At 35.0% G+C, this 72,089-nt stretch overlaps 3 protein-coding genes and 1 non-coding gene across 8 annotated transcripts; 3 read left to right on the top strand and 1 right to left on the bottom strand.

Annotated features, from left to right (window-relative positions):
* The first annotated feature begins 30,683 nt into the window (after positions 1-30,683).
* LOC115983412 (serine/threonine-protein phosphatase 6 regulatory subunit 2-like) lies at positions 30,684-42,758 on the top strand. 2 transcript variants are annotated; one of them, XM_031106091.1, is made up of 19 exons: positions 30,684-31,072; positions 31,842-31,945; positions 32,119-32,205; positions 32,337-32,412; positions 32,514-32,588; positions 32,701-32,754; positions 33,826-33,885; positions 33,989-34,105; positions 35,365-35,459; positions 35,551-35,759; positions 37,268-37,365; positions 37,598-37,701; positions 37,860-38,025; positions 38,327-38,449; positions 39,699-39,781; positions 40,293-40,434; positions 40,566-40,595; positions 40,855-40,925; positions 41,630-42,758. In XM_031106091.1, the coding sequence occupies exons 1-19, from the start codon at positions 31,034-31,036 to the stop codon at positions 42,459-42,461; spliced, it is 2,565 nt and encodes an 854-aa protein (XP_030961951.1). In that variant the 5' UTR covers positions 30,684-31,033; the 3' UTR covers positions 42,462-42,758. The 2 variants fall into 2 exon arrangements, with proteins under 2 accessions (XP_030961951.1, XP_030961945.1); XM_031106085.1 differs by having other exon boundaries at positions 41,627-42,758.
* A 4,832-nt stretch (positions 42,759-47,590) lies between these two features.
* Positions 47,591-50,762, top strand: LOC115983396 (ubiquitin-like protein 5). 2 transcript variants are annotated; one of them, XM_031106077.1, is made up of 2 exons: positions 47,591-47,939; positions 48,865-48,955. In XM_031106077.1, the coding sequence occupies exon 1, from the start codon at positions 47,710-47,712 to the stop codon at positions 47,929-47,931; it is 222 nt and encodes a 73-aa protein (XP_030961937.1). In that variant the 5' UTR covers positions 47,591-47,709; the 3' UTR covers positions 47,932-47,939; positions 48,865-48,955. The 2 variants fall into 2 exon arrangements, with proteins under 2 accessions (XP_030961937.1, XP_030961931.1); XM_031106071.1 differs by lacking the exon at positions 48,865-48,955 and adding an exon at positions 50,484-50,762 and having other exon boundaries at positions 47,598-47,939.
* A 228-nt stretch (positions 50,763-50,990) lies between these two features.
* Positions 50,991-51,093, top strand: LOC115956255. Its single transcript, XR_004084286.1, has one exon. It is a non-coding gene; the product is annotated as a small nucleolar RNA snoR109 (small nucleolar RNA).
* A 13,180-nt stretch (positions 51,094-64,273) lies between these two features.
* LOC115983377 (auxin response factor 18) lies at positions 64,274-68,755 on the bottom strand. Of its 3 annotated transcripts, none has more exons than XM_031106050.1 (6): positions 68,361-68,672; positions 68,047-68,261; positions 66,677-67,904; positions 65,046-65,953; positions 64,784-64,849; positions 64,274-64,588 (listed from the first exon to the last, which is right to left on the bottom strand). In XM_031106050.1, exons 3-6 carry the CDS (start codon positions 67,760-67,762, stop codon positions 64,507-64,509), a joined length of 2,142 nt encoding a protein of 713 aa, XP_030961910.1. In that variant the 5' UTR covers positions 67,763-67,904; positions 68,047-68,261; positions 68,361-68,672; the 3' UTR covers positions 64,274-64,506. The 3 variants fall into 3 exon arrangements, with proteins under 3 accessions (XP_030961910.1, XP_030961922.1, XP_030961917.1); XM_031106062.1 differs by having other exon boundaries at positions 64,276-64,588; positions 68,047-68,264; positions 68,361-68,755; XM_031106057.1 differs by having other exon boundaries at positions 64,276-64,588; positions 68,047-68,755.
* Between the last annotated feature and the right edge of the window lie 3,334 nt (positions 68,756-72,089).

The following is a 72,089-nucleotide window of genomic DNA, read 5'->3' as shown; positions in this document are numbered from 1 at the left end:
TGAAGTGGCATGATGGGACAGGGCCCAATGGGACAGGTTTGGGGGTTTAAAAAACCCATTTATTGAATGGGGCGGGTTCAGGTAACGGGGGTGGGCCTGCGGGGCGAGTTTGGGCATAAAGAAACCCGCCACGAACTCGACCCGTTGCTATTCCTATTAAGAGCACCAACAAACAACAACAACTAATACTAATTTAGCTTAATTACATCTTACATATCTCATTTGCCAATTGTCAAGGCTGGTTTTAAAAGTTAAAACTATCCAACTCACAGTCAGGTTGTAGTTATACAATTGTACCGCATTTTTCACATTCCCCGTTTCGATGTAAATTAACTCAATAACTCTAATGACAATTATTTTTCTTTTACGGAATAACACAATAGTTTTTATAATCACAATAGATAATATCTTGAGAAAAAAAATATAGTCAATTTTTGTGAGTAAAGATTGAAAATTTTTAGCATGTCTCTAATATTACTCAAACTTTCAAATTATTGAAATTATTGTTATTATTATTGTAGGGGTGATAGGCCCAATAGAATGTATCTATGTATATATTGGGTAGGGGGCCCAATCCAAGGACATTAAGTAGTCCGAGGATTGGTAAAACACTGTTATAGGAGTCTGTGTTAGTGAATGAAGAGGTGAGGTTTGGTCATAAGAGTCCAAGAAGGTGGTCTGAAGATGAATGCCTCATCGGCTGAACAAAGCCGAGGTTCGACGGTGTGGTTTGCCATCCAGGGCAATGTTCCAGGAGGTTATGTTGATAAGGACAAGCATCCTTGAAGCACAAGACAGAGGGAAGCCATATAATATCTAAGAGAAAGTTGCTACCACCGTATTGAATGCTCTGTAACAAACTCTCTGGCTGCATTAATGAGGAAGTGATAGTTGAACTATAATTTTAAGTCTTACAGCTACTCCCCAAAGACTTCAGGAAGGTGCTGATGGGATAAGAATCAACACCAACAATCTAATCTACACGTGGAGGGTAGAGATGAAAGAAAGAAGATAGTATAAAATAGAAAGAGGACCTTAAGGGAAAAGGATCGGGAAATTAAGAGAAAAACACTGTAGTAACAAGAACTGTGCTTGTAACCAAATTCAAGAAATATAGACAAGAACTTATCTCCTTGGATTGTGCCGAGGACGATTTTCTGTAGATAAAACCATTCTATCTTTGTTTATTGTGATCTAGATCCATTATAATTGTTACCCAACTCATTAGAGCCTAGTTTTCGAACCCATTCTCTACAAATTCATTATATTGGGCTCTTTGGGCCTAGATTCTTTCTACCTTTTGGGCTTAGGACCCAAATTGCGTCCTTCCAATTATTATTTTCGATTTCATTGATATTTTAATTTCCAAGCAAGATTGGCTTGAAGAAAATCCACAATGAATAGAATTGTTGAACCAATTTTTCTTTAAAAAATTTCGATATGTTTGTATGACAAACCCAACTATAAAGGCACAATTTGGCTCCCAAGCCCAAAGAATGGATGAACTTAGGCCCAAAGAGCCCAATACAATGAATTTGTGAAGAATGGATTGGAAAACTGGGTTTTAATGAGTCAGACAACAAATAAAGTGGATCCAAATGACAAGAAAGTGAAGATAGACTTGTTTGATCTAAAGAAAATCGTCCTCGACACAATCCGATGAGATCAATTCTTATATATTTCTTTTCAAGTTTGATTACAAGTTCAACTCTTGATTGCTATAGTATTTTTCTATCAATTTCTCGATCCTTTCTCTTAGGGCCTCCTTCCTATTTTATATTATCTCCCTCTTTTCATCTCCACCCTCCACGTGGGCATTAGATTGCTTGTATTAGTTCTTGTCCCATCAGCATCTTCCTGAAATCTTTGGGGGTAGTTGTAAGGCTGAAAAATACTGTTCAAATATTACTTCCTTATTAATGCAATCAGAGAGTTAGTTACAGAGCATTCAATGCAATAATAGCAGCTTTCCCTTATATATTTCTTAGCTCCCATTTATCCTGTACGTTCACAATGCATATCTTTATCAATAGAACTGCCTAGAACATCACCTTGGATGACAGAACACACTTTCTGACCTCTATTTCGTTAGCTAAGGAAATGCTCCTCCTCAGCATACTTCCCCCAACTTTCACAGTCATAACTTGCTCGTGAAGTTCAAAGTCTTACATCTTCCTTACTATTGATCTGTCCTCAGACCACTAAACATCCTCGGACAAGCCCAAGGCCCAACATATATTTTTAGGCCCCTTATCCCTACAATAGCCCCTCAAAATTCCAGTTTTCTCCTCCTATCCGAAGAGAAAAATGGGGTTTTGACTTTGGAGAATTAAATCCATTTGTTTCTCTGATTTCCACACATGAGAGTATCGCTTTGCATGTCCCATAACTGTTCCTAACGCTTCAGAGCCCGCGATGTCTCATTAAATGCTCCAGTCAGCACTCTGTTCCCTGCATCTTACGGTGAGATGTAGATCTTACAGCTGACATTTCTTCTTGAATTTTGAGCAGGATAACTCCTACTTAACTCCGCCTCCTATATAAGGCACCTAGTGGGATTATTTTTTTCTTTACTTCACAAATTTACAAACTCTTAAGACCTCTCAAACTCTCAAGCTCTCAAGACTTCCCAAATTTCCCAACTCTCAAGAAGCTCCTAAAGTGTTACCTGTTTTCATTTTCATAAGTCTCTACGTTCTTAAGTTCTTTTTTTCTCGGCCAACCTCCTTGGCCTTCTAATCTTCAGTTCCTTTTTGAAAACATTTCCCTTACTTCCCCTTAATTTGCTTAGATGGGTAGATTCAAGCACCTCGTAAATTCTCCCGCCGGTATGGAGGGCTTTAGGGCTAAATACCACATTCCATAGGAAGTTGCCTTGCGGTATTGTGCTCCAGATCGGGTGGTTACAGATAGAAACAAAGGGGAGGTTGTCATTCCTATGATTGTCTTCATAAAAGGATGAATGACGCTTCCCATGGGTGGGGTAACCCGAGACTACCTAATCAACTATAGGCTGTGTCCTCACCAGTGTGCGCCCAACCTATTTAGAGTTTTAAGTAGCATCGATGCTCTCAACGAGCAGATGGGTTTGAGAATCACCTGGCACGACGTTATCCATATGTACGAGTGTCATTCACTTGTTGACTTAGGGTATTACCTCAAGTCCAGGTCCAATATTGTTAGGCTTATATCGTGTCTTCCTAAGTCCAACAAGGACATTGATGACTTGCATAATTGAGTGTAATTTATCACTTCTCAACTTTGAACTTTAGTCTAATTTTATTTATTTTTTGTTGATTTTAGACTTCATTATTGTTATTTAAATTTTATTTCAGATTTGAAGAAAATGAAGATTTACTCAAATAAAGAGACATGAAGCAGCTGAAAAAGGTTTTGAGCTGAACACTTGGGCTGAAAAAGGGCAATACGTAGTGGCTAAAGGCAGAAAAGAAAGGCAGGAAGAAAAGAAACAAAAAGAAGGAGGCGCTGAACCACAAACAGGGAGAGATTTTTGGGCTGAACTGAAAAAGTATTTTGGGCTGAAGAAAAAAACGTTTTGGGCTGAATATAATATTTTTGGGCTGAACTGAAAAAGTATTTTGGGCTGAGGCAAAAAATTTTTGGGCTGAAGTAAAAAAGGGCAACACGTCTAGAAGAAGAGAAGAAAGAGGTGCTAAAGAAAAGGGAATAAGGCAGGCTGAAAAAAAAATTAAAAAAATAAAATAAAATAAATAAAGGTGGCGCTGAACAGAAACAAGAAAGAGGGCTGAAACAGAAGAAAAGACAGAAAAGGGCTGAACAGAGAACAAAAGAAAGGTACGCTGAACCAAAAAAGGTGTGCTGAAGAAGAACAGAAACAAGAAAGAGGGTTGAACAGAAAAAGAGGGTTGAAGCAGAAAAGACACTGAAAAGGATTCTTTTGCGTTCATTTTTTCCTTCAAATCTTCTCAGAAAAATTATGGTGAATTCGTTTATGTTGAATTTAATTTTTAGCATGAACTAAATTTTCTTTATTCTAGGAAAACGATGTAATCTAGTTCCGAACTATGCTTGCTTTTCTATGTTAATTTGAACAATTTCTCTTCATGTTTGTCTGATTTATTCTAAACTTATTGCTTCTAATTAACTGGCCATTAATTAGATGATTTTAATCTTGTGATTTGCTGTCGAAAGAGGGAATTATAGGATAGGTCTTGAATATTTCAGCATAGGTAAATATAGAGATCGAAAGACTTGTATTAACCTATGTAGTATTAAAATCGTTGGTCTTAATGCTTTCTTACTTTATTAAATTGCATACTCTTGTGTAAATTGATGAACAAGAATGTTTCCAATTGACTGTCGAAAGAGGCTTTTGGAAGAGTTTGGAGATTGCTAACAAACAGAGAGAATTAAATTCATTTAGCTAGATGAGTAAAGCATAGTGAGGGATTAGGTGAAATCGATTTCCTAGAAGTTTCTTTCTCATTAAGTTGATTTTCAAGCAATATCTTTCTTTTCCTTTGCGTATATTTTATTTAAATTGATTTTATTTTAAATTCCAATTACAAAAACTTTAGTGACTTCTTTAGATGAAATCGAGATTAGCATAATTTTGGTATTTGTCAAAAATAAGTTACCAATCCCTGAGGACGATACTCTTCTCATCACTTTACTATAAAACTATGATATTGTGCACTTGCAGTTTTGCACCGATCAGACATGAAGGACGATTACTTAATTGCCCCTGGAGAATTGCACGACGGTCTTCACTGCCTAACTCGGGAGGTAGAGCCAAGTGGGGTACCCTAGGGTTAGGTCCCTTGACACGAGATTTAGTTTTTTTAGCTTTGCTACTCTTCCCTTTAATATTTCGTTTTCCTTTGATGATGGGTTTTATTGGTCTGACCATGATTTGCTCATCGGCTATTTTTGCAGATAAAAGGCACATAGCGCCCCGCCTCAGTTTGGTCAACATCACGGAACTCAACAGAGTCCCAAGGTCCGAGGTGTTTGTGAGTGAGGACAGGCAGCTGAGAGCAGTCCACCTCATTTTGGACTTCGAACCAATATCGAACAACTTCCAGGAAGTGGGCCATGTAATCAGGGCAGGTGACCCTAGGCTCTGTGGGATAGACATCTCTATACCTGGGTTTCTTGCCTGAAAGGACGTCATGCCCGTTGAGGAAGAAGGAGAGGTGCAGGCAAACCCTGTTAAGATCTCGGACACTGAGGGTGAGCTTGATAGATCCTCAGTAGTTCGCTCCCCTCAGCTTATAATCACCAAGGTAGACAGCAGCTTCGAGGAGGAAGACACAATGACTCTAAATCCGAGGATAGGTTTGAAGGACCTCCTTGCTGGGAAGAATAAAGGCTCGTCATCCAAGGCGGCCCCTAAATCCCAGCCTCTTCCTTCTCTCCCCCCTCCCCCTCCTTTTCCCACAACCACAGTCGACCTGCTCCCCATCGCTAACTTGAAGAAGAAAAGAAAGGAGCAGGAAGTGGAGGAGGGTGAGGTGGTCTACCAGAAAGAGGCCAAGCAACGGAAAACGGCTAAAGACAAGGGACGGGCCTCCTCAGTGGAAAGTAGGGAGGACTCAAGTATGGCCGAGGTGCGCTAACAACAACGCACCTAGGCTCCTCAGTGGGAGCTAGATGGCATTGCCATCCCATGGAATTCCTCCATTAGGGAGTTCCAGAAAGGGCACTCTTCTTATGTGGTCGAGGCCCTAGAACAACCCCTCCTCTTGCCAAAAGACATGGCTGCTCTAAGGCACATGAGACAACCAGACCTCTTCATGTCCCTGAAAAGGGATCTGGCCATGGTAAGTTCACCATCATACCTTTTAGTCAAATGTTAAGCCACCCCTTCCATTTTTTTTTTTTTATCATGGGATTCCTTTGTCGTTTTTGTGCAGGCTATCCAGGAGTTTTTGTAGCTGAGGAATGGGTCCAGGACTCCCGGAACGAGGCCAGGGTTGAGGCCAACCTCTGCGCCGAGACCAACAAGGCCTTGGGAGCCATGAAGCAGGAGAACCAAGAGCTAGCTGCTAAGTTGACTGTAGAGGAGAGGGCGCGGAGGAGCGCTAAGGCTGGTTTGAAAAACGCCCAGGACCAGGCTGAAGATTAGCGTAAAAAGCTCTATCTTATTGAGATAGAGCTGGCCACATAGAAGCAGCTGGTCCTGGAGCTGAAAGCTGATTTAGAGAAAGCCAAAGCCGCCGCCCAGACAGCCGAGGAAGCTGCGGAGGCCTCGAGGCAAGTGTCCTACAATCTCGGGTTAGAAGAAACCGAGATCCGGCTAGCTGAAGAGCTGGCCGAGGTATGCAGGGAATATTGCAAGAAGGTGTGGATGGAGGCCCTCAACCTTGTAGGGGTCCCTACTACCTCGGAGTGAAGGCAGGCTGGGAGTGTTTATTACCCTCTTGACATCTGTAAAGCCTCAGCTGCACTCCCATCTCCCTCTACCTTCGATCCAGAATCTTCTGAGCAACCCTTGATCGCTCAGACCCTTTTTCCCCCTTCCGAGGCTTCTAAAGGATCCAACCAAGCTGGTGATAAAGGCTAAGGCGCTGAGGTGGCCAAGGATAAGGGCAAGGGTAAAGAGGCCAAACCCCTCCTAGAAACCAAGGATGTTGCCAAGGCCAAGGATGTTGCAATTAAGGCGAAGGAGGCCGAGGCCAAGCCCAAAGAGGCTGATCCTAAGGCCAAAAACACTCCTACCTCTCAGCCGAGCAACAAGGAAGACCCTCCTCCCAAGGCCAAGGCTTAGTTTTAGGATTTCATGCCTTCTTTCCTTTTTTGTAGTTTTTGTTTTGTATTATTATTATTATTTTTTTGTAGTGGCAGTTTGCTGTTGCATACAATGTACCTTCCTTTTATTTAATGAAAAGACTTTACTTTTTACTTTATGAATCTTTCTTTTTCCCTGTAATATTTATTCTATGGTTGGTGTAGTTATTGTTTTGCCTTCTGATGAGACTTAGGGCTAATGATATTGCTAACAGTAGTGGATTGTTGCTAATTCAGATAAATTAAACGTGTGTAAATAGTAAAGAAAATGATCACGTGTTTGTACCGAGAATGGGGCCACCAATAGGGAAGGCTAAATCTCATGGAGATGAACAAAACACTTAGTAGAAAAAGATCTAAGGGACCAAACATGGTCTTGGTTCTGCTCAATACTTATACAAATAATCAAGGATATTAACTTACCCAAGACTAATGATCTTAGGAGCTAAATATAACCAGGGATGTGTTTTAACACTTAGTAAAATAGATAGAGAGTGTTAAATTACCCAAGGCATGTGGTCTGAGGAGTCAGGCATAACTAAGGTTTTGTTTAACACTTAGTAAAATAGATAGAGAGTGTTAATTTACCCAAGGTATGTGGTCTGAGGAGCCAGGCATAACCAAGATTCTGTTTAACACTTAGTAAGATGTCATAAAGTATTAATTTATGCAAAGCATGTGGTCCGAGGAATCAAGCATAACTAAGGGTCTGTTTAATACTTAGTAAAATATCATGAAGTATTAATTTACCCAAAGTATGTGGTTCGAGGAACTAGACATGACTAAGGTTCTGTTTAATGCTTCGATAGATAACTTAAAATATCAATTTACCCAAGGTATGTGGTCCGAGGAGTCAGGCATGACCAAGGTTCTGTTTGATACTTAGGAAAATAATAGAAAGTATTAATTTACCCAAAACATATGGTCCGAGGAGTCAGGTATAGCTAAGATTCTGTTTAACACTTAGATAGATGTCAGGAAGTATTAAATTACCTAAAGCATATGGTCCGAGGAACCAGGCATGACTAAGGTTCTGTTTAATACTTAGTAAAATGTCATAAAGTATTAATTTACCCAAAGTATGTGGTCCGAGGAACCAGGCATGACTAAGATTCTGTTTAATACTTAGATAGATAACTTAAAATATCAATTTACCCAAGGTATGTAGTCTGAGGATCTAGGCATGACTAATGTTCTGTTTAAAACTTAAACAAATAGTAGAACGCATGATGCATAATGTAATAAACCAAAATATGGTAAAGAAATCTTTCTTTAATAATAATACCTTCTTAGGTTGTTTATATTCCAGGGGCGTGGTACAACATTTTCATCTAGATATTCAAGATAGTATGCACCTATTCCAGCCACTGATGTGAAGCGATATGGCCCTTCCCAATTAGGCCCTAACTTTCCTCAGGCTGGGTTCTTAGCAGTACCCAAAACCTTTCTTAAAACCAGGTCTCTAGACGCTAGTGGCCTTAACTTTATATTTGAGTCGTACCCTTGCTTGAGCTTGTTGGATTTTGATCCCTTTATTACTTGATTGGTTCAATTTAATCCTCAAAAAGGGGGGCTCAGCATCCCGTTTAGTCAAATAATTTATTTATTTTTTAATGGAGGGACCAAATTGTTCGTTCCCTTTTTAAATTTTCAAGTACCAAATCTAAACATTTTAAAATTTAGGTACCAAAAGAATAATTTATCCTATTAACTATTGTTACTCTAAGTTTAAAGGTTTCCTAGGTAGACTTGGATATAATGAGAAGTTTCGTGATTGCTCTTGTGCAAGTTTCCTTCTCATCTCACACGATTTTCTTTGGAAGTTGGGTTGATTGTTTGTTCTTGCTTTAGGTGTTTGGTGATGGATTACAACAAATGGGACGATTTTTGTTTACAAATAAAAATTTCAAAGTGACAGAAATGAAAACAACACTCCAAACATTATGGGAAAGGGATGTTACCCAAGGTTTTCAGACCCGGACCGGACCGAGACGTCGGACTGTGAAAACCGGGAACCGGAATGAAAATCGGTTTTTTAAGAATAAAGAATCGGATTTTTTGTTAATTCTGTGAACCCCTAAAACCGGGATTGGACCGCACGAACCGGTGAGAACCGTGCAGTCCAACCCCTTAGCAAATTTAAAATAAAAAAAAAAATAAAAAAAACAACTTAACACAATTTTATTATTCTTAATTAAATTATCCATCACTTACAAGGAATAAAAAAAAATTATAATTAAAATCCTTCAAAGATATTCAACTTTACTTCAAAAATTAATCATAAATTTTAATGTTTTCATGGTTATTATTTTATTTTATTAACTTTCTTATTTAATTATTAAATATATGCTTGAAAATCATTAAATTTCCCTCACATATATAGATATATTGTCAATTTTGCTAGTTTTATAAATTTAATATCTATATTTAGGCTTTAATTAATTATGATGTCATCACAGTTCGACTCCGATTCGACTTCGGTTCGACCTCAAAAACCTTGAACCTCTCCCTTTTACGGTTCAATGAACGGTCCGGGTCTGTAAATCTTGATGTTGCCTCATGATACAAGGGACAACCAATTTGTCTTTGTTTTCTAAGATTAGGATGAATGGTTTGCAAAGGAGACATATTGAACACAATCCATGATCATCTATACGATCTGTTTATGTCAATCAAGTCACCAACAGAATTTGCCAATAGGGTAGGATCGAATCATGGGCACCCTACTTTTGCCTTGCAAGAGAGTTATTTTGCCCTCGACTCAACCTAGCCTTGTCAATCAAGGCAACCTTCCTTGCCTCATTGCCGCCCCCATCCTGCCAATGTTTGAAGAGAAACAATTTCTTATTGCATAATTTAAAATCTATAAACAATTAATGAGATGAAAAATATCTCAAAAAACTTTATTCTTATCCCTATGGCTAAAATGACTCATACAAGTACAACAATTAATTGTCAAAGGCCTTATAGTTAAATTGACACATCACTATGCGCAAAGTATTTGGAAGTCTAAGAGGAAGAAAGTGTTCAAGTTGAGGGGTTAGTAGCATATTGTTACTATCTTAAAATAAAAATTAAAAAAAAAAAGTACAACAATTAATTATTATTTTAAAAAAAATTGATTGGACTCCATTGTGATTTGCCCATGAGTTGGATATTTGAACTTCACTAGTCGCTAACCCGTGCGATGCATGGGAAAGCTATTATGTATGTAGATGTTAACAATTATTTGTCTCTTCCTCTTTGATTGTTTATTAAGATTCCAGCCTCAGAATTTTCTATCCTTGATATAAAACATTAAATTACATAATGAAAAATATAAATCAAACTTAAATTAAAATTAAAATTAAGATTCCAATCCTTAACATTCTTAATTATCCAATAAATATATGAAACACAAATTTAAAGAACTACTTAATTAATATTTGAAATAAATTGAAAGCCAACTTTAAAGTATTATTTGTATTTTCTTCCTTTGTTGCTTCACAGTAGCCACTAAATTACTCCTTTTATTTTCCTTGATTACAGATGTTGGTGTAAGTTGTACATTGCTTTCAACATCAACTTTTTGAAACTTTGTAGAATCACCATCTTATTGTCACATTCATTTGAAATACCACTGATGTAAGCCTGTCAATAGAATAGGTTGAGAAATCTATTACAGCATATAGAAGTGAAATATCAAATTTGTAATTTTGCTAATTAAACCAAACATAAAACCAAGTTTAAGATAACAAAGAAATTGAGATATGAAATCACATTCCAATTTCAAATTCTTTCTAGAAACATATTACCAATAAATATGCAAGAAACAATATAGAATAAAGGAGAAGACTGGTAAATATCTGGCTTTTCTCATCTTGCTGTTGTATTAAGAGTCTTACACAGATAAGGATCCATAGTTCCAAATAACCCAAATAAAAAATTGCCAAATACCTATCTACAAAACAATAAAATCCAATTTTCAGCCAACATTCAAGAAACATTAATAGAATAGAACAAATTAAATAAACCAACTGCAGCCGGAAAAGAACTACAAATGCAGAGAAAAAAAGTACAACAAAAGCATTTAGAACATAAAAATCATCCAAGTCACAATTAGGAATGGCTAAACACTTCCTATCAATCACATAGGTAATACCTCCCTTCATACCAAATACAATTGAGGGTTGCTACTAAATTTGGGAGCTAAAGTAAAAAGTTCAGTCCAACACATAGAGGAGAGTCCTAGTAATCTAATCATTATTGATTCTGAATATGAAGGAAACAATGTCAAAGGAATTCAAATTAAGATCATCCAAGGCGCACACACACACACACACACATTCAATATGTTCTACATATTCGCTGAGAAATTTAAACAAACACATAGAGAACACACACACATTCAATATGTTCTACATATTCGCTAAGAAATTTAAACAAACACATAGAGAACAAATACAAAGATAACCAAGACAAAACCCTCAAACCCACATTGCTCCTTTTATAGAACTTGACATACGAAACAGAAAATTGGTTATATTATAGGTGCTAAAAAGTACTTAATACAGAAAGTTATTTAAAAACAATGCAGAAAGTTATTCAAAACAATGCAGATTTTATGAAATAGTGCAGTGCAGTGCAGATTTTTATGAAACAATGCAGTGCAAATTTTGGTTGTAAAAAAAAATGCAGATTTTAGATGTAAAACAGTGTAGATTTTATGTAGAAAAATAGTGCAGAAAAATAACGTTTTGAAGAAGAAAACATTTTAACAAATTGGATCCATAGACCAAATTTTACACATAGAGAACAAACACAAAGATAACCAAGACAAAACCTTCAAACCCACATTACTCCTTTTATAGCAATTGACATACGAAACCTAATTTATTTAGATTCGAATGCATGTTAGAAACAAAAATCCCAAAGCCAAAACCTATTAGTAAAATCACATACCAACCAATACAACAAATTAAATCATAGGAACAAATCACAGTGCTCCTTTTATAGAACTTGACATAAATAAAATAAAATAAATCCTAAAGCCAAAGCCTATTAGTAAAATCACCTATCAAACTATACAAATTTTAAGCCATGAATTGCGATTGTAACAAATAATCTCTAAAAAAACACTATTTATAATATAGGGTTTTGTATTTGCCAACATACTTGAAAAATGTAGAGGTCCATGGGTAGGAAGTATCGAAATTTGGGGGAGATATTAAAAGTCACAAACCAAAACAATGCAGAATTAAAACCTTTTATATAGACAGCAATGCATCAACCACACACTAATAACACTAAAAGAAAACTACACAATTAACTTTTCATATATACATTACTAATTAAATTCACACACATGCTCGATGTTTTGGTATCATATTTCACTAAACAATCAATGAGTAAAATAAGAAACATAGAAATATGATACACACCAACATTGATGTAATACACTAAAAAAAATAGAACTAACATAGTGATGGCAATGCAAGAATACACAGAAGGTTCATTTCACTTATAAATGGCCTCGCTAAATGATCAACAACAAAAGAGACATATGACAGAGAAAGCACAAGATTAAAGCTACTAAAAAAGAAAATGAGCATTTTGAACTTACCAGTTACCAGTACTGCCCAAAAACAATGTAAAGTATGAAAAATCAGCAGATCCAAAGAGAATATATATTGGAAACTTAATTGGATTAGGAATCTCTCCACTTATGACTGTCAACCTTAGCATCAAAACTTCTCTCTTCTTGTATCCATCTGGGTTGGAAGAAACACAATGAGAAAGAAACATAAATCTTGCATACTTTCATGAGTTGGAGGACCCTAAAATCATCATTAACATATATCACAAATTACAATGAGAAAGAAACATTGTTAAATCTACATTGAAAATTTAAACATTGCCAAAATTCAAACATTTTTTGAGGGCTGAGTTATTGTTTTTCATAATTATAGTTGTCGAATGCTTTGGCTAGGTAATTTGACACATATTGATTTGAACTTAAAGCATCTCTTGAAATAGCCACCACTATAGAAGGATCTTATAAATTATGGAGAAACAAAGACTTTTAATTTTTTTTTTTCAATCAATTAAACAAATAAATGCATACCTAATAAAATCAATCTAAACCATGATACACGGTTGAGTACAAAATCAAGGAAGACAATAAGCAAACAATTTTATATTTGAGAATTAAAAAAGAATCTACTAAATTGAATTGATTATAGATTATAACTAAGCTTTCTTAGTCCATTAGTTATTCACTGATAAACACAATGCAAAACAAAATTGGACTATGTTAAGGTCAAAAGCTATCTTTATAAGCCATGCCTCCAAGCCAGGCATTTTGTCGAACACTTTGAGGATGATGGGGTTGACCTCTTTTCTCTTCTCATGCAATGAAGAACTATTAGAACTACGGGTTTCCATTATTTATTAAACAATCTAAAATTAGAAAAAGAGAGATAGAGATAGACCTGTTGATGCCAACGGTGACAACCGAAAAGGCAACCACACCTCTGCTAGGATTCAGTTGGCATTGGGACTGAGTAATTGGCATCATCATCATTACCTGAAACCGAAACTCAAAAAATAAGATTTAGAGAAAATCGTATAGAAAGAATTTCTTGAGAAGCAGATCAATCAAATAGGAAAGAGAATGACAGAGGGAGAATTATTTAACCTAATCGGCTATGTGGTTGAATCCGTCCATGGAGAAAAGAGGCTGAGAGTGGAGACCAAGGAAACTCCTGCATAGGCCTAGCACGTTGGCTGCCTTAGGTGTAGGGTTTGCGTTGGGGAGGAATATAGGAGATACAGATTGATGATTAAATTTGGTTTCCAAGGGAAGTGAGAAGAGAAGGTTTTAGGGAAGGTTTTAGAGAAGAGAGAGGAGAAGAAGATGGCGTTTGGGATTGAAATTCAGAGTTGGGTTTTGGGGAGAAAGAGAGAGAGAGAGAGGATTTAGCGTAGGGTTTGTGGGTATCGGGTTTGCTTTTTATGATTTTGGAAAAAAATTTGGGCTTCTTATTATTATTTTTTATAATTTAATTAATGTTTTTTTTTAAATTTAATTAATGCTGATGTGGAAAATTGTGGGAGTTTCAAAAGTTTCGGTTTTATATATAGAATATATAGATTAAAAAAAAATGCTGACGTGAAAAATTGTGGAGCTAGCAGAGACTTCGGTTTTATATATATATATATATATATATATATATATTAGAAGGATAACAATGATATTTCTTTCAATTTTGTGGAGTGATTTTTTGGTGCAATCTAGACAAACCTATAGAGAGTAATGGCTAACCTAGTATACGATTCTCTTTGGGAACATTCAACATAGTATTGGTCACGTTACCCTATAAATGAAATAAAAAGTGGTTATCTTGTTGTATGTTGTACTAAATTAAGGAGATTCCTTAAATGCCTTTCATCATGTGAATTGCTGACTGAAACCCAGGATCATTTCATAAAGTTTGTTGACCAAAAAATCAAAGCCACATTTAAAATTGCTGACTAGTTGTAGGTGTATTATTATTATTATTATTATTATTATTATTATTTTGAGAAAAATTGTAGGTGTATTTGATTAAGCATTTCACGGATTTGTCATGGTAGTTGCATAATTATTGAAGGTCGCTACAATGCAGTTGCGCATAGAGAGACGTGGTCCTAAACGAAACTGTCTTGGCGTTTATAGTTGACCTTGTGATGTGTGACACATTTTTTCTAACGATGATATTGGCCATTCATATCATATGTATCGTGCACATGATACACGACATCTTCTATAATCATGGTAGCATTACCACTAATTTTTGGAGAGCGGGTACATATTACCAACCTACCATACATACGTTGGGTATCATGGCAAAAATGTATAGCAACAAGCTTAGATAGGGTTTTATTGCGGGAAAATTCTTAGATACTTCCAGAGTATAGTGAAATAGTACTCTTTCCTCTTATATTCATGGTAGATCCCACCATGAATTTAATAAATAGATCACACCTTGAATGTGAGAGGAGAGAGCACAATTTTCCGTACTCCGAGAGTACCTAAGAATTACTCTTTATTGAGGGATCGTCGTTGGTGTTTAGGGTTTGTTTCAATTAAGGGGAGCGAAAATAAAGCAAGCCATTAGGTAATGAGCGGAAATAAAACATTGTATCACATATTGTTTGTGTATGTATTAAATTCAGGTTATTGACAAAGTGGATGTTACCTTAGTTGGGATAAGTCTGATTTTTTATTTTAAGACCTTGCATACTTGCATAAATAGTCCACAATTCATGTAGCCTCTAGTAAGCTAGATGCAATACTTTAATTTGGCATCTAGGATGGCAAGCAAATAGAAGACTCGAGTTAGGAGCTTGGTTAGCATCTAGACTATATATTATATTGAACTTAGGCATACCCTCTTTTGGATTAATTGGAGAAAGAACTCAACCATAGCTTATATATTTTATATTACTTGGGCTTATTCGATGAAAATGAAGGTGAGTGAATGGATCTATACTCACTCACCTTGTGAATCCTTTGGGTCATTTGTTAATAATCTTATTTATGTCTTAGTATACGTTACCCATAATGCGGTTTATTGGGCCAATGCTAGGAAAGCAATTGGACTAGAATTTAGTGGCATGAGAGCGTAGGGACGATTATTTGGTAACACGTGCATTTTATTTGTACTCACTGCTTAGATATTATGTACAATGGTGGAGCCATGATTTTGGTTCAATGGGAGCAATATTAAAATAAAAAGGTTGAAGGAACAATTAATTTCAATAATGTTAATTAAAATAAATAAAACCTACTTAATCAATCAATTTTTTTTATTAACATAGTAAATATAATATAAATGTAAGTTACAATTTTTTTTATAAATCTTTTGTGGGGTTTTTTTTTTCTTTTTCTAGTGTTAGAGTTAGTATAATCATTAGTATGCTTAAAATACTTCACAATGTAAGGCCCCTATATGTGTGTGTATATATATATATTGTCAGAAATACAGAGTAATTGTATTGTATTTCATTAAGTAATAGAATATACATAAGTGTCTTTATATAAGAGGCAGAATGTGAAGTACAAGTAAGTGTGCTATACAAGTAAACAAGGTGGGCCTAAAGCCCACATACCCTAATATACGTTAATAGCCCCCCTCAAACTCAAGGTGGATGTGAGACCAACTTGAGGTTGTCAACCAAAGTGCGAAGACGTCCCTTAGGATGTGACTTGGTGAAGATATCTGCAAGTTGATCTTTAGAAGAAACTGAGATCAGCTTGAGAGCACCATGGACAAGATGATAACGGATAAAATGACAATCGATCTCGATGTGTTTAGTCCGTTCATGGAAGACATCATTGTGAGCAATATGATTGACACTCTGGTTGTCACAATAAAGAGGAGTAGCGGAGGATGTGGACACACCTAAGTCTTTGAGAAGCCACCGTACCCAAAGGACCTCAGATGTGGTATCAGCAAGGGCACGATATTCTGCTTCAGTACTGGAGCGGGCCACATGAGTTTGTTTCTTACTTCGCCAATAAATCAGAGAAGAACCAAGAAGAAAGCAATAACCAGTGGTGGACCTGCGATCAGTGGGATCTCCTGCCCAATCAGCATCAGAAAATGCACGGAGAACAAGAGGAGACTGAGCAGAGTAGAAAATACCATGGAAGAGAGTGCCCTTTAGGTATTGAAGAATACGCAGAATAACAGCATAGTGAGTCGATCGTGGAGCAGATAGATACTGACTTACCTGATGAACAGCATAGGAAATGTCTGGATGAGTGACAGTGAGATAAACTAGGCTGCCCACCAAGCGTCTATAAAGAGAGGGATTAGACAATGGTTTCCCCCCTGATGGAGTCAGATGCGCATTAAACTTAACTGGAGTGTCAACAGTCTTGCTATCAGTGAGTCCAGCTCGAGACAAGAGTTCAGAGGCATACTTGGCTTGAGTAACATAAAGTCCATCTGTAGAATGAGTGATTTCAAGACCCAAGAAGTAGCTGAGATGGCCAAGATCTTTCATCTCAAACTGCTGACTGAGAAAATCCTTGAGTTCTTGAATGCCACTGAGGTCATCACCAGTTATGATCATATCATCCACATACAGGAGAAGTAAAATAGTGCCTTTGTCAGTGCGACGAAGAAATAAAGCAGAATTATAATGACTGACCATGTAACCTAAGTAAGAGATGGTAGAGCTGAATTTGGCAAACCAAGCTCGAGGAGCTTGTTTAAGGCCATAAAGAGCACGCCGAAGGTAACAAACCTTATTTGATTCAACAGAGAGACGAGGAGGAGGTTGCATATAAACTTCTTCACTTAAATCCCCATTAAAGAATGCATTTTTGACATCCATCTGAAAAAGGTCCCATTTTCTGGCAGCAGCAGCAGCTAAGAGAGCTCGAACAGATGAGATACGAGCAACTGGAGCAAAGGTCTCTTCATAATTAAGCCTATACTCCTGTGTAAAGCCTTTTGCAACAAGACGAGTTTTGTAGCGCTCAATGGACCCATCAAAGCGAGTTTTAATCTTGTAGATCCACTTATAACCAACCACAAATTTCCCAGGGGGGAGATTCACCAAATCCCAAGTATGGTTTTTAGATAATGCATCAAGTTCCTCTTTAATTGCAATCTGCCATAAAGGGTCAGTGGAAGCCTTACGATAGGTGTGAGGCTCATGCAGTGTAGTAAGGGCAGTGTAACAATGATAATCAAATAAATGTGTAGGAATGGATCTTACCCTAGTTGAGTGGCGAGGTGGAATGTCTTGTGCAAGATCTTCAGGCGGAGCAAGAGCAGGGGACCCAAGCTCAGGGTTGGGTAGCTCGTCTTCAACCTGTGCATCTTCCACCTGTTCATTAAAGGGTGAACTAGGAAAGGGATCAAAGGTATCTGGTGGTTGGACAGAGAAGTCTATAGGCAGATCAGGAGCAACTATAGGAGGATCAGGAGCAGTTACAGAAGGAATATGTGCCTCATCTGGAAAAAGATCTAAAACAGAGGAGGAAGATAGGGAGGCACGGAAGTGAGAGAGCTCGACAAAGGAGCGATGTTCCCAAAAGACAACATTGCGAGAGATACGAAGACGATGAGAGACAAGATCATAACACCGATACCCCTTTTGAGTTTCGTCATAGCCAAGAAAACAATAAAGCCTTGACCGAGGCTCAAGTTTGTTATGCTCATGTGGCTAAAGAAGAACGAAACAAGCAGAACCGAAGGAGCGAAGGTGGTGATAGTCTGGAGGTGACCCAAAAAGGTACTCATATGGAGTTTGATTTTGAATAACAGGACTTGAAATGCGATTAATAGCATGAACAGCATGAAGGGCAGCTTCACTCCAAAAAGGAGCAGGAACTTTGGTAGAGAAAAGAAGAGCACAAACAGTGTCAAGAATATGGCGAAGTTTTCGTTCGGCTCTTCCATTTTGCTGAGAGGTACCTAGACAAGTTAGTTGATGAACAGTGCCATAGGAATGCAAAACAGCTTGGAAGGCATATTGAGTGTACTTAAAAGCATTATCAGATCGAAAAATTTTGATATGTTTTGAAAATTGAGTTTCAACCATTTTTGCAAAATTAGAATATACCTGCAATAACTCAGAACGATGTTTCATATTAAAAATCCAGCTATAACGAGAGTAATCATCAATAAAGACAACAAAATATCGAGACCCACCAATACTAGAGACAGAGGAAGGCCCCCAAACATCAGAATGAATAAGGTCAAAGATATCAGTAGATATTGATTCACTAGTATTGAAAGGCAAAGCTGATTGTTTTCCTAACTGACATGAAACACAATCAAAATTTTATGTAGACACTGAACCTAACAAACCTCTAGAAGCCAATTGTTGTACACGAGAGGAAGATGCGTGATCAAGTCGAGCATGCCAAAGTGCAAGGGAAGGAGTAGAAGAAACTACAGCAGCTGCAACAACAGAAACAGGGGCAACAAGTGGAAGACGAAGGTTGTCCATGGGAAACATACGCCCAACTCTGGGACCGGTCCCAAGCTCCTGTCCCGTCCTTGGATCCTGCACAATACACCCAGAATAATCAAAGATAATGCGATAACCTAACTCAGCTGATTGGCCCACAGAAAATAAATTGTAAGAAAGGTCAGAAACATTAAAGACACTAGGAACCGAGAGATTGGCGGTTGAAACGGAACCTATATTATGACCAGACATAGTGGAACCATTTGCTGTGTGAATATTAAGAGGGTGTGGTGCAGGTTTAAGTTCAGAAAATAAGGACGAGTGAGGAGTCATGTGATTGCGACAAGCAAAATCCATAAGCCAAGAGGAAGGAGACATACCAGATAAAGCTGAGAGAGAAAAGGAATAAGATGCATTACCAACCATACAAATGACATTGGCGATGATGTTTTTAAGGTCATCTGTGGACATGGTGAAAGTGCATCCTGAAGACTTAGACTGTGTAGAGACGGGAGCCATTGGTTGGACACTCTCAGTGTTGGCAACAGTAGCAGCGGATATAGACACAGCTGATTTGTTGCGATGATAGCAAGTCTCAATATTGTGACCAAAACGTCTGCAACAACTGTAAAGACGTTTGCTGGATTGTTGGCGAAGATTATTGCAACAAGAAGAAGACCTGTCCTTATTTCTCATTTAGAAGCAAAATATGCAAAAATGGAGCACAAAAATGAAATCTACGCGAAAAACTGGGTAAGGAGGACCCGGACTGCAAAAAGTCAACTCTGGTCAAAAGTCAACGGTCAACCTGGTCAAAGTCAACGGATGACGTCAGCAGGCTGACAGGTGATTACGTCAGCAGATGATGTGGCGCTGACGTAAGCAGGTGACGTCAGCCAGGGCTGACGTAAGCAGGCGGGATGATGACGTCAGCGAACAAGTTCCGGCGCGTGGTAGCGCGTGGAGACGAGTGGCAGCGCGTTACTGAGACAGGCGGCGCGTGGAGGCGTGTGACGAGTTTTGGCGGCGCGTGCAGGTGACGCCGAGAATTATGGTGGCGCGTGAAGGCGCGTGGAAGGTCTGATGAAGACTAAATTTCACAGAAAGGGAGATCGGAGAGACTACTTTCCAATGATGCTATCTGTGGTCTAATCAGAGAAGCGGAAGCGGTGGTGGCGGCAAGGCAGTGGTCTTTAATGCACTGGAGTCGCGGTGAAGGCAGCGGTGCTGCTCACAAAAACGGTTCCAGAGGACACCCAAGAAGACAAGACTGCTTAAGAGCGGCACACCAAAGGATTAGAGCAGTAGTTTCCCCCCTGATGGAGTCAGATGCGCATTAATACACCATGTTAAATATTAGCATTGATACATCCACGGAGGAAACCCTAAAGCCCACATACCCTAATATACGTTAACATATATCAAACAAGCAAAAGATATAAATACAAATTAACAATATATGAAGATAAACGATTAATTTAAATACAGGATATTCAAACAAGTCATTTGATTACTTAACAATAGAATAAATAAAAATAAAAAAAATTAATGTACAAGTATTAAAAGTATGATGGTATACTTGAACTTTCTAATATGTTCTATGTATGCTTTATTTTTTAAAGAGATCTTGTGATGTTTTATTTTTAAATTAACTAAAAATAATCTATGCTTATTCTTTTTATCTTTGATTACATTTCCAACTATCAAAAGGTGGGAATATTGCAAATAAATCTTAAAAAGTATATTGCAACATCTTAGAAGATATATATTATTATTACAAAAAAGCGAAAAGAAAAAGAAAAAGAAAAGAGATCTTGGTATTTAAGTGGGGGGTTGGGTCCCCCCACCTTGACCCTTAGCTCCGCCCCTAGACTTACGTGGCTTCTCAAAATTTGTAACATAATTGCGGGTACAACAAGAAACTATGAGTTAGACGTGGGGAGGATTAAAGATACTTTATTATTCTAATGTGGCCAAATAAGTCGGAACATAACAAGAAACTTTAGGGATGTTGCTATGTTAGTACTTTGATAATATATAGTATAGTGCTCTCAAATTTTCCCGCAAGTGTTCTCAATGGGCACAAAGGTTATTAAACAATATGAACAAAGTGCATATATAATGACATGAAAAAATGCGTGATTAGGTCATGCCCATTATTTGCGAGTGGGGGATGTTAAATTGTTAATTGTTTCCCAAATCAACTATAGTCCATTAGTGGGTGTGAAACTTACTGCCTTAGTGCCTTTAGCTTCTATGTAACGTCAAAAACTTTGCATGGATTGGTGAGTTACGAAAGAGGTGCCTTGCTCTAGTTGTAGATCTTGTATGCCTTGCTCTAGTAGCAACCACCATCATGATTATGTGACATGGAGGTAAGATCACAGTATAATACAATACCAACATTTGGGTGGTCTAGTTAGTAAGATACTGGGCTAACAAGTCTCAGGGCTTAAGTTCGAGCCTCAAACAACTAGTTGTGTATTTGTGCTCTTTATATCACATTTTCATTCCAAACGATCGACCTACAAAATAAGTGAATTCCTCACATGGATTGAAAGTATAGGGTTTCGCCCGAAAATCGGTAGGGTGCTACTATGGTCACGTCCAAGTAAGGAAGCTACATTGGTTGCCCTCTCTATCTTTTTTTTTTTTTACCAAAAAAAGTAAAAATAAAAACAATATAAAATAATCACATACAAACACACAAATTCCAAGAGGTATGTAACAATTTCTTTTATACTCATTTAAAACACTTTAAGCGTACACTAAGCTACTCCTAACCTACTTGAAATTACTTCCTAGCTCAATTAGAATAGCATCCAAAAAAAAAATCAATTGTGCGTTTAGCATGTATTATTTTTGCAAACTTATTTTACTATTTAGCTTATTTTTATTACTATTTATGGGTCTCACTGCACTTTTTAGTATTATTTATGGACTTTACTGTATTATTTCAGTTAACTTTTATCTGTATTTACAGTACTTTTAGCAAAAAAATTTTAATTTTAACAAAATAAACAGATTTCAAACGGAAACTTTTATAATAACATTTACATGCGACAGATATTTAATTGGCTGCGAGAATTGGAATAGTGAATTCATCGCATCAGGCACGTTCAGGAGATACGACAGATTTTGAAACTCAGTTCTGGTTCAATTGATTTCTGACCAAATAATTAAAGAAGAATAAGATATTTTGAACTTGAAAATGACTCACCAGTAGTAGGAATGGGAGGCTCATATCAATTAGGTAATGGTGATACCATCAAATATAATTATTGATTAGTCTTTAGGAAGATAACTTTGACCGTTTGATAATGCAAGTTATTTTGTCTTCTTTCCCTCACCTCACACCAAACAAAAAGCCTATGCACGGTCCATGTTCTTCAACCATTTCTTTTGTTTTGGATATCTAGCACAATATATAGTTTCTTTTTCTTTTTTGCTAGATTAATAATAGTGTAAACATTAAACCTACGGGAAATGGTTCACATCTTTTTTATGATATTTTCACTTTCTTTCTAGGATGTACGAACAGGAGTATGTGTACGATATAGTGACATGAGTAATTTTTAGGCCAAAACACTATTTTAGTCCCTACATTTTAATATAACAATCAATTTGGTCCTTGTTATTTTCAACTTGCAATCAATTTGATCTCTACCGTTAACTCACTAACGGAAAATGTATACATGGCAAACGGTTTACATTGTTGGTGCACACATGGCTAAAGTAATAATATAAAATCAAATAATTAAATATTAAAAAAGCCACATAAGCATTTTAATAAAAAAGAAAATTCCACATCTTACAAAAAAAATTCTTATAAAATTAATTGAAAGAAAAAAAATGATTTTTTGAATAAAAAATTCCACAATTTCTTTCATTTTCTTTTATATTGTTCTTGTACTTTCTTACCTCCCAAACACAAAGCAATCTGAAAATCCCAACATAATGAAACCCTTTACCAAATTAAACACACAAATAGAACCCAGCAAACACCAATCATGAGCAAACACTGAAAAGATCTCAACCTACCCAAACCATATCAATCCTTTCACCTCCCTAACAAATTCCACTTCGCTAGTACGTACAGGATATTATTATCCTTACCTATTAGGCCCTATCCTTACCTATTAGGCCCTATGGTGGCTAGCAAGTGAATGAGGACAAAAGAAGCACAAAAATAAGCAATGGATAAGTGTAGATTTGATTAAGGAAATCCTGAACTCTGTGGACAAATTTGGGATAATTTTTTGATGATTATATTCAAAAGTGCTCTACTGGTTTTTATACCAAAATTTACAACACAGTCTTCAGAAGAATAAGGACTGAGTGTAGAAAAGAGACAGAGAGACAAAAAGAGAAAGAGAGCGAGTCTGTGAGAGAGAGGTCTGAGTGGGTTTGCTGGGAAATATATGAAAAGAGAAAGAATAGAAAATAAAATTTGAGTGTAGATAATTGTGTGATTAGTGTTTGGTTTCAGATTGCTGTGTTTGCTGGGTATTGTGTTTGGTAACTAAGAAAATGCAAGAATACAAAAGTAAATAAAAGAAATTGAAGTTTTTTTTTTTTTTAATTCACTTTCTTTATTTGTTTTCTTTCAATTAATTTTTTTTAGAATTTCTTTGGCTGATGTGGATTTTTATTTTTTTATTAAAATGCTTACATGGCTTTTTTAATGTTTAATTGTTTGATTTTATATTATTATTTAAGCCATGTGTGCGCCAACCATGCAAACCATTTGTCATGTATGTATTTTTCATTAGTGAGTTAATGGTGGGGACCAAATTGATTATAACATCAAAATGTAAGGACCAAAATGGTGTTTTTGCCTAATTTTAAAAAAATATAACATAATATGATTATAGGACACAAATACAATATGAATACGGCACTCTAAATAAAGTATCCATGCTTCTTAGCTTGCTTTCACCCATTGAAGACATATATGTCTGATAATTCTAATTGTTTAATTGATGATGACTCTCTTGAATATGCGTTTTAAGTTTTAATGAACTTTTTTATTCGTGAGTGTAGAATATGGAACATAAAAAGTTAGCACATAATACAAGCATTGCTCATTCATAAGTGACTCATGCCACTATGCCAGTGACAGCAATCCTTATCAGTTATTTAAAATAAAAAATGCATTTTACTCGTGCTTTCTACTTTCGGCCTGGGTAGCTTTGAAATTAACGGAATATGCTTCTTGCCTTGCTAATAAAAACTTTTAAGAGGGTACTTTTTTTTTTCTTTTTTCTTTTTTCTTCTTTTTCATATATTAAAGGGGTCCTTTGCGGCTTTTGCCTCCACCCGGTTTTGAATCTGAGCCCCATGGGCATGGGAGAAGTTGGATATATCTTTTTTTTTTTTTTTTTGATAAGTGAGAAGTTGGACATATCATATACCATAAACCAGCCGTAGCAATATTAATGAAAGAGCCCAAATTTGATTTGCATCAAGATTGATACAAAATAATAAGACACATGGCATATCAATATATCATAAATTGAAAAGGACATTGTTTCACCATACATGTCATTTTTGTTATAAAATAAAAGGAAAAAAAAAAAAAAAAAAAAAAAAGAAATATGAGAGTAAGACTATATATATATATATATATATATGAATTACACTAAACTATCCTGAGGTTTGAGGAAATACTAAGCATATCCACAACTTGTTAAAAATGGCCAACTTAATCCTTCAACACAATCAATGTTAGTATTTGCTGTTAATATTTTCTATAAAAAAAAAAAGAAAAAAGAAAAAGAAAAAGAAACTCAGATCTGACTCTGACTCTGTCTCTCTTCTTTTCTATTTCCTAATCTCACGGTCTCCCTCTCAACTTTCTTTTTCTTTGCTTATTCAAATTTTAAAATTTTGAATAGTCCATTTATGGACCAAAGATTCATTCTCTGACATTTCCTCCATTTTTCTTCTTAAAATCAACAACACAACAATGTTTTCTTTTTCTTTTTCTTCCCAAAAAAAAAATAACAAAGAAGGTAATTACTTTGCTACTTTACATTTGGTAGCTGAGAAAAGCTGAGAAAATAAAAAAGAAAAGCCATAGAAAAAGCCTCATCTCCTCCATGGAGTGTTTGGTAGCCGAGAAAACCAAAAGAAAAAGATCCTTAAAAAACAAGTCATTTTCGTCTCCACAAAAAAAAATTGCCATCAACCACCAAGCAAACATTAAACTCCTGATACCCATGTCAGCTAAACCCAAATCCAGTCTCGCCACATCTCCACACCAAAATAGAGAGATGAGAGAGAAAGCAAATCCATCATCCATCATCGGCAAGATTCAGATAACCAAAAGAAAGAAATTTGAGAGAGAGAGTGTCAGATGAGATTATGATAAAGAAAAGAGAGAGAGAGAGAGTACGGTGAGAAGTCAGATTTGGAGAGAGTGAAAATTGAGAGCGTACGGTGAGATTAGGAAAAAGAAAAGAGGAGAGAGAGTCAGACTTTGTTGTTAACAATAGATGTTAACACCATTTGTGTTGAAGGATTAAATTAGCCATTTTTAACAAGTTGTGAATGTATTTGATATTTCCTCAAATCTTGGGGTAGTTTAGTGTAATTTACCTTCTTTCTTTCTTTTTTGAGAAAGTGAGTAAGATTATATTTGAATTACTTATTCTTTAATTGGTCATCAATCACATCATATTATTTCTAACACTAAATACATATATATCTCTTTATTCTCTATTTCTTAGTGTTTCTCCATTTCTACCAATCTCATACAATGAGAACATAGATACATATATGTAGTGGAGAGGAGAGACTACAAGGAGCAAGACATTAAATTGGGTGGCTAAAATTCTTCTCTTAATAAATAGGGTGGATTGCTGATAAGCCGCTTATGTGGACAATGAACAGGGGCATGAAATATTGTCTACCCTAGGGAATTAGGGTGGGTAGCTGACAAGTCGCTCATGTGAAAATAAACAAAGTAAAGATAGATATATTTAACCATTTTCTTATTGTTGGTTGTAGCTTTAGAGTACAATCAAATTTGTAGCCAAATTTTGTCCAATTGAATAACCAAGAAAAATGTTTTGTTTCATAAGTACAACCTAAATAATAAGCTAAATTATTTATATATTAATACCTAAATAAACTGGCACATAGTCATAGAATGAATAAAATTACTTAACAAACACCATATCTAAAATCAATGGATTCACCGAGGATGCAGCTTCGGTCCCCATTCTTGAGGAACACAAAGAAGACGATGCAAAGCCTAACATAACAATCATCTCCACATTAATTAGGTGTTCCAATTTAATGTTAGCCTCATTAGATTTTGAATGATTGGTCTGAACAGGAGAAACACTCCAAAAGTTTACCTTCATGATTAAGAAATGACAGGAGGGGTGTGTGATGAGACAAGTATTTCTACAGATCCAACTAAAAGACACACAACTGGAAAAGAGGAGAGGAGGGAGGACAAAAGGAGGAGAGAGCCAACAGTAGAGTGGATCCCAAAAAAATCGAAGAGAAAAATGAGAGAGAGAGAGAGAGAACAAGAACTTGTATTTTCCTTATATTCATTCATTATACCATGGGAAACCAATTTTTCTTAATTAAAGTGCCTATTTTTATCTTTCTTACATTCAATCATCTGTTTAATCCTTCCATTGTGGAGTTTCACCCTTTTAAGTTTAGAAATTAGTTGTGTTGATAAAAAAATGCAAGCATTGTTCTTAGCTATTCGTGTTTTCGACCCCTACATATAGTGTAACCATTTTGATTTTTTTTTTTTTTTGGTAAAAAGGAAGACTTCATTCACAACTAAAAAGAGAGCCCAAGATCAAAACAGAGCCTGCTGCTGTACACGCCACGGCTATCAGCCTCGTTTTGATTTGATCAAAATGCTAACATGCCTTGAAATTTGCCCCAAAAAACAGAAATTAAAAAAACAAAAGTAGAGCTCATGGCAAATAAAGACACTCTTATCTTAACCCAACTTTGACATAATAATGAGTAAAATGACACTGAATTATTGCTAACTTTACCTCTTTTGTTTTATTTTAATTTTAACCCTCCCCCTTTTGTGCTCAGCTTTTGTTAATGCTGTGATGATCTAGTAGTAGTGCTAACCCAACCCCCTAGAAAGTTACTTTGTAAAGGGTTAATGGTGGTGCACACTCTGCACTCAACTCAGCACCGTTAAATTCAAAAAAATTGAATTTGAGAGGAAAATACGTGACAATGTGTGTGTGTGTGACACTGACACCAAAACAAAGTGTCCAAACTGGTCCGACTGGCCTTTTTGTAAGGTAAGGGCATTTTATATTTTATTTTATAAGGAAATCCTGAAGGGTATTATTGGAAAATAAAAAATGTTATCGCACACACGATCCGTATACCCATTTGCCAAATCACGCATGATCCATGCTGTCCCCATACCCATCACCATCATGATTCATGAGAAAAGATGGAATAAAAGAGTTTTTAGGTCCTATCAAAAAAAAAAAAAAGAAGAAGAGTTTTTAGTTATGCTACGTGCACAGAACTGTCACCAATATTCAAAACGTTATGGTTCGCATCAAGCTCCACGTGTTATATCGTTGACTTAAATATTCAGATTGTCGCAAAAAGTTTGAACAAAAGTCATATTCTACTCCGACAACGTAGGTATTTTTTCCCGAAGGAGTCATACGTCACAGCCTCTCGGATCACAAATCTTGCACGGGGGATTGTGGCCATAAATGGTCGTTGCAAGGTCGCCATTTTGTCATTAATAATGCTATTTTTGGATTGAATTATATTAGTTATCGGTTATGTAGTTCACTTGGCACATTTTATGTTTCTAACCAATATATTTAATGATTTATTTGTTTTAATGTTAATTTTTTTAAAATAGTCATTTCTTAATTTTTTTTTATAGAAAACTATCTCATTTTTCTATATTTAGTAGTCACATTAAAATGAGTTGGAGAGTATGAAAAACTATTTTTTAATTTTCCTTATTAGCTTCGTGTGAAATAAAGTTACCTTCCTTATTTAACTTCACGTGAGTTTGAGTTGTTTTTCATAAAAAATTTAGTGAAAAACAACTCTACCTTTACCTACTACCAAGTTAAATATGGGAATTTTTTTTTTTTTTTGAAGGAAATATGGGAAGTTGATAAATAATTTTCCTTTGACCAATTTTTTTTATACTAACAAACACATAAAAATGCGGAAAACTATCTTTACATAAAATTATCAATTGAAACAAACAGAGCATTTACAGTATCCTTTATCTTGACAGTAACTATTAATTTGTGAATTTGTGGAGGATGTGATTTTTTTTTCCCTTGATCAACTAATTATAAATTTAAATAAAATGAAATAATAAAATTTAATTTTGACAAAACAAAAAAGAAGTTAAGTGGCAAATCGTGTTCACGTGTCGTATTTATGTTATGTCAACTCATGAGTATTTGACTATATAAATTGACACAAACATAACAAGTTTAATAATTATGTCAATATCCTTCAGCCCTAATATGACTTGTTTATTAAACTAGGTTGACAAGACATGACTCATATAACCCATTTAATTAACAAGTTGTGTTAGGTTTGACACGATCTAACACAACTCATTTGATAAATAAGAGAAATTATAGAGTTCTCTGGTGGATCACATCACTTGTCTATCATTCTACTAAAAAACTTCCACTTGTTTAAAATTGCTGAGTCAGTAATTAATTTATATTTAAAAAAAAATTATAACTAACAATTTTAAACAAGTAGAAGTTTTTTAGTGGAATGATGGACCACATCACTTGTCCACCATGTAGATCTTATAATTTCTCAATAAATAGACACGTAATTAGGTTAACATGTTTACCTTACACGAATAACTTGTACACAATTCTTATTATAAATTTGTATAAATATACAACTAAATTTCAAACAGAGTCACTAAAAATTAAAATAGCCAAAATTTGAAGGGTAAATTGCTAGAATTGACCATTACTTAAACAGGTTTTGTGTGTCAAACTCTAATTAAATAATCAAAAAGTTTATAAAAAGATCTCATAAAATTGAGTCTATTTCTTTAGGAAAAAGAAAAATCCCCATAAGAATTAGTATGGAAAGCATGCTTTGTTTGAAAATGCCTAAATTTCGCTAAATGAACATTACATGCCAAATTTTTGGCTAAAGTGGAATATGGGGTTTAGTATGTATCATAACAACGAATTGTGGTAAAAACAGCTAGAATGGAACGAAATTCAAAGCTCTGCTACCAAAATGTTGATCGCAAACAAAGGATGGCCAGGCTTCGGTTCCTAGGGTTTAAGTATTCCTTATTGTAAGGACTCGATTGGTAACGACCCAAAATGATATTGGGTTCGCACGTAAATAGGCCCAAACAATATAATTTGTAGAGCGTGGGTGTTAAAAACTAGATTAACTTTTTTTGGAATGAAAAGGTTCACCCTCACGTATATTGAAGGCTCAGAGTTGGCACAACAATCGGTTTTCTTTTCTGGTAATCGATACAGTTCTTTTACTTTTCACGTTCTTCTTCTTCAGTCTATGCTTTTTTCTCTCTCTTATGTTTCGATCCCCCTTTTGCATGTTCTTCTTTCAGTTTATATACCACCCTCTATGTTCCATTCTCACCACACACGTATAGGTTGGGTTTAGGGGATTTCTTCCTGTCCCATCTAGCGCCTCTTGAAACTTCCTATGGGTAGCTGTAAGGCTGTCTCCTTACTGTAAGGCTGTCTCCTTACTGTTCAGGTATCACCTCCATATTAATGCGGTCAGGGAGTTGGTTGAGAGGTAATTAATGCGGAGGCAGCTGTAGTTATAGATATTTGTTTGCCTTTTATTTCTTACCCTTGGTCTGTTATCCCATCTTCAATGGTGACATAATTCCGAGATTCGGTTGTAACAGGACCGCGTCCTGATTGTCCTCGGAAGCTTACTGCAGAAGATTATGGCGTCCTCGGACGAATAGGGAACTCTACTTTTGTGATATTGACTACCACCCCCCCTCGGTAATTACCCTTATGACCTGACTTGGTCTCCTCGGACGGATATGCATCCTCGGATGGGCCACAGGCCCAATGATCCTGACCTTAATGGGCCTGTTGATTGACTGACCCCCACACTTATTATAGCCCTACTCAAATCATAACAAAACTAGTGGATTCTCTTTCACCTATTGGATGACTTTAAGCAACCTTCGCATTTCCTACTAAGAAACCAACTCTCCAAGGGGTCTTCTTGGCCACCTGCAACCTTGGCTTTTTAGAGAATCCCACTCCTATGTCTCGAAACTTGTAACTCAGCAGTCCACTGGGTGGGTTTTTTTATCCTTCCACTTTCGAGTGTTCTTCTTGGATAGTTATAGCGGCCCATAGGTACAAGATGTACCTTGTGGGGGTGGGAGGGGGGGGGGGGTCACACAATGAAAGAAGGAAAAAAAAGAAGGGAAAAGAGATGATGAAAGTAAAAGAAGAATAAAAGGGACTGACAATAATATCGATAGATTTGTAATGACTTACTCAATAATTCGGGAGCAATATTATCTTATCTAACATAACAACACATTCAATTAATTGAACTTATAATAGCATAATTTAATACTACAATGATTAATTATCCAATAATTCGGGATCAATGTTATCTTATCTAACACAACGGTACATACCATTAATTGAACTTGTATAATAAGACCCGTGTGCCATTCATTTGAAAGTAGAGAGCATTGCCCTGGCCTCTGACCTCCCTCAAGAGCATTGCTTCAAAAGCACCGAATAATTTTTCTAACAATCACAAGTGACCTACAACCCTAGCAAACTCCACCCTCAAGAAGAGGTATGAGATATATTTCTTCTTCTTTTTCTTATTTATTTATTTATAATTTTTTATGAATATCAATCATGCATGCATAACATATATACATACATGCATATATATAGGTCCACAATAAACAAAAATAAAACAAACTGGTTTTGTGGGAATTCCCGAGTACCACATTTTGTACTTTTGCCCCTCTCGTTCATCAGCAATTCGCACTGGTCAGCTGCGATTTTTTTGGCCTGCCCTCTCTCTCTCTCAGTCTCTCTCTCTATCTCGATCTTCAAGGCCCTGGCCACTTTTCGATCTCTCTCACGAAAATTAGGGTTTTCAGCTCCAACGGCCCTTATTCTGTCTATCTCTCACAGCTCCCTCGAATCTCGAGCTCTCCGCTCCCCTTTCCGTGACCTAGATTTCCTCGCGGTTCTAGGGTTTACAGATCTGCACAGCTGTTGCTTCGACCCCTGCCGAATCTCGCTCTTTCTTCGACATGTTTTGGAAGCTCACATCTCTCTCTGCCTCTTCACCTGTATGTGATTTTTTTATTTTTGCAGAGTCTTCAAAATGCTAAATCACTGCCACTGCAATTCAATAAAATAGAATAGCTTGGTTGAGGCTGTTTATTTTGAATTTTCTGCATCAGATTTCCTCTTTGTTCATATAATGGCAATTAATTGTTGTTTATTTTATTTTAATTTGTTAATTTTTTTGGGGGGTTTAAGCATAGTACTCAACTTTTTCATTTGAATTTGCTTTGGACTATTCAACCTGGGGTTTAGTAGTTTTGGTTGCTGAATTGATGTTATATATGCTTACATTTTTGGCTCTAATTTTCTGGGTTTTTAATTTGCTTTATTGGTTTGGTCTTTAATTAATATGAATTTAGTTTTAAGCGGCAGAATTCGAATTTTGCTTTACAAACCCTATTTACCTGTGGAGGATATGGAGGGAAGGATGACAATGAAAAGTTTTTAATCTTGCGAGTTCGAATTCGGAACACTATCAGTCTATCAGTGATTTTTTCAGAGTGAACCAGTAAAGATTTGCGACTGTTTTAAGTGGTAGTTGTTTATATAGAATTTTTTAGTATAGTAACCTATTACTGCTTGGGTTGGTCCAATGGCATAATCTTTGTCCTTTATCCTTGAGAGGTTGATTGTTGTTTACCCCCTTTTGTAACTTGGGCTTCTTTCACCTTAATAAAGTTACTTATCAAAAAAATAATCTTTGTCCTTTACCCCATATCTCTCTTGCTCTCTAACCTATTAAAGTTTGTTGGGTGTTGTCCTTTTATACAGGTGGAGTCAATATTAGACAAGGAGAATTTTACTTTGGAAGAGCTGCTAGATGAAGAAGAAATAATTCAAGAATGCAAAGGATTAAACAGTCGTCTTATTAACTTGTAACGTTTATTCTCCGTTGTAATATCTGTTACCTAATTTTTACGTCCTATTTGTACATATTTCATGTTTGGGTTGCATGGGAGTAAATGTAATTGATACGAGCTCTAGACTGTTTATTGGATGACATAGAAGTTGATCCGGGAAAGTAACTATTTGATATTTATGTCTACAGTCTACGAGATAGAGCTCAGGTGGAGCAGTTATTGCGTTATATTGTTGAAGAATCCCCAGAGGAATCTGAAAGCAAACGAGCCTTCAAGTATAGTTCTCTGACTTGATAAAGGAAAAAAAAAAAATTTCAGGAAATTTCCAATTTCCAAAGTTCCTACTGTTTTTTCTTTTTTTTACTTGGTACTGATTGTTATTTGTAAAACCTGTTTCATGAAATAGGTTTCCGTTCATTGCCTGTGAGGTTTTCACATGTGAAATTGATGTTATTTTGAAGACTTTGGTCGAGGAAGAAGAGGTACAGGCTTGGGTTTATTAAAGATTGCATGTCATCTATGAAGATGGAAGTTGATATGATAATTTTGATTATGATTTCGTTTCCTTCTCTTGTGATTGCAGCTGATGAACATACTCTTCTCATTCTTGGAACCAACTCGTCCTCATAGTACCTTGTTGGCCGGGTATTTTAGCAAGGTATCCTGATATACAAGAAACTTGGTTTGTTTGAAATTTCTTGGGCAATGTTTGTCCTACTCTTGCTTCGGTCACACCACTTGATGATTTTCTACTTTTGGTATTGTTTTAGGTTGTTGTATGCCTTATGATACGGAAGACGGTCCCACTTATGAATTATGTTCAAGTAAGTGATTTGCTTAACTTTTGCATTGTGTATATAACTCGAGTTTTACTTCTTATTTGAGTCGTTGTAATGTTGAGAAAACAACAATGTGCACAAAATTGAATCTATTGCATCTTGCCCATGGTCAGCATAAACTATATGTGCCTGAAATTAATGTAAGCTTTGGGTTGTGGCTCAACTGCACCCTCAGAATAACTTGGGATTGTTGCTCATGTACATGAAGTTATGCCCTAAATGGCTTTTATGTTATTTCCCCCCAGGATGTTTTTGTGCTCTCATAGTGCAGGGTTCAAGTTCTTTGCTAATATTAAGAAACTTTTCAGGGTTTTGTATTGTCGTGTTGGCCCCTTTATGCCAAAATCCTGCTGTTCTAGTGTTAATAGCATCTTGGATAACATAACCATGAACTCCTGACTGGACTGACTTTGTTGAGTCTTGTCTTTTTGGTAACACTTAACTCTCACCCTTTGCTTTCTTATGCCTGTTTAGTGAAATCTTCGAAGCTATCAATGCATTTTTTTGGGTGCAAAATTTGTGTTTGAAAATTCCAATACTTGGATAATATAACCATGGAATCCTGACCAGAGTGATTTTGTTGGGTCTATCATTTTGAAAGTTACATATCTATTTAGTCTTTTGAATCTTGACAGGATGTAAAACTTTTTTCTAGATTGATGGTTAGTGTATTGCCTAACTTTTTCTTAAAAATGTTACTGGATTGGATGTCAGTTGTAGGCAGTCATTCTATTTCTACTGTTTTTCCTTTGATGGATGCTTGTAATTTGCGTGTTTGATTGTATTGGTCCCCGGTTGTATACATCCTGTATACTTGGGTGACACGATTCTTTTTTTGGGTTCAATAAAATTTCATTATTTATCAAAAAAAGAAAAAAAACAGATCTCTCCTCTAGGCTTGGTTCCTTGAGTACAAATGTCTTTGAAGCCAGTTACCTATTTCCTCCAGGAAACAGGCATGGTAGTTGTCTGTACTGTCTATAATCTATAGAAGTTTCTGTCTATATCTACTTTTATGTCCTTGTAAAACTATATTTGATTGGTTGATCTTTACAGGCTCATCAGGATGTTTTTCGCCAGCTGGTCGATTTGATAGGAATTACATCTATCATGGAGGTAAGTAACTACGACTTTCTATTTCATTTCTGATTCTCAAGTTGTAAGAATTGCATTTCATATTTTAGTTTGAATGTTGATCTGAGGTGAGCTTGTTATGCAGGTTTTGGTTCGACTTGTAGGCGCTGATGACCATGTGTATCCCAATTTTATAGATGTGATGCAATGGTTGGCTGAGAGCAATCTGCTAGAAATGATAGTGGATAAACTAAGTCCATCAGTAAGTGATACAATGCACTTCTAATTTAGGATCAGCTGGGGCTTTTATTACTGCATTTATAGTAAGGGATTTACATACTGGTTGAGTTTCCACTTCATTTAGAAGCCGTAGGAATTTTGTGTCAAGTTACAATTCCATCACTGAGTCTGCTATGTTGTATCTTTGTATGTTTTAATATTCATTTCTATACTTGTTGACCAGTAAACCCATTAAGGATGATTTAACTTTTAATTTTCTTGTATTCTGTGTGTGTCTCGCCTATGAAAATTCATGTAATGTGTGTTTTTAGCATTATATGAAATCATGGCTTCCTTGTATTTGGCACTAATTGGAAGCTAGAGTCTGGGTGGCTGGAGAGATATTTGATTTGTTTTGTTGAGAAATGTTTTTTGTTAAGGTTACCAATCTTTGGCAAAGGTTCATAAATCTGGCTTAAACAAGGCCATACTTTACAAATTTAGAAGCCAAATTTAATTTGTGTGTGTATTTGTTGTCTTTCTCACTCTCTTTCTAATACTGGTTGGTTGTGGTTGAATGTGTCCCTGATTGGCCCACTTGTGGAATTCTGAAAGAGCTGCTTTATCTTTATATTTGGTTCTACCATCTTAGCTATGATGTAGAATGTGGATAAGGTCATGCTGCCTTGTTTTATTGCTATCACTCTAAGCTTTTAACTTTTTTGAAATTGAAATGCTTTATAATTGTAGCTAAAGTATATTTTGGTCCCTAAAATTTGGGTTGGTTGCCAATGAGCTCTGGCTTAAATGGCACTTCTCGCACAAAAATGCATGCGTCATGGGGGATTAGTTTGTGGGTTCAAAACCCACTGAATGTGTAATATATATATTGGGAAGGTTTCAATTTGGTTCGTTGGATTTTAAGATGTTACAATTTCATCTCTGGAAATTTTTATTTTGAGCGATGTAATCCTTCTAAACATATTGAAGATGATACTGTCACAAAAATTGATGGCATTGTAGCCATTGATATGTTCTTCTTCATCAATTTCCATGATGACGTCATTTGTCGAATTGACAGTACTGAATTTGTTCAATGATTAAAACTTTTTGGGGATGGCGTTGGAATTTTTTATAATCTAAGGATCAAATTGGAACAGAAAAGCTTATAATGGAGCTTAAAAGTCTATTCTAAGTTTGCAATGAGTTTTTTTATTTTATTTTAATATTCCCTTATCCCTTATAATCTGGTCTGGTGTTTTCTGTAATGATTTATCTAATATCTGATTTTAAATGGACCAGAGTACTCCTGAGGTTCATGCTAATGCGGCTGAAACGCTATGTGCTATAACTCGAAATGCCTCATCAGCCCTAGCCATTAAACTTTCTAGTCCAAGGTTTGTATTGAGAGCGGTTTTGTTTATTGAACACATGTTATGTACTTGTACAGACTTTATAGAGAGACTTAAATCTTTTTGTCAATATCAGCTTTGTTGCAAGGATATTTGGTCATGCATTGGAAGATTCACATTCAAAATCCGGCCTAGTCCACTCGCTCTCTGTCTGTATTTCTTTGCTAGATCCTAAAAGATCAGTTGCAGCTTCTCCCATGTTTCATTCTTTTCGAACTCAACATATGTATGAGCCTCCAATCACCATTAACCCCGAGACAATTGGTGCAATGCTCCCCAAACTTGGTGAGTTTGTGAATATCTGCTGCCTTTGGTTTTTTATGATGTGAAATTTGTTTAAAAAGTTAGTGTGTGTTTTTTTTTTTTTTTAATGCAAAATGTGCTGTTTGATGTACTCCCGTTTAAATTACATATGCATATACTAGATGCTTATTACATGTCACTATTCGTTTTGCTACTTGCTAGAGTTATTTTTGTTGGCAAGAAGAGAGGTTCTTTCAATTCAGAATTTACTCTTCTCAATATAAAATTATATTCAAGTCAGTTTTAAGGCTAAAATACTATTTACATGGGGTTGCATCTAAATTGATCCCTTGACTATGAAAATTTACAATTTTCACCCTTGTTATTACAACAATGTCAATGTGCCCCTTCTATTATGATTTTGGGATCGTTATCAGTATGCTTAATTGTTCAAAATTTACAAAGGAATCCCAGCCACAAATTTTACCAGATCCCATGGTCTGGTTAATTGTTGGGAGGAGCTCTGTAAAATTTTACCCAGCCACAAAGAACTCCCAGCCAAAAATAAAACACAATAAAAAATATGCAGAAGAAGATCACCATCTATAACCCACACGACAAAAGAGTGAGAAACCCATGCCACAAAATCAGATCAACCCAAGAAAAATCAGATCCACAAAGTTTACTCCACAAAAACCCTAAGAGAGAGAGTACAAAACTGGGGTGATGGTTGGTTAGAAATGTGCTGTGTAGCAACGGCAATGATGAAGAGAGAAGAGAGTAAAATGAAGTGAGGACCAGTTGCTAAGACCACTGGCAGAAGACCAAGGAATGGTGGCTGGAAGAGAGAGAGAGAGAGAGAGAGAGAGAGAGAGAGAGAGAGAATTGAAGAGAGGTGTGAGAGATGAGCTATAGAGAGACGGAGAGAGATATGAGCTGAAGAGCTCGTGAAAGAGAGAAAAATGCACCGATTGGTGCGTCTTCGTCACATCAGATTTGTGTGGGGTCATGATTTTCACAGCAATGCCATTCAAAATTGTTACTTGAGTTCTGAAAACACCTCTCTAAATCTAAATACACGCCTTAAATCACCTAATGTGAGAACTATTATCTAAATACCAGTATTTATGAGAGTTCTCTTACAAAACACATAACTTAAAAGTGAAGTCCACGTGTTTGAGCATTTAAATCACACAAAACAGTCTTCAAGTTTTGCTACTAAACGGGCCTTAAACTTGATTGGAAGAGGAACAACATTAGCAAGTTTGTGTACTGGTAAATTCTACAGAAGTCCCTAAATGAAAATAATCTCAAACGTTGAATATCTAGAAAGTCCTAGGAAATGAGAGAAAAGTAAATGCTAAAAAGTGCCTCCCATTCAAAGACCTAGAGCAAAAAAAAAAAATACTTAAATTTTGAACTAAAAGTTACAAACTTGCATCTATTACTGTAATTCCATACGTGCCATATTAAACACAACCTAATAGCCTCGCTAAAAGTGGTGTCTTTATGCCTGCCAAACTGTCAATTATACCACTTTTGTTTTGCAGGTGACTTGCTTACACTTCTAAATGTGTCTTCTGATGAGAAGATACTGCCTACAACATATGGAGAATTGAGGCCTCCACTTGGGAAGCATCGTTTAAAGGTTGGCTTATTTATTTATTATGAACTCAATATGCAAGAGACAAATTTGAGCCTAATCACAAATTTGAACTTCAGTGGAGTAAAAGAACAGAGTCGGCTGTCATCTATTCTAAGCCCGTATAGCATTCAGAATTCAGTTTAAAAAACTCTTGTTTGTGCGAGACTGATCATATTGATGTCTTTTGGACATCTAATTTTATTTTTATTTTTAAATACTTTGCTCTTTGTTCCAGACTGTGGAGTTCCTTGCAGTACTATTGAGAACGGGCAATGATGCTGCAGAGAATGAATTGGTCAGCTCGGGAACCATTCGACGAGTCATTGATCTTTTCTTTGAGTAAGCTTTCATTTTGTGGTTTTGAATGCATGATAGGCAATTTTATTCGTGTCTAGAGAAAGCTTGATTGTGCTTGCAAGATGTGTTGCTTCTTTTATTTTAGTTTGACTGAAGATGTGTGGTTTTTAGATTCTTATCTGTGCTTTTAACTAATGCAGGTACCCATACAATAACTCATTACATCATCATGTGGAGAGTATCATATTGTCATGTTTGGAAAGCAAGAGTGATACTATTGTTAATCATCTACTTCAAGATTGCAATTTGATTGGAAGGTTTCTCCAAACGGATAAAAATCCAATTCTTTCTGGTGACAATGATCAGGTGACTGGCTTTTATGATTTTCAAATACCATAATAGTACATCTATAAATGCTGTGCTGAATCAATAGTGCCAAAGCAGCATAAAAAAAAAACCCATAATGATCAAACCAATAAAAAAGGAATACATAGCATTGTGTATCCATCTCTGGTTTCCTTTTTTATTATATGTATGAGAGGGAGAAATGTACTTAGGGCTTCGATTTTTGTAATAGCACGTAGTTACGTAGATAGTCATTTATATTCTCCTAGCTGTTGGTGGTTCTTATAATTCTGATTATTATAAAATTTTCCTGACTTTGTAGCCAACAATACCTGCTGCTGGAAAACGGGCACCTCGGGCAGGAAACCTTGGACACATCACTCGTATTTCTAACAAGCTTATTCAGTTCGGAAACAGCCAAAGCCGCATTCAGGCATATCTACAGGTGGATAATACATTTTCCTTTTTCATAAAGCAATTCCGTTGGGAGCTATTGTTTGTCCAGAAAGTAAAAGTGTGTATAATTTTCATAAGATAATTTTTTGGGTGCTCTGACTGATACTAGATGAGTTCTGAAAAATACCTCCTTTTCACTTTACAGCCTGGATATTTGGTGTATCTTTCGTATTCAATACAGACATGATTATTAGTTTTACTTATCTTTAGACCACTCTTTTATGTGCTCCTGAAAAAAGTTGCACAATCTCCAAAAATTTCCTCTCCTCTTCTTTTTTTTTTTTTTTTTTTTTTTTTTTTTTTTTTTCAATTCATATAAAAATATCAGTATTTTCTCTTACTGGCTCTGTATGAGGTATTTGGTGGATTGTTGGTATCTATCATTGATAAAATAAAATAACGGAAACTGTCTTGAGTACATTTAAGGATGAGTTTTTGTGACATCTTTTAGGGTATTCACAATGATGGTGTTAAATTGCTAAAATGCTATTTTTAGCACCACAAACTACAAAATCTGTGCTACGTTGATGGTGCCATATTTAAAAAAATTTGACAACTTGCTATTAAGATTTTTTTATTCTTTTTCTATCATTCAGCTCCTCTCTCTCTCGTTCCTCACCCTCTCCATTTCAGGCCAGACCCGCTCTCTCTCTCTCTCATCTCTGAATTCTCACTCTCTCTCATCCCTCTCTGTTCGTCAACCAAGGGCTGCACGGCCAGCATCCTCTATTCCCAAATCAGATCCCCCAACTCCAGAATGTCTTATATCTGGTAGATTCTCCAAGCCAGTATCTTCTTTTTTGTAGCAGATTTTGTATCTCTTTGTTTGGAACCATCAAAATAACCCTTGCTTGACCTATCTCCTTTGCCTTTGATGGTGCTTCTCTAATTGCGTAAAGTCTTGCTGTCCTCTTGTCAGTAGCTTTGAAACTTCTGTTTCCGTAGACACTTTTGTTGCTGGCCAGTGCGTGATTGTTGTTCTTGTCCGTTTGCTTCAAAGAAGAGAGAGAGAGAGGAAGAGAGGGAAAGAGATGAAGAATAAAAAAATAAAGAAAGAACATTTAAATGAAGTGCTAAAAAAAAATGAAACCATTGATGTTGGGTGTATTGTAAAGTAGTGTGTTAAAATAGATAAAGTGGGTTTTTGAGATGCTAAAAGCTAAAAACTTTAGCTCCACCGTTGTGAATGCTTAAGTGGCTAATGTTTTATATTTGATATTTCCTTGTGTTCTTTATAGGAAAATAGTGAATGGAATGAGTGGCAAGCTACTGTTCTGCAGGAGCGCAACGCAGTTGAAAATGTATACCGATGGGCTTGTGGGTATGATTTTGCCTCATTTATATGCCATGCCATGTATTTTTTATTTATTTATTTATTTATTTTTGTGATTGGGGTCAGTAAAAATTCTTATGCTTTCTCTTCAAGCCCTTGGCCTAACTAGGTGTATTTTTTTTTTGGCAAATATGAGATTTGGAGATTTTTAGTTGACAACTTATGGGGAGATAGTGTAAGTTGTAAATGGAGTTGTGTTTTACAGGATAGTCTTGCCAAAAAGTGAGATTTGAATTGTTCTAATATATGAGGGATCTGACAAAATGTATGATAAATTGTTTGTTCATTTTTTCCTTTCAAAGCAATATTGGGATTAGTGAGGTTTTAAATCATTGTGCTACGGTGCAGTTGCATTCATTGCTGTTAAACCAAAAAGGTCACGTCTATTTAATCGCTTATATTTTCCCTTTTGATTGGATCTCTATGTTAGTCTGTCCACCATGTTCTCGATCTCTTTTCAACACCTTTGATCCTTTTTATTTTCTTTCACTATTTTCAGCCGTCCAACTGCATTGCAAGATAGGACAAGGGATAGTGATGACGATGACCTTCATGATAGAGATTATGATGTAGCAGCTCTAGCAAATAATTTGAGCCAGGCCTTCCGCTACAAAATCTACGGGAATGAAGATGCCGAAGAGGTAATTAGTTAGATGCTTTCTAATCATAGCCATTCCATCCTTTTCTGTCATATTTTTCCCTTTTCCCCCTGGGGGGTGAGTGGGTTTGAATTTACTTTTCAGTTTAATTTTTTGTATCATCATGGTTACAGGACCACGGAACCCTTGATCGTGATGATGAGGTAATTGTTTGGGAACTCCTGAATAACTGGAATTCTTTTCCTGATTTGATTGTTAAACATTGATGTGTGATTATGTTTTATTCAGCTTGAATCACTTTTGGAAAAGTAAAAAGGATCTAGAATGCATAGGTTATCCAAAAAAAATATCTAGAATGCATGGGTTGTGAGACAATAATAACAAAGCAAAGAGGAAGTTTGAACTCATATGTTGTTATTGAATTTTATATTGAAATATCTTCCTTTGATAACCAATATGCAGGATGTCTACTTTGATGATGAATCTGCTGAGGTTGTGATATCATCCTTGAGGCTAGGCGATGACCAAGGGAGGTATGTTTGTAAATGATTTTGTTTAAAGTATATCAAGGAAGAACTCGGGACATGCTAATGAATTTTTGACTGGGAAGATATTGTTTGCAAGCAAGGATGACTCGTAATAGCTTTGCATAGCATTTTGTACTATTGAACTTATTTTAGGATTCCTTAACTGGCATGTGGTTCAGAAGGGAACATGCCAAATGGTATCACTACAGTGCTCCTTATTTGCTGGTCCAACCTCTTCCTGATTGTGATTTTTGGTGCTCTAAATGCAATCATTGTTTGTGCTACTGAATTAGGTATTAGTGGAAAAAGAGAGAGCGTCAGAGAACAAACTTCATTCTAAGAAGGAACCAAGAACTGACCCTTGGGGCAAAAACTTATTAAAAAAAAAAAGAAGAAAAAAGAAAGAAAGAAAGAAATATTATTTCCTCTTCCCACAATAATAGGTCAGATAAAGGATGAGATCAAAGATTACATGATTCTATTCTTTACTTTTCTTATTATCACGAACGTAAAGTATATTTGAATTTCAATAAAACTTCATTACTTATATATATATATATATATAAAATAAAATTACATGATTGTATTTAGTAGTGTAAGAACTTTGTATTGGCCAGCATTGTGTATTATTATAATTTGTTCTTTTGTGTAACTAAATCATGTTAAGATGAAGATGAAAGTTAATATTTTTCTCTCCTTTAAAACAGTAGTCTGTTCACGAATTCCAACTGGTTTGCATTCCAAGACGAAAGAATTGGTCATGCACCTGTGAGTACATCAGAGATTATGGATGACATAAACTTAAATGGAACTGCAAATGGTGGTAACAGCAGTAGTGATGATGAAGTGGTGGTTGGAGAGGATGAGGAGTTGGCTGAAAGCAAAGATTCTGTCAATGGCACATCTAGTTCAAATGCGAACTTCCTGAACGGGTTTACTGGGAGTGGTTCCGTGAATGGTGGGATTTTGAACAAGGAAAATGAGAAGGCAAGTGGTTCCCATGATTTAGGATTCTTCAGGTTTGAGACACCTGACAATGAGGAGTTGTTTGGAGATAGGCCTTTACCTGATTGGGTGGGATGGGGCGATTCATCTGATCTGCAACAAGTTGGTGGTTCAAGCGTGAATCCATTTGTGGATCATGATAACTCTGATGCAAATCCTTCTAGTCAAGATCAGTTAGTGACTTCTGATGCTAATTCCCCTTCAAGTGGAGAATCCATACTTCCAAATGGCTCTTCAACCACTACAGCTTCTAGTGGTGATGGTTCAGTAGGTAGTGATTCGAGTCAGAGATCTGCTGCTGTGCCCTCATTGTTTGAAGAGGATGTTGAGTTTGTAGGTGTTGAATTAGAAGGTACTGAGAAGGCTATGGAACAGGCTCTTAAGGAGGGGATAGTTGGGGAAGCAGGGCCATTGAAGCGAAACATTGTACAAAAGGTGCCAGAGAAGGAGAGTTCCGACGAGGGTGGACCTGGAATGAAGGAGTTCAATGATGCAAATTATTGGAGGGTCGATCAAGAGGTTGCTGTTTTAGAGTGACTGTGGGTGGACGCTGCTATGTTTCAACCTTAAAATAGGATCCGACAGCAATGGACCCCATTTTTGGTTGGCACATGGTCCTATGCAGCAGATGTATGTACAGTATAATTTTGTTTTCTTAAGTGGACTTGATAGTAGTCTGTGTCATGGTTATTGATCTTTATTAGTTATTTGTTATACTTTATTGTTGTTTATCATTCAGGGTTTTGTTTCCTCTTTGTTACTGATTTATGGGGTTTCCCAGATCCATCATAATCATATTTATTCTTGCTAAAATCGTTATTGTTATTTTTATATCAGTCGGACTTTTATTTACCCATTCTCCTTAGGGGGTAGTTTGGGATGTTCGGAGCATATTTTATCATTGGGTAATTTGATTGTTTTCTTAGCTCTTGTTTCCTTATTAGCAGTACTTATTTAATGCTTCCAATATATATAGCCTCCTTCTCATGCATCCAACGTATATATAGACTTTCTCACCTTGTAAGTCACCTCACTTATTAGAAGACAGACCGGTTTAATAATCGATATTGGTCTGCTTTGCGTTTTTCCTTTTGAGCCCGGGGAGTTATTATTTTGCTTTTGTTTCCCGGTTATGACTGTCATTCTTGGCTACTACTGTAGCTCAATCTGTAAGATGATCGTTTATATGGAGCTAATAATAGAGTAAGGCTAGACACAACATTGAGCACTGTTGACATGACTGGTTGTGATTGGAGCAACATTGATTTATTTTATTTTTGACACAATTGTTATTATGTAGCAGTAAGAGCATCCATATTAGTTGGTGGATAGTCTTCTATAATACAAAAACTCCTCCATTTTACACATTTTGGTCAAAAAACCTCCTTCATCAGCTCATGTAAAATTGTGTAAAGTCTTCAAAAAATTTTCATGAGCTATAGTAACCGTGTAAATTTGCACGGTTACTGTAGCTCTTCTATATATTTTTTTATATTTTTTTTCCCTCTCCTCTCTCTTGCCTTATCAGACCCTCTCTCACCCACTCATCAATGCCAAGAAGAAGAAGAAGCAACCGACCATCACAACAACCAAGTACTGCTAACCGCTAAGCACCACCACTGCAACACAGTACCGCCAACCACCACCACTGCAACCCAATACCGGCAACCACCACCACAACAATATGGACACACCAAATCTAGATCCAAATTCATCAAACCCATATAAAAATTCATATAAATAATCAAACCAAAATTTAAAAAAGAAGAAGGAGAAGAAGAAGAAAGAAAGAAGAAGATGCTGAAGAAGATGCCAAAATCACCATTTTCTCCACCCAAAATTTTTGCTTTCTTCTCCCAAAATCCCTGCCTTAATCAAACCCAACCCAAAATCATCATCTATAATAAAAGTATAAAACCCAAATTGTAAAAGAAGAAGAGGAAAGAAAAAGATTCTCAAAAAAAAAAAAAAGAAAAAAAAAAAAGAGAAGAAAGAGTGGCGGAGATAGAGATAAGAATAAGAAGAAGAAGAAGAAGAAGAAGGGAAAGAGGGTGTATTCAGATAAAAAAGAAGGGTTGGTGGGATTAGGTGGGAAATAATAAAAAAAGTAAGGAAAATATTATTTTAATAAAAATGTGTGTATAATAGATAAACTGATTTGGGTGTTTTGTAAAAATGATAGTGTAAAATAGAAAAAGTAAGTATTTTGTGTAAAATAGACGGAATCTTTTAGACACACTGATATGGTTGCTCTAAATAAGCCATAAGTAGATGTGAATGATGTTCTTAAGACCACTTAATATATTATAATATAATAATATATTATAGTTTTTTTTTTTTTGAGAAGTATTATAATATATTATAGTTAATGTGCGTATATTGCAGCAAATGATTAAAATGTGGGAAAAGTACACATTGTTCATTTGTGATTTATGGTGTATAATTCGGAGCCTTTGAAGTAACACAACTTTCTTATGGTATTGTTTTATTTGCAAATTATTAAACATCAGTAAAGATAAATGGTAAGAGGTGCAAATGTGAGGACGTGTCTATATTTAGAGTTGTATTTTAATATAGAACAATACTGAAGACGGTTTTGTGTTTTTTACAAAATATGAACAACTAACTGTTATAAATAAAATAATATCATAGGGAGATAAGTATTACACTTATATTATAGAGAAGGTTTTGTATTTTACGAGTAATAGTTAGGTACTCTTGGAGTATGGAGAATGATGCTCTCTTTTTACCTTCATGATGAGTTCTACTCGTTAAATTCATGGTGGGGTCTATTATGAATGTGAGAGGAGGGAACACTATTTATTTATACTCCGAGAGTACCTAAAATTTTTTCATGTTTTACTGTTTGTAATATATTTCACATTGGGTCAGTGGCAGGATTTATTGTTTTAGCAACAATAATTTGTTATTTAACATACAAAATCAATTTTATGTTGCTGTCTTAGCAATAATGTTTCGTAGTTTGAGCTAACATGCAAAATGAGTTTATCATTTATGTCCCTATTTGTAACCATGTTTTGGTCATTATTAATCTCTATCATGTTGACAGTAGCAGTGGCAACATGATAGAGTCGGCCCTAGGCTTTTGGTTATGTAAGCATAGCCTGGGGCCCCTACTAGAGAAAGGCCCAGGTATGAAGGAATAAATTATATTTTTATTTAAATAGACATATGTGAATTTATACTTTTTACTCCCTCATTAGAAAATCCAAAACATTATGTATTAATAGAAATTCAAATAAAATTTATAATAAATATTATCTAAATAATATTTAAATATAAAAAGAATTATTTATAGTTTTGCTTTAGACCCTTAAACTGAATATTAATAAATAATTTCTTTTTAAACTAATTGCTTTAATTATTTTACAATAATTTTATGGGGGGTAAAAATCTCAGGCCTTATAAATTGTTGGGCTTAGATCAATGGCCCAATACAATTAATTTATAAAGATAAGTGTGCAAACTAACACTTGGGCTTCTTAGTTGATGAATCGAAGCGAAGAAATGCGTCAAGATAGAAAGATTAAGTTTAATAAGGCTAAACAAGGATAAAATATTGAATTAATCGTTCCTCAGAGTGGCCGAGGAGCCCTATTACACTTGGTGTATTACAAATTTGAGTGTTGTTATCTCTCTTTGCTTTCTGGGTTCTGATCCCCGTTCAATGGGCATCTCCTCCCTTTTTATAGTGATTCAACTCTCATCTTGACCCTCCACATGGAGGGTAGTTGATATTCCCCCAGATACTTGCAACATCTCTCCTTTGGAGGATGTGCTGAGTAAGATACAAGCTGTATTGACACTGTTTAGGTGTCATTCAGCCATTAATGCGACCGGCATGGTTGTTGCAATCAGTGTTATTAAACCCGGACTGGTAACCTGGCGCAGAGACGGGACCAGATGATCAATTGGGTTGGAACAATACATGACCTGGTCAAAATCGGTGTAACCCGGTGGGTTTTAAGTAACCTGTGTGACCCGATTGGGTTTTATTAACTCAGCTAAGTTTGTGAATTGTGTAAAATTATATTAATAGGTTCACTTTATTGACTCTTTTATTATTTAAATGTGTGATAATATGGTAATTTAAACAAGAGTTTGAGATTTTCCTTTTTATTTATACAATACACATAATTTTAAGACATAACAAAATTTTATTTAGTAGACTTTGTTGCAATCTTATGATATTCGTTTATTTTCCTTGTGAATTTGATAGAATTTCTAATGCTATTGCTTATAAAACATTGATTTTGAATTTTAATAGCGAGTTTAGTTTAGGCATATGCCTGTTTGTTTTTTTAATTTACATATTCATGTTATGATTTCTTAAACTTAATTTTATATATATTTAAATTTAAATTTTTTTTTATTTGACCCTATAGTTCAACTGATGATCTATTGGTTGAACCAATGACCTGGTGACCCAGCTCATAGATCTGGTCAATGTCTGGTTTAAGTTTAATAACTATGGTTGCAATGCATTCAATGCGAAGGTGATGAATGCTTCCATGGGAAGCTTTCCTTCCCCCTTACCCACGCTTGTTACTGTTACTTCCCTTGGCTCCTGTATTCGAGCTTGGTGTGGACTTCATCTCATCCTCCTTAGGTGATCTTCATTTGAGGGTCTTCCTCGGGCCATCATGCTCTTAGGCCACGAAGCTCTTCTTCTAAGTCATCTCAGATTACTTGGATCAAGCTAACTATCAATTAGTCCTGTATACTCCTTGGGCTTGGCCCAATAGGGGTCATACTCTTAGACCCCTCCCCCCATAATAATATTATAATAATATAAGTGACATAGTTTTCTTTCATAAGGGAAATGTCTAAAAAATTCAATTTGGGGGACATTGAAAATTTGAGGGTAAAATATTATTTTGGTTTCTAATATCAAAAGTTTGCTTTTTGTTCCTAACTTTTAAAAAGTAAATTTTTTGTAAATAATTTTTTTTAATAGTTTAGAGGCAAAAATAAGGGTTAATTTTTTTTTTCCATAATTTAGGGACGAAAAAAATGATAAAGTTTAAGGATGGAAAATAAAATATTTTAAATAATTTAAGGACGAATGACGAAATTTTTAATAGTTTAGGAATAAAAAATGAACTTTTCAAAGTTTTGGGATTAAAACTCTTCGTAAAATTTATTTTGGTCAAAATTTTAAGTTTTATCATTTTATAAAAATTAGAATCGCAAAAAGTAAACCATATTTCTAAAATTTTAAGAAGATTTCATTTATGTTTTAAAATAAAAATTCAACCACATATTTAAAAAATGAAAAACAAAATTTATGAAGACCTTTGGATTCACAAGATTTTCATGTTATAATTTTGTAGATATAAATATAAAATCATCAGTAATAAAATTATATTTTTCCGCACATATCAATCAAATAACAAATATTAAAAAAAAGTTATTTTAACAAAAAAAAAAATAGTTATTGCCTGTCCCAAAAAAAAAAAAATACAAATAATAAGGCTCCATACGTATTGCATGCCCAACACGAACCTTTTATTTTTCAACCGACTTAGAACAGCCAATGACTAAAGTACCCTCGTAAGGCACAGAGGGTATCGTACTATTCATGGGCATAAATGGAAATTCAGCTGGTGAAGTTCGGTGGCGGATAAGAAAAATCAGTATATATATATAGAAATTTTGGGTGGGTTTTCAGTCAAAAAGAGGGTTTCTGAGGAAATTGGTGAAAGCGTGTGAGAGAGAATAATTAGGGTTTGGAAATCGTGAGGTTGAGGTTGAGCTAGCGAAGATGATTGAGGTGGTTCTGAACGATCGGCTAGGAAAGAAGGTGAGAGTGAAGTGCAACGAGGACGACACCATCGGAGACCTGAAGAAACTCGTGGCGGCGCAGACGGGTACCCGGTCCGACAAGATCCGGATCCAGAAGTGGTACAACATCTACAAGGACCATATCACCCTTAAGGACTATGAAATCCACGACGGCATGGGCCTCGAGCTCTACTACAACTAAATCAATCGGTAATTCTGATTTGATTTTTGTGGATTCTTATTTGTTAATTTTCGTGATTTTGTGATTCCTAATTTAATTGCTTCAGCCTGTAATTCAATTATTAGGGTTCTTTCTTTGTGATTATTTGTGAAATTTTTTACTATGTTTATATGATTGTGATTGCATGGTTTAGTTTGTTTGATGCTGATCATTTTAGTTAGTTATTAGGGTTAGGTATTTCGGGCACTTAAAAGCGCGTTTTTAACACCCAAAAATCCGTTTTTCAACAACAACTCTTCATGGCGTTTTTTACCAAAGGCTCATTTTAAACCCAAAACACCGTTTTGCAACAGCTTATCCAAACGCACCAATGGGATCTAATTTGCTTGGAACAAATTGATGGTGGTTAGGCACCTCTACAAAGAATGAAAGAACCCAAAATTTATTAAGAAAAGCTCTAATTTGCTTACATTAGTTTTTGTTTTTGGTATTGGCAGCCTAGGAAGCACGGACACTTCATTTGGGTGCATATCATGTTATAATTTTTCAAAAATTGTTCGTTGGCAGCCTTGATATGTGTCTAAATCCGATTGGTCAATTCTTAAACAATCATCTAACTAACTAAATAGTTAGTTACAAGAGTTTAGTTTAGTTTGTTTGACACTTACAACTGATAGTGTGTGTGTGTTAGTAATCATTCAGCTTTCTTGTGGTTTATGAACTCAACGTCTATGTGGATGGTGTATTAGTCCCAACTCTTTTGTTAATGATAGAGATACGTACAGGCTAGTATTCTAATTTCTCACAGATAACCCCTTCCATCTTGTTTCTTCTTGTCTCTCTTTCCCTGTTTTAGCTGTTTCCTCCTGCCAATTTTAGTTTTGAAAGAAAGCTCCCTGATTTCAGTGTTGATTAAGTAATATGGTAACTATGGATACTGTGCTCTGATTTCAGTGTTGATTAAGTAGAGAAGTTGGAGTTTTGGCCTAGTGAAGGAAGGAGGTGCAGTAACCAATGGGGTATCCCTCGAACCCTGCTAATCATATGACCTTTTAAAATACTAAAGACATCATAATAAATTTAACATAACATAGAGAAATAAAAGAGAATGAATTATGGGTCTTTTTCCTCTGGGTTTAAATTCTTTTACATTGATAGGCATCTGCCAGGTTGACATCACTGCAGGCTTTGAGAAACTTGATATGATGTAGCATTTTGTAGAAATTAAACTGGTTCTATGTTCGTTTGTTTACAGATTCTCTCATGCATATCCATAATTCGTTGCCATTGACTGCTTTAACTTTATACTTTCTCCATTCTAGATTATTTACCTGCACAAGATGATCTGGTTGTATTAGTCCTTTAGAATTTGAATTGTTGACTGAATACTAGGGGTGGCAAAATTGGACACGACTCAAAATTAGTAGGTTATGGGTTGAGGTTAAATGAGTTCGTGTCATATTTGGGTTGATACAATTGGCTTGTTTAATAAACGAGTTGGATTAGTGTTCAACTTATGGAACCTGTTTGACTTGTTTGACCCGTTTAATTTAATGACATTTTACCAATATACCCTTTAAGCCCTAGGTATATAAACTTATTAGTTGTTGTGGTTTATTTTTTTTGACATAATTATTAGTGATATTGAGATATGCTTTAGTTTTGAATGATTATTTGTGATGCAGTTATTTGTTAGTTCGGGATTTTATATTAAATAATATTTATTTGCTTGTTTTTTCATAATTATTATTATTATTTTTTAAATTTTTTTTTTTTTTTTTTCATTTTGATAAATTTTGATAAACAAGTTGACACAACTGGCCTGTTTAATAAATGAGTTGTGATAGGGTTGAGAAATCTTGACCCATTTAATAAATATGTTGGGTTAGTGTTGACCCATATAGTCGGATATTCAGGAATTGACATGACTCGAACCCGACACATGAACACGAATTGCCACCTTTACTGAATACTGCTAGCAGCAATATGCTTGCATCTAGCGAAAGTTGTGTTTAAAATGGCTGAACCTAGTTTTTGTGAGACTTTGGTGGAAGTGGAGGAGGTGTGGAGCTAAAGTTTTGGCTATCTTGAATAATTATGTCTCTAGTCTAATTAGAGATTGTTTGCAGGCTCTTATAACTCCCAGTTTAAGACTATTGTAAATATGAATATTCTGAAAATTTGATCCATTGCTTGCAAGCTCTTATAACTTCCAGATGAAGACTGTTGTGACCATTGATTAGTTACATTTTCTTTTCTTTGAAAATTAGAAACCATTCGTTTTTTGCTATCTTCACAGTTTTCTCTTCATAATGGGAAGTGGGTATTTTTACTTGCTTTGCTTGATATGAAAGGTGTGATACTATTACTGAAGTACCAATTTAAGCTTCTGAGTGGTAGTCTTACCTTATTTTGTACGATTGGCTTGTGTGTTAAAATTTCTCTTCTTATTTGAAAATAAGTTGCCAACTATAGTTAGGCAATATTTGCAACTCACTGCAATAGAGTTACTTGCGTCATTAGCTTGGTTTTCTTGGGCTAATGCTGATGTGGTGTGTTTTTTCTGTTCACAGGGTTGGCATTCGTATCAAAAAATGCATTGCAATCGGAAATGTCTTTGATCTGTAGGTCAGTAGGGATATATATATTTTGTGTTATGTAAGAGACAATGAAGTTGCAAAGTACTGATGTGTCCCCTGTCATGTAATATCTTAATGGGCAGATATGTAAACTAAATATTTGAACACCATTTACTTGTTAAGCGATGTATGTTTGATGCTTTGCTATATATACCATATCATCTATGGATTTAACTGCTATATGGCAATTGCATTTTTTGGTTTTGGAGCCCAGTTCCCTTCTATATGTTGTATTCCGTCTGCTGAACTTTGTTTTTAGCTGTGTGCGAATTTCAAATCTGCTTTTTAAGCACCTTTTGTTCTAAGTTATGTAAACTCCGTTCGATCTTTTATTTATTTATTTTTTTCAATGTGCAATATTGATTTATTGGGTGAGGCTACATGTAGCAAGGGAAGGGTGAGAAACTTCGGTCAATACCCTTGATCTTGAATTTGCCAAACTGGCTGTAGCTAAATCAAATGTCTCAGAGAAGTTAACTGGCCGGTTGTTGTGAGATCTCTTTGATCTCTGTCAACTAATCTGCTTACCGAACTTCTCACATTCCTTTTTTCTAAAATTTTTTTCTTCTCAAAAAAAAAAAAAAAAAAAAAAATACTGCTTGTTGAGTACTAATGATGTAATTTCGTTTTAAAACAACACTTCTACACATTCTCTGGCCAAAATTTAAATGGAAATTTTGTTTTTGATTCTTGCGGAATTAATGGCCAGATGTATTCTTTGGTGGCGCATTACCAAAATCTTAAAAACCTGGGTTACTGGATTGGTTGTGAAATATATATTGATTGGTTGATAATTCGATCATTTCTATCTCATGGCTGGGCTGCTATTAATGTTAAGGCCTGCTATGATATCTGTAGGGTTTACATTTGGCAGCCCCAGTTGGAATCCAAGAATCTGAGAATTTTTTTTGTTTGTTCTTACATAGAGAATGATTTTTAGTTGGTTCGTCAAACTTCTCAACAATTTTGATTTTCGTCGTTAGATGTAGCGTAAAAATCAGAATTTCCACTTGTATGCAACATGCTTGTTAGTCAGACATTCGTGCTCATGTGGAGGGTATGTCATGAGCTTGAGTTGATGTTTGTGGTGGCAAACAGGTGTGGATGCCCTTGGTAGCATTTTCTATTGGGTGTCACTGTGTCAGCTCACTGTAAATGAATTTGTGGAGCTACACATATGTCATGGTCTCGCACTTTTAAGTTGTTTCTCGAATATAACCTGACGCGTTTCAGGCTTATGTGTGTGCTGTGGGTAGCATGTACAGTTGATTGTCGTGGAAGCTTTGTCCGAGTATGGTCACGGGCGACCTGATGTTGCACATGGGGTGCTTGTGGAAATATGTGGGTTGGAGTTTGGTTGCATGGTTGGTCGTTAATTGGTTCAGAAATGGGATGATGATGTTGTTGGCTTAAGAAGAAGTGTGAAGTTTGTCACCCTATTTTGCCCATAACTTCATGAAGAAATAGAAGGATCGGTTCTTCTATGGACACAATTGCTCACGCAATTGACACAATTTGTACAAATGTCAATGTGTGATTGAATTACATCATTTACATATGGATTTACCATTGGAATTTAGTGAAAAGTAAACTAATCATTGCCTGTCTAGTTGTCTAAGTTGTGATAAAGTGTGTGGGCAAATGTGTGGTCTTGGACTTTTTGTAAAAGGATGGTTATCTGGAACTTAAAGTGAGTGGTTCTAGACTTTTTGTAAAAGGATGGTCATTTGGAGTAGAGTAGTGTGATTTTTTTGATATGTATATTGAAAAATTCTTGAGCATAAAAATTTCAAATTTCTTCTTTCCAAAATTTCAATCTCTAGCAACAACCACCCTATACAGCTTGTCTTGCAGAGGCAAGAATTGAATCATCAGGCATGTGCAATGTGAGTAACATGGAATAGTGAAGCATTGGTAGCTTTGGAAAGCTTCTCGGAACCTTTCTTCAGCTAAGTCAAGCTTGGCTTGTAGATCTCTAATTTCTTCCATGGCCTCTAATAAATCCTGCATTTTACCCCTCACTCAGCCTGAATGTAATCTCCCTAGTGAGTTTGGCAACCCTTTCTACCTCAGCCTAACAAGAAGAGAGCTAAGAGAATCAATCTGTTCACAAAGTCCAAGGTAATCCTAACTCATGGTCTTGGATGTAGAGTTGTCAGCTCATGCACACCTCTTCTCCGTCTAAAGCATCTCGCTGCATTTGTCTAAGTTCAATCTTCAACCATCTAGCTCTTTCTTAAGTTGCCTAGCCCGATTGAGTCATGTGTCCTCAGGTTAGCCCATAAGCCCTCAACCTCAACTCTTACCACATCATGCTTAGTAATGATCTCATCTACTTGCTTGTGAAGAGCTTCAGTATCTTTTTTATGGTCCCTTTCCATACCTCGAGAAGTACCTTAGCTAACTCTTGGCCTTAAGGCATACAAAATGGGAGCATATGGTAAAGAATCACCAATGAGAGCTAATTGCTACTCCTTAAACTAAGCCAAGGTGTGGAATACCGTCCACGTACTCAATCTTAAAGGTCTTTACTTCCCACTAATTCTTGATAATCTCCATTCTTTTCTCCATGTTTGCCATTGATAAATTCTCAAAGATCAGCTTGCTTACATCCCTTAGGGAAGGGATAGTTTGTCGATGTTTAAATTGTTGAATTGCTATCTTGGGTACTGACTTGTACACCCAGCATCCCTAATAATAGGGGGTTTGGCCATATAGCATTGGACCCAACACAATTTGAATATGTGTACGTATCGTATTACGTCTAATGTATTGGAGCACTGGACATAAGCTTTACCAAATAATGAGAAATAATTAGAGATAATAGAATGAAGTGCACTATGTAATAGCCTCCCACCTAAGATACCACTATCTTATTCTTCAAGGTCACTCATCTACATGCAAATCCCACATGTTTTTAACTTTTTATACCAACCACCCTTCATTCTTAAAAAGGGAGGCTTAATGTTAGTGGCTTGTTGAATCATGTTGTATACACAATATATGAATGTCAGGCTGCCTCCAAAACAAGCGATACTGGTGACAACAAAACCACAACTGTATAAAGAATGAATGGTTTCACACTTTCTCTGACTACAACATGAATGAATGAGGTAGAAAGGAACATACGAATATATTATAGGTCATGAATGCCAACAAAGGCTAAGAAATATATTGATCTATGACATGAGTGATGAATGCCAATCCTTAGCTGATGTTGTGATCATAGGACACAGTGGTAAGTGGGGGAAGCTCCATAGCATGAAATCTAAGGGATCCGTAGGGGCCTATCCCGAATTCCTCCATCCAAATCCCTCAAAACAGCCCATAGTATCGGTATCTGTTGGCCAACTCCGATTAGCTTTTGCCCAAAAGCTGGGTGATGCAAGCACACGAGGACAAAAAGTTGAAGTGGGTTCAAGGAGTCAATACATGAACTAATCGAGCTAATACTCCACTTGCAACAAAGATATATGCTAGTTTCTTCGGTAGATATATGCTAGTTTCTTCGGTAGTGATTGTTGCATACAATGTATACGTACACACGCGTGAAACATAAATTACCCATTTCATAAATTATAACTGATAATTGAATATTTATTATTTCTTAACTAGTCGTAAATTCATGCGATGTGTGGGAATTGATAATTATTTTGTAGTTTATAATATATAATTTGTTCTTTAAATTATGTGGAAAATCATTTTTTGACAATATTAAATATATAAATATATTGGCTTTACAAATTCATTTTAGGCAATTTTAACTTTACATATTCATCTATTTTAATTTATTGTTATAACTAAATAATAAATCAATGAAAAATTAAAACAAAAATATTGTCTATATATATTCATCATTTTGGGCAGTTTTAATAGTTGATAGACACGTTCAAATACATAGCCAAGATTGTATTTTGATATAAATTCAAAATCTCACTTACAAAATAACTAAGTATTATGTCAAAAAAAATCAAACAAAAGTTATTAGAGGAAGAGAGTAGACTTGTGATGGAAAACTAAAAAAAAAAAAAACACACACACACACACACTACCAAATCATATTGACCCAAAATAGCATTAAAAAAAGTACAATAATTCATCGACCTAAAGTAAAGTTGCAAAAAAGAATAAATTATATATATATATATATATAGAGAGAGAGAGAGAGAGAGAGAGAGAGAGAGAGAGAGAGAGAGAGAGAGAGTAATTACCTTTTTTGGGAGATAAATAGAAAATAAAATGAGAAGAAGAAGCGTTAAAATAAAAAATATAGTTATGAGTCAAACACCAAATTATCCAAGTTATACTATATAATAGAAAAATATTATATTTTTGTAAACTATCTTTCTATGCAATAGGATAACATTTAACCGTCATAGAAAAGAAAAAAAGATAATAACTTAAAAACTCAAAACACAAAACCAAATTGTATCAATCCAAAGTAGAATTCTAAAGAACATATAAATTTATCAATCTAAAGTAGAGATACAAAAAATAAAAATTCACACAAAAATAAAACATGAAAGAGAGAGAGAGAGAGAGAGAGAGAGAGAGAGAGAGAGTTACTTCATGTGGGAAAATATGTATAGAATGGAAGAAAGAATCACATATTTATAGTAATAGAATGAGGATAAGAAAAGTCAAAATAAAAGGAAGAGAAAGGGATAGATGAAGAGTGACATTAAGGTTGAAAGTAGTAGAAAGATGTAAAGGTAAAAGGGACATTATGATTTGAAATAGTGAAGAGAAATAGTTGGAAATAGGTAAATGATATGATCGTTGATGTAGCTCAATAGGAGTGTAGTAATAATAAATACTACGTTTCAGTTTTTAGATATATATAGATAAATATATATACGTATTAAAAAATTCCAAAAAACCTTCTCTTTTTATTTTTATTTTTATTATTTTTATATTTTTTTATTATTATAAGAAAGACCCGAAAATGAGTATAGACGTGGAAAGGTGACCCTTGTGTCCATTTTTTTACATTTTGTGGAAACGTCTTTTTTAGTCTTGGGAGTGTTCAACATCAAAACACCAACATTTCATGTCTCTCTAATGATGTTGCATATGAATATTGAATTTCGTAGGCAAGAGAATCTTCATATTTCGATTTATATCTAGATTGTGAATTATCCTCGAAATCCATGATCGATCTCTATCTCCACATTTGTTTTTTTCCACTTGCGTCTTTTCCTCTTTCCAATTATGTTGTTTTCATGATGCAACTCAGTGTAGCTGAGACCGAAAATCCTCTTTCCACCTAGGATTTCTCTTTTTCTCTAGAGTTGATTAGACATTCGAATGAGCAACAACTAGTGTCCAGTCTAGAATAATGGTGTTTGCCTTCTTTTTAGACACACTTAATGGTAGTATCACGCAAGCATTTTCCACTTCTAAGAGAGAGCTGGGGCCGCTAGCAAGAAAATAAGAAAAGTTGCTTGCTTGCTTTCTGATTTTGATTTAACTTTTGCTTTCTTGCTTAGATTGGGTAATGCCCTGTGCTCATGCCTGTCTTCATGTTTCGTTTCAATTATCTGTTTTTCCGATATTTCATTCTGTAAAAGATAAATGAGTTAGGGAGATAACTGCTTGTTTTTTTTTCTTGTTGTGCTTGATTTTTTGTCTTTCATTCAGACATAAAAAAATAAATAAAGAGTTCACTGTCTTTTCACTGGTTTAATTTGTCCTTCACGTTAGAAAATTTAGAGGAAATTAATAGAAATAGAGAAGAACAAAGAGGATGAGAGGCACGAAAAAATAGTTTTTTTTTGAGTTTTCTAATGAGTTACAAGTAAAAACCTTAGAGAATTTTGTTAATTTCTCTTTATGGTGTGCATTTAAAAAGAAAAAAGAAAAAAAATTGAATTTGGATTTTTATTTAGGATGAGGTGTGATATCAATAGGTTGTATGCTCTAAACTTGATGGTGAATCAACGATTTGAAAAGAGAAAAAGGGACCATTGGAGTGTACTGGTGTGGTGCCGGCCAAGGACCCTTCGATGATCAAGTTAGAATTTCTCACAAAGACTCAGGTATAGAAGGTGATAGGATCTTAGTTGTGCATATCTTTGCTTGGTGAGCTTTGGCCCTTTTTACAGAGAACTTGGAGTAGGTCTACTTATTAGGTGCCACTACCATCTTGGGAGATGGGTGGACTTAGTGAAGAGAGTGGAGCAAATTTCGATGAATTTATCCCATGTCTTAGAATAGCTGATTGTGGTGTAACTGACTTCTTAGCTGGTGGGAGTTCTTGGAATTTGCTAAGTGTTTATCTTTCTTTAGACGACCAAATCTTGTCTTTGAATGATAGTTGATTTTTCCAGGTTACCCATCAATTTATTAACAACGAAAATACATATTTGAAAGATCACTTATGTTGGGATAAATCTTTTAATATGATTAATCAACTTACTATCAAAACTTTTTATAATAATTTATATACTCATATAATCTAATTTGATTAAATGTACACAATTTTGGGGTAATGTACTAGGCCATTTCACTTGAGCAAGATTCTTAAACTCAATTGTATCATACATATGTGGGTTCTAGTTAGTTCAACTGGTAAAATCTCTGATAGTTGTATAAGAGATCTAGGGTTCAATCCCCGCCTACACAAAAAACTGATTGGTGTCTTGGTCTAATGATAAAGAACTATCATTAAGAGCAGATGCCATAAGTTTCACTCTAAAAAAAAAAAATTTGTATCATACATATAAACATTCTCCAATATTCCTTCTTATTTTTTTGAAAAATGCTAAAGGTACTATAAAATTTATTACATGAAATTTATAAAATAATGTGACAATGAATATGATAAGTGAACTTTAACCATTCATTAGTGAATATTTGAATTGCCTTTTCATAATTGATAATATTAATTTATAAGTTTTTATTTTTAGAGTTTCAACTTATGGCATCTGCTTCTAATGATAAAAAACTATCATCAGACCAAGACACTAATCAGTTTATGGTGTAGGCGAGGATTGAATCTCAAATCTCTTATACAATCATCATAAATTTTACTAATTGAGTTAACTGAAACCCACATTTATAAGTTTAATCTACTATAATTTTATATCAGCTTTATTCTTTTGTAATAAGGTATTGAAAGACTTTTTTTTTTGTTTTTTTTTTTTGGAGAAATAAGTTATTGAAAGTTAATACTCCCTCCGTCCCACTTTGTTTGTCTTCTATTTCATTTTGAGATGTCCCAAAATATTGTCATGTTTCTAAAAATAAAAGTCATTAATTTACTAATGTTCCTATTATACCCTTATTAATTTACTAATTCAATTTTTTTGATAAATTTATTTAAGAATAGTTTTGAAAACTTATACATTTTTAAAAGATAGATAAGACAATAAATGATGTTCCCTTAAAAATTTTGACTTTTCAAATAGGAGAAATAAAGTGAGACGGAGGAAATATGTTTAAACTCTAAAGTCACTTCAAAAAAAGAAAAGAAAAAAAGTCACCCTAAATGGAATCAGGATAGGTTGGGAATGTTGTCAGTTGACAAGTTGATTTGTTAACACATGGGCCCAAAAGGTTGTGAAAACTGAAAAGACAGAGTACCAAAAAATTTTCTTATAAAATTTAATAATGGGCCTTGGACATTTACATATGACTTGTTCCAGTAAACATTGATTTTGTCGTCCCAGTTGGATAATTTTTCCAAGTGGGTATAGTCACATCACTTTTGTGCCACTTGTCTCACAACCAACGATGCCATTGCATGCAGTTCACGGTTTGAGGTTTCGGTTCGCCGACGTTATATCATCCATATAAAAAAAAAATGTGGCATCTGTGTTTATCAATTTATTCAATACAAATGTCATTTTGTCCCACCAATAATTTAGACTTTATTTTTCCCCCATTAAATGCCTAACCAACCTTCTTTAAAAAATATGCCTAACTAACGTGTTTATGATAAATAAATAAATAAATAAATAAATAATCTTCTATGACTTAAAATATGTCACGTTCAAACCACCCAAAATGATACCAACAAAATACTTGGTTAGCATATATGGGTGATTGATTAGGGATGTACTATTAATAGGGTGATAATGGGATGGGACAAGGTTAGATTAGGGGTGTTATGTCCCCATCTCATTTTCCCTGATGTATAAGCTTTACTTGACTAGGGTATTATTGGCCGACCATACATAATAAATACTCATAATAATAATTAATAAGTGTTTTTAGATAATTTACTAATTATCTCAAAAAATAAGACGATTAATTGAAATTGATATTTTCTAAAATCTCCCTTAGTATTATTTGACCTTAAAGTGGTTGAGAATCATTCCTAAAACCCATAAACATTCTAAAAATTATTAGAAAATCAAGTATAATTGAAAATGTGAAAATATGAAAACTTGTGTTAAAGTGCCGATCAACGCTCAAAAATGGGTGCATTGAAATTTTGTGTCTCTAACTTGATTTTCAACTAAACTTTGATGTGCACTCTCTTATCCTATTACTCTTTGTTCATGGGAATACACGAGTGGATTACCGCAAAATAGTAAAAGTGAGTTTCCACCATCAAAAGGAGGATCAACCCTAGTGTTTATTGTTTAATGATTGTTAATTCTTCCTTTTTTAAAAAAATTAAAATTTATTTCACCCCTCCTAAACATGAGGACGAATTAGGGATTTTGAAAATTTGATAAGCATGAAAACTAAGGAAAAGAGAGATTCGATTATTAAATTTGAATTAAGGAAAACAATTTAACAGCATGAGGTTATTTATATATTATCAATCAATGAGAGAGAATATTACTTGGAAAAAAATGCAAATAATCTCACGTTGTTAGTTTAATTCAATTTTAATAATGTGATTTAATTTTTTTTCTCAATTTCGTTGTTTGTACATATGAATGTGGTGCACTTACAATAAGATATTGTAGAAAAAATATTATGGTCTTGATATTGGACATGCAACGAAAACGTTAAAAATATTACAAATTTTATTATATAAATTTTATAAATTAATGTATCAATAATTAAAAAAAATTAATTCAAAATTTGTTTATATTATATTGTTGCAGTGACACATATCTTATTTATTGTCAGGTTATAATTTATTAAATTTAGTTTATTTTTTAAGTTAGAAAGGTAAACAAGTAGAGTGAAGAAATTTTTTTAAAAAAAAAAAAAAAAAGAAAGAGAAAAGAGAAAAAGATAGTAATTTCTCGTGAGAAGTGAAATTCACATTTTGTAAAAAACCAGTAATAAGAATCCCCGACCACCTAACAAACCAAAGCAAAGAAATCTGAGCCGTACACGTAATTCGTTGGTTAATTTTGACGGAGACGCAAGAGAAAACCCTATGGGATCCACCGCACGAGCTGGGCATTCCGGCCACGTCACCAAAATCTCTGTCGATTGTGCTTAAAAGACTATTTTGCCACCAAAACGACAAACTTCCCCAAATCAAATCACGCTGGTAGAACTTGAAGTGCATGCATTTACTGCATGTAAAAATTAACATTTTATCCTTTAATTATCTACTTTTTTTTTTACCATTTTAATTTTTACATTTCATAACTAAGTGGTAATTATGTGTTATAATATTCTTAATTATTGTATCGGATCCAAATCTTAGGTAAAGATTATACTGTCAGAAAAATCTAACTACTTAATGATTTTAATTTATTTCTTCAAAATCATTATAAACTAAATTTCTTATAAGAAAAAAAGTTAAACTTAATGGCGATTATTCTTCTCCTTTACATTTTCTTGGATTAATGATGATTATCTTTTTGAAATCCAGCTACTTTATATTTTTAATTTCTTTCCCCAAAATCATTAAACTTAATTTCTTATAAGGAAGAAAAAGTTAAAATTAATGGTGATTATTCTTCTCCTTTACTTTTTCTTGGATTAATGGTAATTATCTTTTTGAAAGATAAAAAAAAGATAATATAAAATGGTTACAAATTGACTTAACAATGAATAAATTTGGTGTCACTTCAATAATATAAAAAATAAATGTTGAATTACCTTTTATAATTACCTTAGTAACTTTGATCTTCAAGCACTTTAATCAAATCATTATGTTGAATTTCCTTGTGATATATGTATATATCACAAGTAAATTCACATAATGATTTGTAACTAATATCACATAAACAATATAGGAAAAGTTAAAGGATGTCCTAAGGGCACTAATTTAAGAAATATTTTTGGAAACTTTTTTTGGGAAAAAAAATAATTAATTTTTTTTGACAGTTTTTTATATTTCTCATAAAAGTTGTGTCAAAATTTTTCTAAAATGATTTAATAACAATTACCTTAAAGACACACGTTAATAGGACCAAAAAAAAACATATAAACATTTCTTAATGGCTACACTTTTGTGCTATGTTTAAAAATTGACACATCAAATTGTAAATTTATATAATGATTATTCACTCATCATTATTGATCATATCATCAAGTTGAAGAAAATTGTGACAAAATGTATGGTGTTAGAATAATTGAATTAGAGTTGCACTTAACATTTCTCATAAAAGATACCTCTCTATCCCAAAGCAAAGAAACCAGATCCCGTGGCAAATGGGTTGGAACTGAAAACGGGGGAAGTTGGAGAGATAAATGCATTGAAAGATGTATTTGTCTATGCATTTCTCCACTCTAATCTCTCTCTCTCTCTCCTCAAATTATCGGACTCAACCATTTGACTATTTCAATTATAACTCTCTCTCTATCTAAGGTTAATGATTTTTTTTTTTTTTTTTTGTTCATCCTTTTCAATAGTATTACTGTATTACATTAAGCTAGCCTCCTTGTGATTTTAAATAAGTAATGTTTCGTGATAACAAATTTTAATATTTTATCATAAATTTCTTTTAACACTTAATTATATAGATTATGGAATGATATGATATCACGTGTAATATCTAGCGATTGTACTGAGTATCAAATTTGTATTATAAGTCAAATCTTTGATGAAGGTAATTGTTTAACACGTATGGCATAATAACTCGTTAATTTTGTCCATTTAAAACTAAATTATTTATATATTAAAATTTAAAACTTGTGTCCATAACAATTTTAATGTAATTTCTGTCACTTTCAATTAAATTCTTAGCTTTTTATATTGGACGGCAACTTTAATAATTATAAGGGACGAGCATGCTCTTCCGGACCTACAAACAACAAAACCATAGGTAAAGAATCACATATTTGAGTTTCTCAAAAAAAAAAAAAGAATCACATATTTGAGATATAAATGCATATACAAAATACTATGGAATATCCCATCAAAAAAAAAAATCCATGGAATAATAAGAGAAGAAAAAATAGAAAAATGAATAATTGCAAGTTTTAACCATAAAAAGATGCTAAGTATATAATGGAGTAGAGTCAAATCCCATCAAAGAACGAAAGGCCCGGCCACCAAAACGGCGACGCAATTGGGAGAGCACACGTGAACAAGAAATTTTGACTATAATTTGCCAACTCCAACCCAAAATTTCTTTTTTCATAATTGGTTTTATCACAAAAAAATTAAAAATAAAAGAATTGACATTTTGTCCCACTCACACGTGCATGTTGCTTTGGAATAAACAATTTTTTAATGACCCTGGCTATGGGGATTATCAAAAATGTGGTCTAGTGTCTTAAAAATTCAAACCTGGACCAGGGACCAGACCAGACCCAGCATTGGCTGTCAAACTGCCGGAACAGTCAAGCCCCCCCCCCCCCCCCCCAGGGACCCAGCTCATGTTTTCTGGCATTTTTTAAGATCCCAAAGTCCTGAAGAGCTGAACCCTCTCTCTCATGGTCGGTCTGGTCCATAGAATTAGAATTATTGAACAGGATCACTATACAGTGACCTATTCATGACATATATATATATATATATATATATTTTTTTTTGGGTTTTCAAATTGGGTCCGGTTAATGTGTGCCCTAAGGGCACATATTAAGTTTTCTAGTTTTGGAAACATTTTCTCGGAAATTGAAAAAACTGTCATTATTTTTTCAATTCTCAAGAAATTTTTTTTCAAAAATGAAAATTAATGTGTGCCCTAAGGACACACATTAGTAAAATCCTTTCAAATTAGACTTATTGATTTGTCACTATGAGCCAATGGGGTTTTGGTATAGAGAAGGATATATGTAGAGCTTATAGAAACTTCAATTAGGAGCAAGCTGGGAGCTTAAAAAAAAACTGAAACTGATTGGAATGACATTTAGACAACACATAGCCAAATTGGTCGAATTGCTACATCAATATGACTTTCCAATATTAGTTAATATATATTAATTTGTATATACTGTTTTTGGTAACATAACCAAAATTCCCTTTCTAAGCTTTGTGGGGTTAATTTGTAAAAAAAATTTATAACCAAAGTCAAGTTTAAGGTTTGGTGGATTATGAACATATGATAGATGACGTTCAGATATTCCTTGGTGTATAGATGCTAAAAGTTGCTCCAAATACAAACCGTTCTGCATGACTTTTCACTTTCGTTTTCATAAAATTCCACTTTTATTAAAGTACAAAATAAAGAGGCAATAGTCTTTCTACTTTTTTTATTTTTTTTTTTGTCTTAAAAATTTGGTAGGAGGCATAAAGATTTGGAGTCAGGACACTGAGAATAGAAAACCATGAGGGTTTGGTAGATCATTAACATCAAACATCAGCAAAGGCCAACTCAACAAAGTCAAAGAGGGAGGGCCAATTCAGAAAGCCAAAAGCTACCTTTTCAACGTGTGATATTACTGTGTTTTTTTTTTTGATGGAATATTACTGTGTTGATAGGAAATTACCTGGAGATAAAATTTTTTCTAAGGATTAGATCTTAAACCCCCATCTATACCATTCAATAAAATAAAATGGTGTCGCATCAAATTTTTTTCAAATAGAGCGATGTTGTCCATACTCTTTAAGATTAAAAAATGATATTAGTCCAATAGCTACACACATCACAATCCTGTCTCATCTTATGTAATTTAATCTCAATTAATTGATGGTTGAAAGTTGTGAGGCCCTTAACTGCTGTCCCATTTGTGAAGTCAAAAACATTATTGAAATCTTCAATCGACTTGAAACTCAGCTTCATTCAACATAACAAGAAAGCAGTTGATATTTTTAGAGCTGAACTAGGTGTAGTACTTATCACTTAGTATTAGCCAGTTTCATGACATAGATTAGAAAATGTTTGTCATCCTAACAAGAGATGAAACAACCGTAATGGTGCGCGTGCACGAACATACACACACATACATATATACACATACATATATGGTTTGAGCAGCAACATATATATATATATATATATATATATTTTAAGTTTGCAGGTGGTTTGAACTTTGAAGTGAAATTCATGGTGGAATTATAATACCGACACATTTCTCACATTTTGATCAAGTCTGCCTCATTTGTTATAAATATGTAACTTTTCAACTTGGCTTATGATAAGAAGCTTGAAATGGCCATCCACTTTGGACTTTCTCTTTCTCAAATTTGACACTCGACCTTCTCTAAATTCTCATGGGAAAATCTGTGAAAAGAGCTGAAGAAATGGGAATGTTCATATATTGACTGGCATTGGTTCTCAACACCCAATGACACCATCGACGAGCTTGAAATAAATTTTCTTGCCATAGCCATATGCACTCAATTTGGAGATACGCATTAGTGTCTTGGAAAATAAGAAAACTCACTTTCAAAGATGGATTCATGGAAAACATAGACATGAAAAATTCACAATAACATTAAGCATCAACATAGACAAGAAAAATCCACCATAATGTTGAGTTGATTTTCAGCAAATACAGTCACTTCAACCAAGAAACATATCAAGGCATCAGCATAATTAGAAGATGGAGTTTCATTTCCTGTTTCTCCGAACTAAAATTTACTTTAACAATTAAGCAGTCTTCAACATTCATTCAGTTTTTTCAACATCAAGTGTCAAGTTCCACATAATTAGGCAAATATGCTCAAGGGACCTGTCTTGTTAGATGCATCAAGTCCATTTTCAGCATTCCTCATCCCTGTAATCCATGTCCTGCAAAACATTTAATAAAACAACAATGAAGAATGATATACAAAAAAATTTGCAGTATGAAATTTATGTACTCAGTCAGGAAGTTAATCTTAAATGCCGCAATATACTTATTCCTGTAACTTGAAAATGAGAAAGGGATTGATTGGAAATGAGGATCTACACAACATAACGCAAAAATCTATTTTCCTCTCTTACCTTCCAATATTGTTGCTGCTCGAAACATTAAAGATAGTGAGTCTTTTTGCTGTTTTCATAAAATCACTGCAATTCCAACAGAGGATAAAAGTGAAAATCCATCAATCATACACTGACAAATTGAAATGCTCTAAAAACTGCGTATTAAGATTTCAAGAATGTTTGTCAAAGGCAAAACTAATACATCCACAAAGGCATTAAGATGTTATAAATAAACAAAAGAAAATTTAAAAGGGGAGGGGGGGGGTGGGGGGGAACACACCTGAATGGTTCATCTCCAGTTTGCTTGACAGCACCTGTTGCATCTCGGTAGACAACATGGTTCAGCATGTCTGATCTTTCTATTCCAAACATGTTGGCCAGCCTCCTGTGAAGCTCTTCATAAGAGCCAAGAACTGAAAGGTCAAGTGTGCGTCCCACATCCTCTGACTCCATGAAAACCTTGCAGTGACCTGTATCCAGGCCAAGTTCAGTGGTTTGGAAACCCTGGTGCCATGAAAATCCAGTACTTGATGACTTTTCTGGTGAAACTTGCTGATCAAGAGTGGATCCTGATCCATCAGAAAGAAACTTTACTTTGTCTTGATTCTCATCTGATGAACTTTTCCCTGTAAGAACTTGTGAGACTGTGTCACTAGAACAGCTTCTAGATATCTGCTGCTCGGTGATTATTGGTTGACCAAAGAGTAAAAACTGGTGTCTCTTCACACTATCAGATTTCTCCAAATTCTGACTAGAATTTCCTATTGTTAATAAGCAAGATAAATTTTCATTGCTGTTTGTATTGCTTGTCATAATGCTATTGGAAGTTCTAGGATTCATATTGTATCGCTGAAAATTGGATGGACACAGCCCTGGCTGCAGTTTGTTGTTAAAGTGGAGATCTGATAAAGATATACCAAATTGAGCATGCCTGGCTCCCTGTATGCCTGCAGGAGTGTTATCAGATAGAAAACACAAGGGGCTGCTGGACCCAAGGGGGTTGCCTGAAAATGACGGCATTGAAAATTGGCCGTCATGTGAAAAGTCTGGGTGTTGTGGAAACCGAAACTTCTTTCTTGGTGGTGAGAAGGGCGAGATGTGAATAACGGGCATATTTGATACCACCTCAACCAACCATGGGCTTACGCGCTTCACATTTTGTAGCAAATCTGGCTCATCCCAAGTCACCTGAAATGTTGTTTGTAAGTAGATTTACTGTGAAACTGATGAGAAGCTGGGTTCATTGAGGATAGGCTTAGCATAACATGTTTCATACAGTATGGAGACAAGTATTTATACCAATTCATAAATAATATCTGAAAAGTTTGATGTATGTATGAAAATTCAACCATCTTAAATTACAATTCAGCTTAAAACAGCACCTTAATAGTGGATGTACTCCTCAACTAAGCCCTATGTTGAATTTTGGGTCACATAACTGTTAAAATAACTGTCTAACGTCATAATTGGTGCAATATTTACTGTATATGCAGTGTCATTAATCATTTTAAAGCAGTGTTCAGTCGTTCACATTACAACCATAAGACAAATCTGTGGTTTCTGTTAAGCTGAGAAAACCTATGGGAATGTTATGAATCTGATGCAGTGTTGACAAAAGAAAAAATAAGTGTAGAAAGCTGACATGTACTCTCCTTAATCTATCTACAAACTCTGGAATAAATTTCAAAAGACCCCAAATGCTAGATACAGTGCAAATAATATAAAGCATGCCATCAGAGAATATCCCCGAAGATAAATGCCACTACCCCTACTAAAATAAATGACCAGAATCTCAGTGAGAAAACACTACCTCTGAAAATTTAACAAAATATTTAATAAAATACATATCAAGCAACCAACAGAGTCCAAATTCTTGCACGAGGATATACAAATTACAGAGGAACAAGATACCTGAAGAAGCCGCCATGGGGAATTAGGCCAACGGAGAGGGTCAGCAACCTGAACAGATGCAATGGTTCCCATGAACCAGCTTATCCTGGAAGAATCCTCGGTCTCAAATGCCATCTTAAACCTCATCCCGGAGCACCATTGCGTCCTCATAGTGGCCTTCACAGCCGAGGCCTTAACACAAAACTCCGGCGTGCTGGCCCTCGGATAATAAGCAACCTCAAATGGCTGCCCACTAGCAGCAAGAGCCGCAGCTTCTATAACTGATTCAGGCCTCACCTTTCCCTTTCCACTCAAATTGCCACCAGCTGGGCTTGAATTTCTCATTACTTTGTTCTCCTGCTCCCTCAAAAACATGGAAAATCCACCATAAGAAGAAACAGAATTTCCTGGACCAGGGTTCCACCCAGATGGAGATTCAAGTGCACCACCAATTCCACGCTTGGCACGTCGAATACCAACACAAAGATCGCCATTTTCGGCTCTGAGGAACACGATTGAATCCCCTGCAACCAGCTTCTTCTGGTTCACAAATGTGCTCCACCCAGTTGTCAACAAATGCCGCCGTGGTGTACCTCTATAAATATGCCTGAATTTCCAAACCTCGCCATGAACATCCTTGGCAATCACAGTTTGCACAGGCGGATCCGCCGTGTAATCCAACCGTGGAAAGATCGTCTCAGCGCAGTACCTCGGAACCGAGAAACCCCCACCGTTGTTAGCATCAGATTGAGTCAATGTCTTAGCAAACGAAGCCGGTTTCTCTGGATTTTCAGACCCATTAGCCCCCACAACCCCATCATCCTCAAAATCAAGCTCACCAATGTTTCTGTTTCCAAGTGGAACCAATCTGATCTTTGAGAAAACCTCATCAGTTTCAGGGTCAGCTAAGAACTTCACATCCCCAACTCTGCAAGGAATGAGAGCAGGAATTCTGGGTAAAGAGCTGAAATCTACGTGAACCTGAGCGTGCTCTGCGTGGCCCTGAGGGAAATAGAAGACCTTGGAGTTAACCTGAGGCATCTGAACCATGCCTCCAGCGCAGGCATGCCATAGCTGAGGATCCAAGCTCTTCTCTGCCTCCTTCATATTTAGTACACAAGAAATAAAACCCACAACCAAAATCACTGATCAAACAGTGGTTTTTTCTTTTATTTTTAATTACTTCTTTTTGAAAGCAATAAAGGGTTCTACTTCTACTTCATAGCTCTTGAAGAAGCTTCAGTAAATGCTGTGAGCAACAACAACAACAAAAGGAAAAAGAAGTTGATTCCAAAACAAGTTAAACATGCGTTAAGAAATGAATAAAGTGAACCAGTTCATTAAATTCACATAATAGAGTCAGGGGTAGAGAAGAAATTAAAATCTCTTACCTTTCTTTCTTTGCATTAAAATCAAAGATATGCTTGGGCTCAGAGAGGCTTTGTCACTTTGCACTTTCTGCAGCCCCCAAAGTAGTGGAAAAGTAAAAAATTACTAGTTTTGTCTCCTAAATCCAAAATAGCCTTTTTGAAGATTCTGGAGAGTTTTTACAGATCAAGTTCCGCACATTTCTTTCTTCGTTTTTCTGATAAATTTCACCTTATAGCTGCTAACAATCACAGAACCAAAGTTATACCTTTTTACAGTACTAATAAAAAATGCAGATTCAAGAGCTTGAAAGTGGTTCGGATTCAGAAAGACCCACCAGGAAAAGAAACAACTTTGAGAACAACCCCAGCTAGATCTTCAACTCTAACCCCAGATTACAGTCAGTCACAACTCAACCAAAAGAAAAAATCTGCAGAATTTTGATTTAAAGAGTTTTCATGCAGAGAGAGACAGACAGAGAAAGAGAGAGAGAAAAGGAGAGTCTGTAGCAACAGCTACTACTCGGTAAATAAAAAGCAGCACGGGCACACGGATTTATATCACTCTTTTAAGCTATGCTTTTTTTCTCATCCAAAAAAAAAAACAAATGCTTAAACAAAACATTTCTTTCACACACACTCTCTCTCTCTTGCCGGCTTTTTGTTGTTATCTTAATATGTTTTCTTTTCTTTTCTTTCAGATCTCAAAGATAGACTCTCTCTCTCTCTCTCTTTGTGGAACAGAAACAAAACAAAACAAAGAAAATCTTAAATCAACAAAATAATAATGAATGAATAAATTTTTGGAACATACTAATATTATTGCTGTGTTGAAAAATAAAAACATGGTCCTTAGTCATCACTCATCACTATCATATATAAATATCGTGGTACAAATAGAATACGATGAATTATCGCGATTTTTTCATGCAAATCAAAAAACCAAGCGAGAGCACGGAAACGCATCACTATTAATAATAATAATAATAATAATAAGTACTGCTCTGAAATCAGAGCAAAACCCCATTACCACATTACTAGTGGACAAACTAACCCTGGTTAATTCTTTCTTTTTTTTTTAATCTCGGGTATGGGTTAAGTTAACTACACAAACTAGTTTACATGACGTTGCTTGAAAAATGTAAATGGCGCGTGGCGCGTGCGGTTTTAATGGGGAAGGGAAGCGTGGTTGGAGCGTGGAGTGTACGCGCGTCGAGGAGAGTGGGGGATGTGTTGTGAGGAGGAGGAGGGGTCGGCGATCTTTTTGGTCGGGGTTGGCGAGGAGTGAAGGTACGACTATGATGTAGTGGTGACGTGGACTTGTTGTTGCCTAATGTGGGAGTGGTGCCTTTTGTGACTTTTTACTGCGAGAGCTTAGGCTCTTAGGCTCTATAGCCTCTTCTTGGGATAAGTAGTAACTACCCTAGCATGATGCCATGTTGGGTCCTCAAGATTTTGTGGACTTGAAATTCTATTGGATTCTCTCTCTTGAGTAAATGAAAAATGCCAGAATCGTGTCAAAGTTCATTAAATTTTTGTCACTACTTGTTCAGGTATTAGTGGTGAAAAAAAAGTTGCGTGTTTATGCAGGATTACACATTTATCACTTATAAACTTGTCGTACAGGAAGTATGAAAAAAATTGTATAAATATCTGTGAACCAAACATTGTTTCAAGTAAATCGACTATGAAATTCTTAAAATTTATTAAGTGGCTGTTTGAAAATGAGAAATGCTTATTACAGTAACTTATTTGCATAATGTAAGTAAAAAAAAAAAAAAATTAACTTAAAGTTAAATTATTTGAAATATAAGCTAAGACAAAAGATAGTATAGGACTCACAAACAGTAAATAATTTCAGCAAAAAATTACTCTTTTAATCAGTAGCCAAATGTATACTAGGGGTTTGTTTGGATACCGCTTACTGTTGAAAACTGAAATTACTGCAGCAAAATAATTTTTAAATGTGTAAATAGTACAGTGGGACCCAGGTTAGAAGTTATATTTGCTGAAAGATGAATTTGTGGGTCTCGTGAATAGTGCATTGGACCCACCTAAGGAAACACAGACGCGGATAACAACATGTTCATGAGACCCACCTAAGGAAATGTAGACGCGGTTAGCTATCCAAACCCACTCTAGGCCTCCGTTTGGGAAGCGCGTTTTGCACGTTTCCTAGTGGAAGCGTTTTTTTCTATGGGTTCCGTGCACTGTTCACAGGACCTACAAGTACTATATTCTGTAACTTTTTCTTTAAAACTGGGTCGCACGACACTATTCATACATTTAAAAATTATTTTACTACAGTGTTTTCAGTTTCTAGTTTTCAATTTTCAGCAACAAACGGTATCTAAACAGGTCCTAGGCGGGGAGCATTTCCACAATACTCTCAAATAAAGAATAAAAAGTAGTTGTACATAATAAAGAAGAAAAAAAAGTAGCTTTTATATTTTGGGTCTAGTTAACAAATGCCACCAGGATATTTGTTAATAAATAATTTTTTTTTAAATTTTGATAATACTTTTATGAGAAATATAAGAATAGTAAAAAAAATCAATTATTTTTTTTTTCCATAAAAAGTTTTTCTAAAAATATAATATAAAAAAGTGCTCTTAAGACATCGTTAACAACATCTTTCTAATTTACTACTTACTTCTTCTTTTTCTTCTTTTTTTTTCATATACAAAAAAGTCTAAAATACAACAAAATCTCATAATATTTGGTACCTTTGTTTCAAGGTGGTTCAAAACCTCATTCATTGTGAAATATAGCAAGATTTGGTTGTGTCCATAAAAGAACACATTCTTCAACAGACTAATACTTATTCTTTCTCTATCCCTTTTAATTTTATTTGTTTTTTAATCTTTCTTTATTACTTCTCCACAACTATATTTTTCAAATTTCCCAATGGTCAATCCCAAACAATCATTTTATCAAATCTATGTTATACTCTTGAATTTTCTCAAAACTATGTAATTTATAATCAAGTTATCCTTATTAACTCAAAATTCATAAGTTTTTGTTTTGTTTTGGGAATCATTAAACCCACCCCTTTCTTATTTCTATCTTTTTAATTTTAAAAAGCCTTTCTAATTTTAATTTTTGAGATCACTACCCTTTTCTCTACCCCATTTCAACTTACTCCTCCCCCCACACACACATTGGAGAGAGAGAGAGAGAGAGAGAGAGAGAGGTCTCGTTCGTAACACCTCAAAGTCCACAACGCCATCCATCTGTCAAATCGTTGATGCTTCTACCACATTCGTTCTCTCTATAACAAACATCCTTGCCTCAGTCCTGCTCCCTACTGCCAAAGCCATGCAGCCCATATTAGGTTAGATGACTCATGTTAGTCCTTCTATCCTCTTTCTTTATTTATTTATTTTTATTTTGTTGTTCTGATTAATTTTATGAGAAGATGATTGTGCTTTATGTGTTGATTGTGTGTCTCCCTCTTGATTTTAGAGATGTTTAAGATTGAGGAGTTGGGTTGAGGGTTGTGGGAGAAACGTTTGAGTGAGAGAGTTACAACAAATTAAATCTGAAATTTTTATTAAGTGTTTGAAATTTTTTTTATTCCCTTAAATTCGTTTACATAGCTACAATGAATTTTCTCACCAAGAGAGATATTGTAAGTTTGTAACTCTTTAAAGCAATTTTAGCATTTTGGAGAGACGGCTGGAGTGTTGTTTTGTGGGTCTACTCTCCAAAATGGATAAAAAGTCCTTTGAGGAGCTATTAGAGTTGCTTTAAGATTAAAATTATTGTTGCTAAGAGCCTTATAATTTAGTAGTATTGTATGTTTTCTTTTATAAGGAAAATAAGAATTCGAATCCCTTATCCCTATTGTTGTAACTATTGAATATTATATATATGAGATGAGTTCAAGTTACACCTGGTGTAAAGAGTTACACATTTTTTAAACCATTAGATTTAAGTAGATCTAATGGTTAAAAAAAGACTACCATTAATACTAATATTCTAATTGATCTCATTAATTATCCCATATTTAATACATTTCATACTTATTTCTAAAAAGAAAAATAAAATCTCAATAATAATCATTA

This window comes from Quercus lobata, chromosome 1 (genome assembly GCF_001633185.2).
Source record: "Quercus lobata isolate SW786 chromosome 1, ValleyOak3.0 Primary Assembly, whole genome shotgun sequence".
NCBI classification, from domain to species: Eukaryota; Viridiplantae; Streptophyta; class Magnoliopsida; order Fagales; family Fagaceae; genus Quercus; species Quercus lobata.
The sequence above is the reverse complement of the archived record's forward strand: the minus strand, read 5'-3'. Positions and strand labels throughout refer to the sequence as shown.

Excerpts from the sequence above, each read along its gene's own strand:
- LOC115983412 (XM_031106085.1), top strand. The coding sequence starts at position 31,034 with ATGTTTTGGAAGCTCACATCTCTCTCTGCCTCTTCACCT. Across the intron at positions 35,460-35,550 it reads ATTAAACTTTCTAGTCCAAG|CTTTGTTGCAAGGATATTTG; the intron begins GTTTGTATTGAG and ends TGTCAATATCAG. Across the intron at positions 39,782-40,292 it reads GTATACCGATGGGCTTGTGG|CCGTCCAACTGCATTGCAAG; the intron begins GTATGATTTTGC and ends CACTATTTTCAG.
- LOC115983396 (XM_031106071.1), top strand. The coding sequence starts at position 47,710 with ATGATTGAGGTGGTTCTGAACGATCGGCTAGGAAAGAAGGTGAGAGTG.
- LOC115983377 (XM_031106057.1), bottom strand. The coding sequence starts at position 67,762 with ATGAAGGAGGCAGAGAAGAGCTTGGATCCTCAGCTATGGCATGCCTGC. Across the intron at positions 65,954-66,676 it reads CCCCATGGCGGCTTCTTCAG|GTGACTTGGGATGAGCCAGA; the intron begins GTATCTTGTTCC and ends ACAACATTTCAG. Across the intron at positions 64,589-64,783 it reads AGCAGCAACAATATTGGAAG|GACATGGATTACAGGGATGA; the intron begins GTAAGAGAGGAA and ends AATGTTTTGCAG.